Source organism: Miscanthus floridulus, chromosome 8, assembly GCF_019320115.1.
Source record: "Miscanthus floridulus cultivar M001 chromosome 8, ASM1932011v1, whole genome shotgun sequence".
NCBI lineage: Eukaryota > Viridiplantae > Streptophyta > Magnoliopsida > Poales > Poaceae > Miscanthus > Miscanthus floridulus.
In genome coordinates this window covers 32,574,104-32,645,904 of record NC_089587.1, presented here as the reverse complement: position 1 = coordinate 32,645,904, position 71,801 = coordinate 32,574,104, and the positions used below count along the sequence as shown (strand labels likewise).

The window sequence follows — 71,801 nt, the reverse complement described above, 5'->3', positions numbered from 1 at the left end:
TCATCACCATGCTATCACCATTGTCATGATCTTCGCCATTGCTTCAATACTTGGAGTGGTGCTACCTATCTCATAATCATCTTGATAAACTAGGTTAGCACTTAGGGTTTCATCAATTAACCAAAACCAAACTAGAGCTTTCACACTCGGCGCGCCACGCCCGCCACGGGTGCCCCAAACATGCCCTCCTCCGTCTGCTCTCCCATGGACGCCGTGGCTGCCCCAGCGCCACTCTCGCTCAACTCCTATGCGGCGCCAGCCATCTCTTGGTGCATCTGCCGGAAGAGGCTCTTCTTCAGCGTAAGCCTCAGTAGAGTCCCACGTCCTTCGATGCTGCAAAGGATATGGTGGTCAGTTTATGGCAAAAATTTGTTAGAACAAAAGGATAAAAAAACTCTTGACTCACCCTGATGCCATCAGGCAAGGACATTTTGGGGCTGGCCCGCCCGACCCCGGCTGCTCCTCATCGGCATGTTGCCGCTTCGAGCCATCCCTCTGCTCGGAGGGTCCGGATGGAATGGAGCGACTGGTTCCTACCGATTCCTAGGGCACCATGGGAGGTTTGGATGGACTGTGGCGGCTTGATTCCACCGACTCCAGGGCGCGTCCACCCTCTCATGCCCTATGGCATGCCACAGGAAAAAGGCCCCGCCTACGGCAGAGATGGATCCTCATCCCTGTCGCCCAGCTCGTCCCATTGGATGGGCGACCCAAAACCGTCCCCATCGCCTAGCTCATCCCATTAGATGGGTGACCCAGAACCATCACCTCCTCCTCCTCCTCCTCTTTGTCCTCTAAGCCCTGTTGCCGCTTTCCTCGGTTTAGCCTCGCCCGCCGCCTCGCCTCCTTGTCATCCTTATCCTTTTTCCACCGCTCATCCACGGCGTGGTTCACCGCCCTCACGGCTACATGCTCTGGCAGCAGTGCAATGGAGTCCCGAAAGCCCAACCCCACTGACAGCTCGATGAAGCCCGTGTCTGGCCGTATCGCGGGATGTCCCAGGATCGGGAACACGGCGTCGGACTCCCCAATCGCCTTCTTGATGCGCTGCGTGACCTCGCTATCATGGAGCGACCCTTGAGTGAGCATCGACTTGTCGAGCTACGCGTCGGGTGTCATCCTATACAGCGAGAGGGCACGCGCCATCAGCGTTGCCACCCTCCTCACGTGATATGCCCCGATGACACCGGCCCCGCGGAGGCCATGGTTCTTCAGGAACACGACGGCCTCGATGAGGTCGCGCATCCTCTTTTTTTCCTTGACGGGTGGCCCCCACGACCATGTCGGCGATGCCACTTCTATCAGGCACCTAGTGAAGACCAGCAAGGGGGCGGTAGGGTCGTTCTTCAAATAGAACCACTGTGCGTGCTATCCCTTGTTGGATCTGAACAACTGGCAGGGCATGTACTCGACCACCCCGCTACCCCCGGAGGTGGATGCCCGCGTATCCCATCGACACTGGGATCTCCCTGCCTCTCTCCTTCTTCTTAAGTAGGGAGACGAAGATAAAGTACCTCCATAGTTCGAAGTGGGGTTCAATCCCTAGGTATCCATTACACAGCGCGATGAAGGCCGTGATGTGCTGGACCCCATTGGGGTTCAGATGCTACAACTCGATCTGGTAGTGGTGCAGTAGTCCCTGGAAGAACGGATGGAGAGGAATCATAAGTCTGCGCTCGTGGAAGGGCGCAAAGAACATGATGTAGCCATCGAGCGGTGCCAGCACATCCTCACGATCGGGCACAAGCCACTCCGTCATGTCGGTCCTCCCCACGGAGAAGACCTCGCTTGATGAGGCTCTCCATGCGTAAATGGATGACATCAGAGCGGTACCATGACTCCATGGAAGGCGAAAGCGATGGTGGAGAAACAAAGGCTACGGATCTAGGGCACTGGCGGCGAATTAGCAAGTGTAGCAGATCTGAACAACGGCGGCGGAAAGGCAGAGAAGGCAAGATTGCGGTTTGGTGTGCTGAAACATGAAGGGGAGGCCACTATTTATAAGGTGGGGTGCGGCGAGAGGCGAACCGTCCGCCTAGATTTACTCGCCCGCCGCATCGCGTCACATCGCCTCTCCGAGAAACGTGCGCATACCACCTCTGGCCGCTCCCTCGAAGGACGCGCTGGATGACGGTTTGCCCCAATCAGTGGGCTGAGAACCGCCACAGATAAGGAGGGATACGGAGTTGAAAACGCTCCCACATCCCATTCAGGCCTAGGAGTTCGAAGGTTGGCCCACCGACGGGTTCACAAGCGCTCCGAGGCGTCCTTAGAGTGAGGGGTGCAAAGGGATGGGCCCACTAGTGGCCAGTACCCGGGCGCACGAGCGCCGCTGGCATCCCGCCCCATGTTCGAGTTTTGGTCGGTTCCCAGTCTATGGTTTTTCCTCGAAGAAAAACAACGAGCCCTTGGGACCGGTCGAACAGACCGAAGAACTATATGGATTGGTCGCTAAGAATATGGAGGAAAAACATGGCACGGCTCAGCCCCTCCATTTTATCGAAAAAATGTTTGAGGGATGATAATCACAAAGATGAGCTGGCCCTTCGATCGGACCCCTGCAACGCGCGGAGGCTTGAGGGAAGTTGGACTCGCAAGGAGACCGAATACGCGGTCGGAGGACGATGGCGGATCGATCGAATCCTAGGGAGGGATCGGAATCAAGAGAAATCTTTTCTGACCCACCGAATCCCGCAGCTACGTGTTCCCAAGGAGTCCGGTCACGACAGAAGGGAATCGCAACCCACCAAGGCATCTCGCGGGCAGCAGAAGATCCAAGTCCCTCCATCCGAAAAAGCCTACGAAGGAGTACCCTACTCCTCCGTAGGCTCGGGGGCTGCTGTCAGGTATCAGTATTAGGGATACCCAAAGAGGGGATCTGAGGACCGCGGACGACGAGTCGCCTAGATAATCAAGGATGTGTTTCATTGGGATCCACGGTTTTTTTGTGTTTTTTAATTTTCCTTCGGTTCCCCTCCTTCCCTTCTTTATTATTGCTATTTTTACCAATATTTTCTATTTATTTATATCATGATTTTTTTTCTGGCCTGCTTTTTACTTTCTTCTATATATAAATTACCTTTTATTCATTCTGTTTTTAAATTTTCAAACTGCTCTCACACCCTATGTATATTGTATATGATCCGGATTTATAACTTACTATACTCGTAGCAACAATGATAGGGAGTCTGATTGCAATACATCTTGGTTCTGTGTGCAACACATAGATATATTTATATTTAATATTAAAGAGCAAAGTATAGTGCAGTCTCATGCTATCTTTGCCCCGTCTACTACTATGGCATACGGAGTACATTAAAATATCAAGATGAAAAATTATCTAGAATCCGGACAAGATGAAAAATTATCTAGAATCCGGACAAGTGTATTGTGTCTTTTTATTTGTGGATGGGAATTGTTTGTATAGAACTCAGAGAGATTGTTTGCCATCACACGGGATTTGTGAGGATGGCATTTTTCTTTGCTACGCTCTTTCTTTGAGATGACATTTTTTTTTCCCTGCACCTGTTTTTTCTAGTATTAGAAAAGAAAATGTGACAACTGACAAGTGAAATCGAAAGAGACAGCTGAGCTTCGTTTCTCCGCGCAACAATATATGTTGATGATGCAGTTTGTGCTTTACCGAGATCACAATCAAGATATTAAATGGCATATAGCGTATTCGTAGCGGAATACGTTAAGGTAGCGGATCGCGCATGCTATCGCGGACACTAAGTGTCGGGTATCAGTATTAGAGATACCCGAAGAGGAGATCTGAGGACCACGGACAACGACTCGTCTAGATAATCATGGACGTGTTTTGGTCTCGACCGACCCCAAAGGGACGGTCTCCGTCTCGCCCGACCCCTTGGTCACGGGCCCCGTGTCGCCCGACCCCAAGGGTACGGTCTCCGTCTCGTCCGACCCCTTGGGCACGGGCCCTGTGTCGCCCGACCCTAAGGGGTCGGAAGCCGTCTCGCCCGACCCTGAAAGCACGGGCTCCGTCTCGTCTGACCCCTGGGGTGCAGGCCCCGTCTCGCCCGACAAGGACCCATACCGCCTCCAACCACTACGGGTCAGAAGGTACGACCCCAAGGTCAAACTTCTGACACCGGGCAAGAAGCAGGCACGTCTCGACATGACCCATAGCCACGTCAGGCCACGCCTGGGGGTTCACATCGCACGAGCGCCGCTAGCATCCCGCCCGAGGATGGGACGCCACGACCAGCTGATGACGCCAGGGCATCTACAGCGTCGGCGGGACCCGCATGAAGGAGAAAAACGACCCGGCGGCCATGGAGGCCTTCTTCTCCCTCACTTTTCTCCTTCTTTCTCTCTATAACCGGCGTCTTCCCCTTCACCTATAAAAGGGGAAGCAGGACCCCCCACGGGGGAGAGGAACGAACGACGAACGAACACACAGCTGAACGAAGTCAACAAGACCCAACTCCATTCGATCTTTTCACCAGAGACTTAGGAACTTCCCCCTCTCTCGCCCGTCTGTAACCCCTACTACAAACTAGTGCCGGTAACACGAGCAGCAGCACACTGGACGTAGGGACATTCTGCCCGAACCAGTATAAATCGTTGTGTCCTCCGAGTACACCATCCGAGCCAGACATGCAGATACAAATTTACTCGTCGGTGGTTCGAAACACTGACACTAAGTTTCAATAGTGATATCCAATAACCACATATAAATTTACCTATATATATCATAAATAATAAAATATAAATAGACATTTATATACTTATTAGAGAACTGATGTCTCATATACTTGAAATGAAAAAATGAAATATGATATTCCACATATTAGATATAGATCATCATATATAGGGTTTAGAAAGAAATAGATTACGAGAGCTATAAAATATTCATAAGACCATAATTGGTTAATATTGTCCGAAGCAGTAACCTCATCGCTACCATGCTATTGCAGTTGCTATGAGGAATTGTGGTCGCGATAGCGGCCGCTAAATTTCAACACATAAATCTAGTCCGCTACTCCATATGTCATAATAATAACAGTGCTATGGTACAATATTTTTCTCTCCCAACAAATCAGTCATACGACAAGAGATCATATACCGAGGCACTTGAACAGGGGCAAAGCGGTAAAAAAAACGCGTGTTCCTTTCGAAAACCAGGCGTACGAGCCTAGGGTCCGGTCGGCGTACGCATAGGCATTTAGAAGGCTTAGGGATGCGTGCGTTGGTTCGGGACTCGCGAACGCAAGGCAGAGGGGCAGGCAGGTACGAAGAAAGTCAACGGGTGCAGTCTGCCTGGCACGCAGAGAGAAAGAAGTGGGGCTATCCCATAGCCCACCACTCCACCAGGCAGGCACGTCTCCACTCCCCGCGTCGCCCACCTCACCACCTCTGCATCATCCGTCACCTCCCTCCGTCCGTGTCGTCACCTTCAGCCGCTCCTACTGCCAATCTGCAATTCTTGTTTCGGCTGGGGATCTTCGGTGCAGCGGCCACCAAGAACAAACGGTCCAAAAGGATTTGTCGGCGAGCGCACTGCTTTTCTGGACACGTCGAAATGCACTGCAGTACTACTCCTGCTAGGGACTGTGTTTTGACTCCTTTTTATTTTCAAACAAAGAAATAATTACACCATATTTTTTTAATGTTATTTATATAATAACGTATTGTGCTCCAGTTCGTTCGCTGAAATTTGGGTTATGCGGATACTTATGGTGATTTGTTTCGAGAGAAAAACACCCCTTTTCCAAGGACGGGGAGAGCTACTGCCTACTGGTACTACATCCGGATCCGGTTGGTGCAATCTGAGGAAATGATTTTGAATGGAGCAGACCAAAGCAGATAACACGCGGCACGGCAGAACGCACCGGATTCGTTCCATCCAAATCGCACTGTGCAGTTCCAGCCGATGGCCTCTCCCACAGGCCACAGCCATGGCCAAGGGTGGCCCGCCCGGCATTGCAAAAGGTAATAAAGGGCCCGAAGCACTCAACTCAACAAAATGAAGAGGGTGGTAGGGCTTGGTTTCCCATTGGCATTCCAGGCCTTGCATGTTGCGCTGCTGGGATCTGTGATTTGTCTGCTGGCTGTGCGTTATCTTTATCAATCGAGCTGTTGCAGAAGCAGAACCCTTTTGTCTTGTCCCTCATCACGCTCTCTCTCGGTCGGCCACATCACCCACCCTCCACGCTTCACATGCCATGACCGTGCTATTTCTTTTTCTTTTTCTTTTCTTTTCTTTTCCAAACATGAGGTGTTTTGTTATCGTTGAGTGCTCTGTGCAATCACTTCGCAAAAATATATTCTTCGTCCTCTCGGATAAAAAGAGTCGTTCTGGCTTCCCAAGAAGTGAGAACTACCTTTAACTTTGATCTATTATATGTATAACAAAATATTAATATTTATGATACATAATTAATATTATTCAATAGATCTTTGAATATATTTTCATAATATAAATTTATTTGGAGATACAAATGATCCTAATATTTTTTATAAATTTAGTCAAACTTATAAAAAATCACCAGTATAAGTCATGTAGTGATTCTTTTTATGGGACGGAACGCGAGTACACAATGCAACCCATGTGCATTTGCATAAGCAGGCTAATTTGTTTCCTCAAAAAAAAACTTTGAGGTTGATTTTTCTTTTTCTAAATTGATTGATGAGCAACGATGACTTCTTTTTTTTGGAAGCGGTAAGAGACGGGGTTGCTATGTTTGAACAGACATACCCCATATTTTTGTTATTTGGGATCCATCTACTAGCTACGTCACTGTCGAGCAGAGAAGTAGGTAACGGTTGTTAGTGTAGTTGATTGATTCATCTCGTCGTGTCTATAAGCATTCATCTGTCCACAAATAAGCGACTTTTTCCACATTTTTTACCAAACAAATATATATGATCTAAACTACTACTTTTGTGTAATGTATTTGTAACCAGAGTTCTCGATGCAAACGTACTCGTACTATATTACTTTGAAATGTTCAGACTAAAAATACAAGAAGAGCAATTTAATCAAAGTTTGCACTTTATATTAGACATAACTGCAGAATGTCATTTACTATTTGTGACCATATATATATATATATATATATATATATATATATATATATATATATATATATATATATATATATATATATATATATATATATATATATATAGCTGGCTATAAAATAACTTATTCTGTAGCCATTTTGAGTTACGATAATTACTATGTTAATTTACGATATTATAGTAACTCCTTGCTAAGTGGTTTACTTGGTAAATATCCCCATGTGTTATAGTAACCCAACTATCGTAAATATGTATTGACATTATCCTAAATTAGTATGTAAAATTATCCCCATGTGTTATAGTAACCCAACTATCGTAAATATATATTGACATTATCGTAAATTAGTATATAAAATTATCGTAAATGGAGGTGGCTACAAAATAACTTATTTTGTAGCTGACCACTGAATATACTCTCCTTATATATATATATATATATATATATATATATATATATATATATATATATATATATATATGTGTGTGTGTGTGTGTGTGTGTGTGTGTGTGTGTGTGTGTGTGTGTGTGTGTGTGTGTGTGGAGAGAGAGACACACACACTTGTTTATAGCTTATGTGGTACTACTACACGATTTGACTCCCTTCTTCCAAATTTTGCAGGGAATTAATATCTTCTATTCAATTCACGTGTTTTTTTTCTTAATCAACCAGCGTTGTTGGTTGGAAGGGTTTTTTATATCTCCATCTCCGTCGCTTTCGTTGCATCCTTTTCGTCGAGCGGGTAGTACCATACGTTATATTCAGGTGCACTGGTCAGTTACGTGGCTTAATCAATTGCCGATTCCTTGACCTTTTCCAATAAGCTTTTTTTTTTAAAAAAAACTCACTTTCCTTATAAGCTGCGGCTAGTGCAGGGACTATTGTTGTTTGTTCCATGTGAAACCGATCGTATATATAGTACACGTACTGTACATGGAGATATGGAGAGTCGTCAAATTTGAAATTTCAAACGTCAAGTAGCAATTGCTTCAACGAATTGATCTTTACGGGGCGGTTGATGCCGTCTAACGTTTGATTTCTTGGATTGGACAAAGCAACCACCGATCGGTCATCAGCAAGGAAGCGTGCTGCGATATATATGATATATGATGCTCCTACTCTGGGTCTGGGACCGGGAGATAAATTAAAGCATGTACCGTATGTACGTGCTGGCGTGTGTGTTTAATTGTTCAACGTATTTTGCTAATACAAGGTGGCGTGTGTGTTTAATCTAGTGACTAAAGTTTAGGGATGTCACATCAGATGTCACGTTAGAATATTTGGATAATAATAATAAAATAAATTATAGAAGTCATCGATATTCTACGAGACGAATTTATTAAACCTAATTAATCCGACATTAGTACATGTTACTGTTTTTACTGTAGTGTCACATTGTCAAATCATGGACTAATTAGACTTAAAATTTTTACCTAACAAATTAGTCGTAATATATGTAATTAGTTATTTTTAATCTATATTTAATATTCTATGCATGTGTCTAAATATTTAATATGATAGAAATTAAACTTTAGGGAAAGAACTCAACAAAGGCCGGTACAACACACACAAATTAAATGCAAGGATCGATGGGGTGACGTGATATATGTTGAACAGTTCCATAACTTCCGTTCCGTGGTCAATTATGCAGGCGGCGCACCACAAAAATCTGGGCCTTGTTTGGTTGTCTGGCGAGCGCTTCTCAGATAAAGCTACATAAATAAAGTAAAAACGACAGTTAAAATAAGTTGGTTTGATCTAGCTTCATCTTTTTAGTATAAATAGGAACGGTAGGAATAAGCGTGGCCAGAATAAGCTGCTAAAAAATGTAGCGTTTGGCTATTGTTTTCAACTTATTTTGACTATAAATAGCTTATAAATTATACTAAACAGGCCCCTCGTCTCTTATTAGACTGCACGTGCATGACGATGGCGGCGAAAATTATTAGCGGGTACTCTAGAACCTAATACTCTTTGTAAATGCTTCTAGCGTGCAGACAATTGGGAGCCAGAATTTACGAGACCACCAAAATGACTTGGACTTTGACCAGTTTCCGTCTTATTTCGAAATCTCTTTTCCATTCCATTGAAATAATTTGAACTTATTGTACCCTCAACTCTATATGGGACGGGCAGAAGACCATTTTGGTTTCCCCTATGGGACTTGGCTAGTGAGGAGAGCAAAAATGGTCTTTCTATGATATGGAGTATGTTAAGATCCATCCAACTAAGAGCAACTCCAAGAGCTTCTCTATATTCTTTTGTATTGATATGAATATAGATATTTTGGTTAAAAAAGCTCACCAACAACTTGTTCAATTTGATCTCCAAATATTAATTACCATCTTATATTTCTGGTTTCTCGCTAGTCAAAGGCGAAGAGCGGGTATATCCTCCAAAATGCGCACAAGATACCAAGAAGCTGTTGGAAGGTGAAAAAAATATTCCAAGTGACTCTCAAAACGATGATTTAGAAAGTGCGTTTAACAAAGACTTTTGTAGATGCTCTAATAGTTAGGTGTGTTTAACATCTGGCTAATAGATAACTAGCTAATATCAGTTGTGACCTTTTAGCTTACTATTACTCCTCCATTCCAAAAATAATGCAATCCTATATATGAACCAAGTTAAATTTTCTCAAGTTTGACTAAGCTTATAGAAAATAATATCAACATTTATGTCTCTAAACATGTTTACTATGAAAACATATATTCTATAATTAATCTAATGATACTTATTAAATGTCAATAGTTCTTAAAGATTTATCAAATTTAAAATTAATTGACTATCCAAAAAGCGAGGATCTTTTTTTTTGTCACTGAGAAGTCCAAACAGGGACTAAGAGCATCTCCACCAGATATCATATTCAATATCCTATACTTAAAAAGTAGTAGTATAGAAGATGATATGTTGCAGCAGATCTCCTATCTCATCTTCTATACCTATATATTTTTTAAATTAATCTCCTAAAAGAAGCATCATCTTTCTAAACAAAGGAGACAACACTCTCTCCCCTAACCCAAGTTTTAGTCAATCTGCTGCAGCGGCAGTCTCATGTATCCTAAATTTATTAAAGGGTACTCTCTTAAAACAACTTATGAGAGATGTAGCCCCCCTTTGGCAGGGGTCATCGAGCGGCTTCTTGAGCGGCTCATGGTGAAGCCCTGCCAAACACTATAACTCAAAATGGCTCATGAGGAAAAGCCAGGAGAAGCCCCACCTTTTCCGCTCTCTAGGTTCTTCCGCCGATGAGAAGCCAAAAATAGTGGCTCATACCGGCTCATTCCTCCACCCAAAATACTAAAGTATGCATGTGCCCTTGCTATTTCACAGAAATTAAAAGATTTGCCATCAGGCAAGCCTGCGAGCTCGGCAGCAGCGTGGAGGCGGCGGTGGGGGTGGTGGCCGGCGGACGCCATGGCGGCCGGCGGCTCGTGCGGAGCCCACGGCCGGGCCGAAGCTCAGCAGCCGAAGCGGAGCACGGTGGTGTGCCGAGGCCGCGGCCATGTTGGATCTCGGTGGCGTGCCGAGGCCACGGCCATTGCGGAGCTTGACTGCGCAAGCGGAGGCGGCATCCATGGCGGAGCTCGGCGGCGCGGGTGGAGCACCGGCGGCGGCGCAGGCCCCTGATGCGCCAGCGGAGAGCACGGAGGTGGGGGCACGGGTGGTGGCCTGGACGCCGCCCAAGAGAGAAAGAAGGAAAGAAAGGCCGATCGGATAAGGAGAGAGGAGGGGAAAAGAAGAGAAGGCCGATCGGATAAGGAGAGAGAAGGGGAAAAGGAAAGAAAATGAAAAGGAAAATGAAAAGGAAAATGAAGAGAAAAAAAGAAAAAGAAAAGAGAAAAAAAGAAATATAAGGGTATTTTGGACATTTGACATCTTCTTTCCAATATGAAAAGCCAGAAGAAGCCGTTTTGCCAAACGTTTTTGTACAAAATAAGCCAGAGCCAGAAAAAATTGCTTTTCCATACGAGCCAGAGCTGTTTTTTCACAAGCCAAAGCCATGCCAAACGGGGCCGTAATATAAGAGATCAGATGTTCTAAGAGAGTAAGACGGAACATACCAGCAAGCTTTTCTGTCAGCTCAAAAGCTTGTTTCCTTCGCTCGGCCGCTGCGCCGATGATCCTCAGCCGAAACAAGAAACGCTAACAAACTATGCATGCTTTTTGTTTCCTGTGGACACTGGATACATACGTAGAGTGCAGGAGAAAACGCCGTGTGCACATAAGCAGCGGCGATGAATGATATCAAGCGAGACATGGAGGCTTGACGACACGGGGTTTGTGCTGCTCAGGCTGCTAGTGTCATCAGGTGCATGCTTGGCAGCCGTGGTCCGTTGCCTTGCCGATGGAGCCACCGGATTTTGCTCAATGTGGTGTCAATCATAGGAGACGAAGGGTGATGCAGTATCATTCTAATCAAAGAGCGAAAGGATGCTAGTCCAGTTGATTAGCAGTTCCGGAGGCACTCTTCAGGTCCTGAATTTGAAATCTCATGGAAGCAAATTTCAGGTTGAGGGTTAAAAACTCGCTCGCCCGAGGCCAAAGCACAGGTTAAGAGATGACCCTTCTCACGAGTGGTGGCTCCCTGTGTATGGATGGGACGGGAGTTCGAGGATTTTCTTGATTTATGTGAGAAGACCTTCTTCTTAATCACAATACTCTGGGGGCGGTCATGACCCCGCAGGCCGAGTTATTTTTTATTCTAATCAAAGAGTCTTTAGGGACCAACAGCTTAGATACTATGCCACCTTACTTAGCATGCATTGCCTGTTGAGATGGATCTTGCATGGCCACGCCTCCCGTCCTGTCGTCCATTTGGGTTTCAAATCATCTGGCGAGCATCTACCTGTTGTTAGTGTTTGTTTTGTCATACCAATGGTGCATAGTTTTTAAGGCGGTAAGGCGAGGTGCGGCGCTCCACCCCCTTCCAGACGCCTAGACAAATTAGGCGCGCAGCGAGATGACGCCATACACATACACTAACCTTCCATAGGACAGCACAAACATACACTTATACATAGGAGAAACGAGCATAGCAGAGAAAGCAAAGTAGAGTAGAGCAGAGAAAGCAAACGAAGAAGGGGGAGGAATAGGAGAGCCGCAGAGCAGCAGAGGAAAGAGGAGGGGAGAACATACCTGCCAATCGCGCGGTCGCAGAGCAGAGTCGTGGTTGGGGACGGGGCCAGAGTCGGTCGCGGGGCTGCTCGCGGGTCACGGCGGATGGAGTGTGAAAGGTCCTAATATGGCTAGAGGGGGGGTGAATAGTCTATTTAAAAATCTACAGATCAACTAGAGCAATTTGATTAGTATGTCAAATAGCGTAATGCAAACTTGCTCTAGCTCTACAAGGGTTGCAAGCCACCTATCCAACAATTCTAGTTGCAATGATTACTTAGGCACACAACTTCCAAAGTAATTACTCACTAAGAGCTCTCAATCTTGCTACTCTAAAGAGCTCAACTAGATGAATGTAAATAATGAAGCAAGCTCTCAATTCTAATTACACTAAAGAGCTTGTATCAACTAGTTTGCAAGAATGTAAATAAGTGAGTATGGTGATTATACCGACGTGTAGGGGATGAACCAATCACAAGATGAATATATAGCCAATCACCAGGAGAATGCCAAGAACAAGAGACAAACGATTTTCTCCCGAGGTTCACGTGCTTGCCAACATGCTACGTCCCCGTTGTGTCGACCAACACTTGGTGGTTCGGCGGCTAAGAGGTGTTTCACAAACCTCGTCCACACGATTGGACACCGCAAGAACCGACCCACAAGTGAGGTAACTCAATGACATGAGCAATTTACTAGAGTTAGCTTTCGGCGCTCTGCTGGGGAAGGTACAACTCCCCTCACAATCACCGGAGACGGCCACGAACAATCACCAACTCGTGCTGATCCTCCACCGCTACACCAAGCCGTCTAGGTGGTGGCAACCACCAAGAGTAACAAGCGAATTCCGTAGCGCAACACGAATACCAAGTGCCTCTAGATGCAATCACTCAAGCAATGCACTTGGATTCTCTTCCAATCTCACAAAGATGATGAATCAATGATGGAGATGAGTGAGAGGACTTTGGCTAAGCTCACAAGGTTGCTATGTCAATAAAAATATGCAAGAGAGCTCCCTTGAGCCGGCCATGGGGCTATAAATAGAGCCCCCATCAAATAGAGCCGTTATACCCCTTCACTGGGCAAATCGCGCTCTGACCGGACGCTCCGGTCATACTGATCAGACTCTGGACACAGCGTCTGGTCCACAGATGTAAGCCACGTGTCATTCTGAGTTAAACTTGAGCCGCCAGATCACAACGGCTATTAACTGACCGGACGCTCCGGCAAAACTGATCGGATGCTAAACCACCAGCGTCCGGTCGTTTACAGTAAGGGTCCAAATCTGGTTTTCTTCGATCGGACGCGTCCGGTCCACCTTGACCGGACGCTCCGGCTAAACTAACCGGACGCAGAATCCTCAGCATCCGGTCGTTTCCAGTAAGCTCCCCGAGGCGTATTTCTTCGACCGGACGCGTCCGGTCCACCTTGACCGGACACAGACCAGCGTTCGGTGCAATACCCTCGGTACTGTGCAGACCCGTCAGTTTGACCGGACGCACGCTGCCAGGGTCTGGTGCTTTCAGACCCAGCGTCCGGTCAGTTGACCGACGCCAGCGTCTTTGCGATCAACTCGTTGTCACTTCTAACTTCTTCACCCTTGCTCCAATGTGCCAACCACAAGAATTTGCATCCGGCGCAATAGAAAATAGGCATTCCATTTTCCCGAAAGCGCCGAATCCTTGCAAACACCACCTCCTTTGTAGATGTGCCAACACCACCAAGTGTATCACCTTGTGCACAAGTGTTAGCATATTTTCACAAACATTTTCAAGTGTGTTAGCACTCCACTAGATCCTAAATGCATATGCAATGAGTTAGAGCATCTAGTGGCACTTTGATAACCGCATTCCGATACAAGTTTCACTCCTCTTAATAGTACGGCTATCTATCCTAAATGTGATCACATTTACTAAGTGTCTTGATCACTAAAACAAAATGGCTCCTACATTTTATATCTTTGCCTTGAGCCTTTTGTTTTTTTCTCTTTCTTCTTTTCTAAGTTTAAGCATTTGACCATCACCATGCCATCACCATTGTTATGATCTTCGCCATTGCTTCATCACTTAGAGTAGTGCTACCTATCTCATAATCATCTTGATAAACTAGGTTAGCACTTAGGGTTTTATCAATTAACCAAAACCAAACTAGAGCTTTCAGAGTGGGAGTCGGTCACGGACAGGGCTGGAGTCGCGGACGGGACGGAGTCGCGCTCGCACAGGCGGGTCGCGGACGGGCCGGAATCGCACGGGGCTGTCGCCTGCACCGCCGCCCTCCTCTCTCTTCCTCTCTCCTTCCTTTCCCTCTCCCTCTCCCTCTCCCAACTGACGCGATGGGGATTGGGTTGGCGGGAGGTGTAGGCGCGCAGCTACTTCTCTTCCCGCGCGAGCTCGCGGCACCACTTTTCCTGCGCACTTTTCCGTCCCGCGGCGTCCGCCTCAGCGAAATCGACGCCTAGGCGACGCCTTCAGCTGCCAGGCGACGCCATACACGATGAGGGCGCGGCGATCGCAACTCCCCGTTTGGAATCCCGCTCGGACGACTAGGCAACGCCGTAAAAACTATGCAATGGTGTACGAGTACTCTGCTTGTCTAGTCTTCACAATTCCTCAGCTCTGCCTACCAGTCTTCGTGGGCATCAAACTGTTAAGGATAGTATAGTTGTTTCAAATCCTCATAGCTACTCCCTCTGTTCCAAAGTACGATTTGTTTTATGGCCCATTTGGCACGGCTCCTTTTCAAGTGCTTCTCTGGAGAAGTCGGAGCACTCGAGGAGGAGTCACCTTTTGTGGCTCCGGCTTCTTGCCTTAAAATGGCTCTCACTCCTCTATTGTTTATCAAAAAACAAATCCTCCTCGAAAAAAAAGTTTAGCCAGTCTCCTCCGCAAAAGTTGCTGCTTGAGAGCCGGAACTATGACAAACAGACCCTTAGTTGGAAGCCTTTCAAAGTTTGACCTGCAAAATGCACCAGTATCTACATAAATTTAGCTTCTTCAAATCCACCAAGAAATTAAATATGTCTTGTACCTATTCCCCGGCATAACATGAATTCTGACTTGACTTCGCGAGCAGTGACGAGCTAGAGTATGGGTTATCCGCTGCGTTATACACTTTGCTTCCCTCGTGTATGGGTTTTTTAGTCGTCCATAACGTGACTCGAAATGATTTCGGAATTGTGTAATTTGTGAATGACGACTGTCCGTATGTACTACAAATACTGTAACAATAGTTGATGGACGGTGAATTTGATTATCGCCCACTGAGTAGTAGTTGTCATTCTACGCTCTATTCAGTATTCACGCCAAAGGTTTCGGGGTGCGGTTAACACTCACCAACGACACATACTGCACGAAACAAGAGGCGGGAGAATAAAACACACGTATTAGAATTGTAGATTGGCTAGATATTACACGATGATGATGACTGATGGCTTACGTTTGAATGACCATTCATTAGCGAATCAGGGACGGCTCGATTAGTACGATGATGTGAACACGGTTTCTCCAGGATGGACGAACCGCAACAACCGGTCGTCATTGCCAGGGGCAGATTACCGGAGCGAGCAGAACCTAGGACCAACCGACAAAAATTCGTCGAGAGGACGTACGAGGCCATGAGATCAGCTGTGAACAAGGATGAAGCCAAAGCAGTACGCAGTCCCGTGTCACAATGGCTAGCTAATTTACACGGGAGACGGGCGAGACTCAAGCTCGTCGTGTTCTGACTGACGGACAGCGCGCGCAGCAGCCATGTGCGGTGTGAAATGCGCCGCCGTCACGCGTCACGGCAGCAAATTTCCACATCCCCCTAGGTTGGATGCATGCACCATCTATCATTGCTTAGGGCCCATTTAGATGCAAAAATTTTTAGGTTTTGGCTACTGTAGCACTTTTGTTTATATTTAGCAATTAGTGTCTAATTATGGACTATTTAGGTTTGAAAGTTTCGTCTCACGATTTCTCACCTAACTGTGCAATTAGTTTTTTTTTATCTACATTTAGTACTCCATGCATGTACCGCAAGATTCGAATTGACAGAGGCACATGCCGAGGTGCAGCCAATTCGCGTCGCGCCGCCCTGCCATGCCACCAACCCGCTTGACTTGACTTGAGCACTGGAGCTTAGCCCAAGCGACAATGCATCCATCAACCTACTCCTGCGTTTCAGGTTTCATGCCCGGCTGACAGCAGCCAGCGCACTTTGGAACCCAGGTTTTCCTCCTATACTTGCCGCGCAGTGGTGGCCGGCCAATTTTTTTCACCACAACAACGAAGGGGAAACTGTTTTTTTGAATGCCCGCTACACCTTTCCAACTCGCTAGCGACAGCTCCTTCGGCTCTTCTAAAAAACAGGGCTAGACGTCATGCATACCAACATTTGGATGAGACCTATCTATTCATCTCGTGTTCATGCATGGCTGTCCGAAGAGAAGAGAGGATCCGAGGAGCTGGAGAGGACCACCACCGCCGATTTGGGTTTTGGGTGGGAAGGTTCCAATCACACGACTCCCAACCAAGAGAGTGGGCGTCCAGCTACATGATTGATGCCAAACAAAAGTCGCGATAGACAGACGGGTCTACGTAACGGCCTACACATCGCGTCCAGGTCCAGCTCACCGGTCCGGCCTACCTTTGGACCCGGAGCCCCCGTCCCCCTTTGACTGCCCACCACTCGCGACCTCGGAATTCTCTAAAATGGAGCCTACCGGTGTTCTTCTCCCGTCCACTTGCCATGCCGATCGATGCCACCAAAGCTGAGCACGGGCAGGCACGCCATGGAACGTGCTACAGCGGAGACTACACACGGTCAAGCAAGGCCTGAGCCTCGCTTCTTTCGGCGCCAGGTCGACCTTGGATGGTTACAGCTTTGGCAGAACTGGACCAGACCGAAACGGAAACGAGGCCTCGCTTTCAGGGACAGCAAGGGTACAACGCAGCAACTAGACTAGAAGTTGCTCAAGCAACCCACAGGCAGGCATGGATGGATACATCTAACTGCAGATCGAAATCAAAACTGCCGCTCTGCGAAAATTACACTTAGCATCCTGAAACCGGCCAGGTGCCAATCCACACCAGGTTCCTGTCCACCTAACTAGGACGACTACTTGCCACATCTCATGGGCACCTACCATACCATGAGCAGCGCCGGCAGCAGCTTTGTTGCGCCTCGCTTTGCACTTGTGGGGGCTGGCTCACACAACAACATTGCCAGGTAGATAGATGCCGGGCGAAAGATTTCCTTTCGCTGTTCCGCCGGCAGGGAGAGGACAGCTAGCGTCAATACCTGTAGCCACTCTCGGCAGCATATTTGCTCCTCATGTAGGGATCGTACTTCGGATCACTGTAATCAGCAGGCTTCGCTTCCGCGGGCTTCAGCTCAGGATGGGCGGCGGCCCCGTAGGCGACCTCCCCGCTCTTCTCACGGTGGTGAAGACGGTGGCGGAGCCTGTCCTTTGGGACCTTGGCACCTACGGGAGCGGGCTCAGAGGTGCCATAGAAGTCTTCGTATTCCTGCCTCTTAGAGGACCTGTGCTTGCTTGACAGGGTCGAATCCCTGAACTTGGATGACTTGATGCTCTTCTGGGCCTTTGCTGCTGTCTCAGTTACAGCATTAGGAGCGTGAACTGTCTCAGGCCTCATTGGCGTGCTGCTGAGCTTCTGCGCTGCTGGAGTCTCCTCTCTGTCCTCGGGCATCACCAACCTGTCCCTGAGCGGAGTGAGATCTGTTTTCCTCTTCCCTTGTTGCATGCGTTGAGGGATGACACTGAGAAGAAGTTTCCCCACTCCCTCAATAGCAAGTTTCAGGAGATCAGCAATAAGCGTCCCCAGGGATGGCCATCCAGCTCCTGGTTCCTCTTTCAGGCTCTCCACAACCAGAGGTGGCTTCCCAATTGTGCTGCTCTCATGCTGCTCGTTTTCAGGTGCATCTACCTGCAATGGCATCAACAGAAACAAACTACTACATTAGCAGATTTTTTTTCTTCCATTTTCAGCGAATTATAAAATTGAGAAAGAACAAGGTGCTATTTAAGCATGATTAGGAATACTGTGATGCCAAGCTTCAATGAGATTACAAATATGCATATCAAGTGGAAAAATCTATGTAAAAATGGACAATACAGGGCCAGCATACACAAATAACTACCTTCTCGGAGCCTGAGAATCCAAACCCATGTTGGAAACCAGAAAAGATATATCCAGCCACAACAGCACCAATGACCAATATGAGATCTGTGTAATGATTAAAACAACACTGATGATAAAGTATGGAACTGAATTTCACAAATAGTAGATCAAGAGCGTGTTTGGATTGCGTCCTGCCAGGCAGATGCCTGCCAGGCAACCGAAATCAGACGCCTGGGAGCGAGCCCTGCCTGGGCCAGGCAACTCCGGTGGAGAGCAAACCAAACAGGCCCCAAGTACATGGACAAGTGAATTACTACCCATCAATACTAATACATTTGCCAGACATAATCAGCATGAAATTAATCACGAATCAAGTACATGGACAATTTGAAGGAGTAATGAAAAAGGTCGATATTCAGATAACTACATGTATGGTATCCAGCGATAACAAAATTTATGGTAGACAAACAGAACTAAGAACTCAGACAAAGAAGCCAGGATTTTTGCAGATAAATCTCAACATGTAAGATACAGGGAGATGGTAGATCCAATCATCCCAAGTTACAGTCCACTAATACTTTCAGTGTTAAAATCAAAATATAGCTTGTGCACCTATGACCTCTTTGATACTATTCAAAACAGACGTGAATGGAAAGAATGGTTTAACATGTTCTTCTAAAGGGATGAGAAAGTAATCATGTCATTGATGCCATCAATGCTATTCTAAAAGGGAGAGAGTGGTCTTCTCATCTACTCCCTCCGTCCATTTATCGGCATCATTTTAGCCTCCGACGCGATGGCCAAGGAGCACCAAAGCCACGCCGATTTGCAATTAATCGCTGCGCTGTTGTTTACTCTCCGGCGTCTGGTCCACTTCCCGATTAATCCCGCGCTCACGTCGCTGAAAACACCGTTATCGTGGCCATAATCGCGCGCTCAAGTAGGAAGGCACGCGCGGCCGCGGAAGCTAATTTCTGCATACAGGGACTGCGCGCTCATGCATCCTGTGTTCCCGCACCGTGATGGATGTTCCATCAGATGCCTTCCATGCCAAAAATTTCGCCACCAGAGAGAAAAAATAGGCAACAGATCAACTTGCAGAAATTAGGCAATAGCGGCCGTGATGGAAACTAATTTCTGCATGCACCAGAGATAAAAATAAAAGAAGGCAACAGAGCTAAGCAGCGGCGTGGTACGTAAAGCTGCGAGACTTGCAGTACGTGAGCCGTGAGGGCGAGAAAACAGAGCGGACGGAGTCATATACGAGGATAACGGGAGTGCCGCATCCTAGTAACTCCGCATGGCATACGAGGCGTCTCGCGCGCAACAACCCGAGAAAAACCAGGAGGGGCGAGCTTAGACGACGACGACTCCTGGAAAACGCTATTTTGCTCAAACGACGCCGATAAATGGACGGAGGGAGTATGTTCTTCTAAAAGGGTGTGAAAGGGATATTGCATCTACATCATGACTAATTAAAGAGGGTCAGAAGAATTTTAAAAGGTGAATATCTATATGTATAAAAGAACTTCAAATAAGACATTTCACAACCAAGAGACACATTAGCACAGATGTTATCCCAGTTTTCCTAAACTGATCTATCAGGACCATTAGTTTAGCCATCAAGTAGGGCATGGAAAGATAGCTTTACAGCATCAGAAACAAAAGGAAAAGGAGAAGGGGACCAACACGGCAGTACTACCAATTCTTGTACCTCATATACTAAACGACACATAAACACTACCAGAATTCTCCTTTTACTTTGTCTTTCAAGAATATTACACGGTGCAAAATGTTCTTCTCACATCTACTTGAACCCTAGACTCGCAGCAAAATTATGGTGACAGCATACAAGTGATAGTTAGCTTTATGGCAAAGCATATAGCATGGAGAATTATACTTCTGGCATATAAGGAATAAAGTGTATCATTTCTAACATGGATCATATAGTAGTACTATGTATAGACATGGTTTATAAGTCAGCATCTGACTTTTGCATTTCTTGATTTGTTCAACCTTCTAATTTAACTCCAATCATGCCACCTCAGTTTTAAAAGACATTCATAGTCTGAATGTCTGATACTTCCGTATGGGAGGTCTTAGTGTGTGACACTGTGGCCAGCCTACTAAAACCGAGAAAGTATAATCCAGTGGACTTGAAAAAAAATTGATCCCAAAAGAGAAAGACGCGAAGGATTTTACTATTCTGCCTGTTCAACCCCTATGTTTAGTATCATGGATAATAATCCAGTACAGGACCATGAAAAGGTTTAAGCACAACACTTGACAGATTTTTACTTCTGTTCTACAACTAACCATATCGGCATGAGCCTTTCCTCTAGGACCTCATCACCTCAAGAACGTGACAATTGATGAGTTGGATTGTTACCTTTCCTTATCAGAAACGTCTATATGTACTGTACAGGAAATAGAAACAAATTTAAGAGAATGGACCTGAAGATAGGAGCGCAGAATCCTGGTAAGTACAGTCTTCTTGTGGAAGAGAAATCTTCCTAAGGGCTGCATTTCCACGGTCAATAACCAGAAGAGAGCACATTTTCTTCACATACACCACGTCAAAATCTGTAGAGAACTTTGCATCTTCACTGGGGCCATCCCTGTAGCCTGGGATATTTGATTTCCCACCCGCAATGGTGGTCACTCCTGAACAGAATTTTCATTCACCAACTGTTAACACTTAACACAACTATTGCATGAAGTGTATATCTATTTAACTACCGATCACCTGATTCTCCGATCTTTCGAATCGCCAAGTTTGCTGTATCAGCAACATAAACATTGCCCATATCATCCACGGCAACGCCTGTGGGGCGCTTGAATCGGGCATCACTTGGTTTACCATCTATATGACCAGAATGACCCTGGAAAGAACCAGCGACCAGTCTTCCCCTGCTATCTGCAGAGGACCTATTATCAATCTACACTGCTGGACTTATGTTTACAGCATTTATATCATACTTCTTTAAGCATTGATGCGTGTTTCAGTTCTGTTTGTTTTCATTTTACCTGTCCATGGCACCTCCCTAAATATGCATACTATTACTTAACTGGAGACCAGAACTTCACCTATTACTATATGATTTGATCATAACCCATCGTTGTACCCATGAGGCCATGACCAAGTCATACAAGGAAGGCGCAGGGAGTCTTAGGAGCAGAGTGATATTACATTTGGAAAGACCAGTTATTCAATCATTGCTAGTAACAGTGTAGCCTTAGTATGCATGGATATTAACACTAGCATGCCAAAGAAAGCTGGCTCAAAATGCTATAGTTTGTTCTTTAAGCCTTCCTAACCCATAATCATGTTAGCTGTGAATTATGCCAAAAAAGGACCAAGCAGATGGGAGGAAGAGAACATACACTCAGAAAGTGGTGGGGTTATCCGCACAATGTTGCTATGTGCCGAGTCGACTGCAAGGAGCTCCCCGCCCTCAACAGGAGACACTCTTATGGTGTGCGGCGTGACACCAAGCTTGTCACCCTCAACAAGTGTCTCTACAAAGTAGCCGCTCTCAAACTGCAGCGCTACCCCCACGTGGCCATCTGCCAAAATAGTCGAACACCGTGAGCAAGAGACAGAACAAAAGCACAAATATCAGCAGCTGCGGTAACGTATGATCAACGGCTTAGGTCACAATAAGGGCGTACCCAGTGCAGAGAGCTCCCGCTCTGTGCGGGGTCTGGGGAAGGGTGTCAGTGACAAGCCTTACCCTCGCCTGTGCAATGCGAGGAGACCGCGACTCGAACCCGGGACCTTCCGGTCACAGGCGGTAAGACTCTACCGCTTGCATCAGGCCCGCCCTTATTGTCACCAGGCTTAGGTCACAATGAGAAAAAAAAATCCAAACCAGTTGAGCCTCTGCTGGATCTGGACTCGGCTAAGACCTAAGACATTCTAAGAGCAGGATGTGTAAACTTCCGAATCATTAGGTTGGCCCTGTTGGGGTTTATTTTGGTGGCTTAGCAAGTTACCTCACCAATACAGGGCCAGCTGAACAGAAGGCGAATAATACTGAAATAATTATGAAAAATTCGAAAAATGTCGGAGCTCGTCCCCATTGAGAAGATGGTTTACCCCAACCCTCCCTCTCCCTCTCCCTCCTTTCCTCCCTCCCATTATCCATTATCTCCCCTTTTGTTGTGCTCTCTATTATTCCCCACTCATCCTTTTCTTCTCGGGAAACACTAGTCGCTAGTGGAGTGGAACCGTGTTCATCAATCATCTGTACTATAATAGAAGCGGAAGCCGACCGCGTCCCACAGCAGCAATCGCTGCGAACAACGAAAATCGAAACCGCAGGCCGCCCCTTTTGCTGCGCGAGGGATTCCGCAGGTGAACTAGGGAGCGACGGCGACTCACCGGCGTACTGGGGGTGGCCGGGCAGCTTGGGCCCGTGCGACGAGGGGGCAGCCCGCGGCCACCTGACGACCGACGACAGCTGCTTCACGATGCTGCCTGCGCGCCGCACAAAAGGCAGGAGTACGTATTAGTAGAAACTCGGGATCGAATCGCCCCTATCGGGCCGCATTTTAACAGGGAACGATAGCGGCGGCGACGGGCGAGCGAACCTGTGGGAGGGGCGAAGGCGGCCGCGCCGGGTTGGAAGGCGGCGGCGAGGAGGAGCAGGAGCACGAGCGGGAGCGGGGATCTCAGTCCCATGGCGAGGGTCTGCTGCTGAGAGCGGTGACTGCTGTGGACTGTGGTTGGGGAGAAAGCGAGAGGCAAAGGGGCTTTTCGCTTTCAGACGGCGGCCTCGGTGACGTTCTCGGTTCTCCTGTGCTCCGCGGGCGCGTGCAGCGAGTGCGACTGCCAAGTCTTGTCTTGTGTCGTGTGCTCGTACGCCGCAGACCCGCAGCGCCGATTCCGCTGCCGACTTCTCTGCGACTGCATTAACCCCATGTTCCCTCTGGCATGTGGAACCCCGGCGGCCATACTTGGCACTAGTGTTTATTAAGGCCAGCTGGATTTATTATAATCAGGATTTTATATAGAAAATCTGTTGAAGAATAGAAAGATATAAAGAACAATTTTTATATAAATAATTCTTTAAATAATAATAATAATTTAAAAAGTGAGTTTAAAGAAGACTCTTGCATATGCTCTAAAACTAGAAATCATGTTTTCTTAGTTCTCTGTGATAAATATAAAAAAGGATAAAAAGAATCTGGTGGCACATAGTACTCCCTCTGTCCAGGAAAACATGCAACTATGAGTTGCGTGTCACAAAAAGTAGTTCACGTTTGATCAAGTTTCTACTAAATAGTATTCATATTTATGACTTTAAATCAATTTATTATGAAAACACATTTCATAATTAATCTAATAATATTTATTTGATAGCATAAATATTTATACTTTTTTATATATAATTAGTCAAACTTAAGGTATTAAAACGTGGCATTGTGCTAGAATTGCTTTCTAGATGAAGGGAGTATAAGACAAAATAGTAATTTCTATTGGACATTGTTTGTGTCTATCTATGGATTAGGTGAACACGGTTTTAGGCATCCAGAGGAATTCAATGGGCCAAAAAACGTCCATAAAGCCTAACTTTTCTGAACAACTAAAAGGGTTGGGCGTTTGGGGCAGAAGGAGCGAGTGACATAGGTCATAGGTGCAAAGCACTTCCCCTAAAAAAAAAGGTGCAAAACACTTTTTTTAAAAAAAATTCATACGATAATGATATGACGCGTGCGTCGTCCGTCTGGACGCCGTGCGTCCGCACTCCATCTTATCCAACGCCGCTCGTTAGTCAACTTCAAAAAAAAAGACAACGCCGCTCCCTTCTCCAGCAGCGCGTCGCCGCTCACCATGGCCGTCTCCAACGTGGTGGCACCGCATCCGCCCCCATCCCGCGCTACTCCGTGCTGCATGGCGTGGCCGTTCGCCCCAATTTACCCGCCACCGCTGCCATCCCCCGCAACACCTCCATCCGCACAGCGGCCCACTCCGGTGCGCCACTGCCATCCCCTGTAGCGCCATGCTGTGCTCCGTCCTCCGCCACGCCTAGGCCAGGTGGCCAGGAGAGGGGTCGTCGCAGGTCAGGCCCAGGCCAAGCACTTGCGGAGCTGGCCGCTGCCAGGCCGCATGTTGCAAGCTTATATTTCAAGTATTTTAGATGTTTCATAGGTATGTTTCAAGTGTTTCATGTGCATGTTGCAAAGTAGTAGATCCAGATGTTGCATACGTTGCAAGTGTTTCAGAGGCACGTTACAAACGTTTGTTCAAAATGTTTTTAGACGTGTTTGCAAGCGGTTTTTGATTTAGATGTTGCATATGTTTTACACATGTTGCAAGACTATGTTCCAATGATTTTAGTTGTTTCAGTCTTATGTTACAGTAAGTGTTTTCATGTTGCATGTTGTAAGTGTTTTATCTGAATATTACATATGTTTCAAGTGTATGTTGCAAATGTTTTATCTGTTTCAGACATATTTTGCATTCAAGTGTTTCATGTTTTAGAGATATGTTCAGTGAGTCATGGGGCACCTAGGGTCCTACGGATGGGGGCGTGCTTGTCCTCATCCTAGCTCCCGGGTCCCACCTATGCGTAGAGAGGGGAGCGATGTCGCTAGGAAGGAGTCGCGAGCACTTGAAAGGTCCTAATGGCTAGAGAGGGATGAATAGCCTATAAAAAATTTCTACAACCATACTTAACAAACCGGTTAGACAATTATAAGACGAAGCAAGTGTTGCGCTAGTCTACTAAAAAGCAAGTCATCTACCACAATTCTAGTTTCTATAGTTACTTTCCACACAATGGCTATGTCACTACACTAAGTTAGTATGTTCTCAAAGACTAACTAAAAAGTCACACTAATCAAACTAACAAGCTCTCACAACTAGCTACACTAAAGAGCTTGATAACTAGTTTGTGGTAATATAAAGAGAGTGAGTAACATGGTTATACCGCCGAGTCGAGGAGTGAACCAATCAATCACAAGAATAAATACCAATGAAGACCAATCATCTCGGAATCAAATGATGACACGATGATTTTTTACCGAGGTTCACTTGTTTGCCGGCAAGCTAGTCCTCGTTGTGGCGATTCACTCACTTAGAGATTCACGCGCTAATTGGCATCACACGCCAAACCTTCAATAGTGTGCCGCACAACCAACACAAGATGAGGATCACACAAGCCACGAGCAATTCACTAGAGTACCTTTTGGCTCTCCACCGGGGAAAGGTCAAGAATCCCTCACAATCACCACGATCGGAGCCGGAGACAATCACCAACCTCCGCTCAACGATCCTCGCTGCTCCAAGCCGTCTAGGTGGCGGCAACCACCAAGAGTAATAAGCGAATCCCACAACGAAACACGAACACCAAGTGCCTCTAGATGCAAACACTCAAGCAATGCATTCAGATTCTCTCCCAATCTCACAAAGATGTTGAATCTATGATGGAGATGAGTGGGAGGACTTTGGCTAAGCTCACAAGGTTGCTATGTCAATGCAAATGGCCAAGAGAGTGAGCTTGAGCCGGCTATAGGGCTTAAATAGAAGCCCCCACGAAATAGAGCCGTTGTACCCCTTCACTGGGCACAACACGGGGTGACCGGATGCTCCGGTCATATCGACCGGATGCAGGACCCTAGCGTCCGGTCGTGCAATGCATGCCACGTGTCATTGGCTTCACATGCTGTTCGCCCGATCTCAATGGTCAAGTGATGACCGGACGCGCTGCTGCGAAGTGACCGAACGCTGGACCTCAGCGTCCGGTCTTTTCCAGTAAGCATCCAGAAACGAGAAATCACGACCGAACGCGTCCGGTCATGCTCGACCGGACTCACCCAGCGTCCGGTCACTCTGCGTCTCCTCTGTGCACTACCACGTCAGCGGGACCGGACGCAGCCCTCCAGCGTCCAGTCACTAAGTGACCCATCGTCCGGTCAGAGACCGACACCAGTGTCTTCGCTACTTCTACTGACCGGACGCGCCGGTCCTTCCGAGACCAGCGTTCGTCACTTACAGTGACCTCCGTCTTTTCTGTATAGGGCGCTGGTGGCACCGTCGGACTGTCCGCACTCTACAGGCGGACACTCCGCCGGTGAAGTTCCTAACCCTTGCTCAAATGTGTCAACCACCAAGTGTATCACCTTGTGCATATGTGTTTGCATATTTTTCACAAAACATTTTCAAGGGTGTTAACACTCCACTAGATCCTAAATGCATATGCAATGAGTTAGAGCATCTAGTGGCACTTTGATAACCGCATTTCGATACGAGTTTCACCCCTCTTAATAGTACGACTATCGAACCTAAATGTGATTACACTCTCTAAGTGTCTTGATTACCAAAACAAAATAGCTCATACCATTTATATCTTTGCCTTGAGCCTTTTGTTTTTCTCTATCTTCTTTTCAAGTCCAAGCACTTGATCATCACCATGGCATCACCATCATCATGTCATGATCTTTATTTGTTTCACCACTTGAAATGTGCTACCTATCTCATGATCACTTGATAAACTAGGTTAGCACTTAGGGTTTCATCAATTCATCAAAACCAAACTGAGCTTTCAGCACTGCGATAAGGGCAGGGTGCGCATATGGGGTGTTACTAGGCGGACGGGGATGGGCTGCGTGGGTATCCGGACGCACATCCACCCCGAATGTGCAGGCGCTAGCCACGCCCAAAATCATACGCTCGTACTTACTTCGTCTTTCAATACAATACATTTCAAAAAAAATTAAGTAACTTAAGTAAATATTTAAATTGTGTGTGTGTGTCATGGATTAAAACCAGTTAAAGAGTTTTCTTCTTAAATTGTGGTTTTTTTAACAGATTTTGCTAATCCGAATTTTTTTTTAGATAATGGGAAAAAGCTCTGACTTCAGCATACTTTGAAAAAGAAGCATCAGTCCAAAAAACAAGAAAACACACCCAAAATTTCGAACATTAAATCTAAACATATGTGCCACATGGAATACCATTTATTTCAGTATAAATTTTAGAAATCATAATGCACTGTATTGTAGGACGGAGAAAGTAGACACAAAATTGTAATGTTTTCTAATTTCTATATCTATAGACGGGAAATACGTACAAATGCGAGAACTAAAAATACTAGCCCATCAATTACACACCTAATAGTTTAAAGAGAAACATATATTCTAAAAGATGCATTAAGTATTACTAACAATAACAAATATTTCTTTGTGTTGCATTTAGTTTGTTGTACAGTCATTTCGAGCTCATATCTTTGTTGAATTTATTTATTGGCCTTGAGCCCTTATTTCAAATAAATCATAAGGCTTATACTAAATGTTAAGTGTAATAATAAAAAGATCAATTGAAGAGAAATTGATTGTAGATTAGCTTGGCTTAAATAAGTGACTATTGTATGTATCTATTGTGAAGCTGAGAAGTGAAGGCGAGCCACACCTACACCCGTAACATGCCAAGTTCAGATTAGCACAAATGCAAAAATGAAAAATCTGAGAAAACAAAAATTGGTATATCAGAGTAGCAGATTGCACAAATGCACCTATCAGACGCTGAGAGAGCACCGATTCGCGCTCTGGATCATATGGATGGGATCTCCAGAATAGCAGGGACTGGCTTGTTGTATCTATCCACCAGAAATCTTATTATGTTTGCAATCTGTCACCCCACGGAACTCACACACAGCAGATTAGGCATCAGCACCTGGATCTTCTTAATGCTAGTTCTATGTACATCTGCAGGGGAACGACTTATAGGATGGAGGTTTCTACTACATTAGCTATCAAGTACTAATGGTTTCCACAATGCTTTAGATTTCCTTTCTCCTTTCCGATATTGATTAACGCTCCTCCATAACAGTTGCCTTGTTCGCTTGACTTATAAGCCATACTTTTTTAGCCAACGAATAGTATTTTTCTCTCATAACAAATCAGCCAACAATACTTTCAGCCATGACTTATCAGCCAAACGAACAGGGCAAGTGGGAGTATCCAATAGTAAATTGTCCAGCATTTCGCACTAATGAACATGCACTGTAATCAGTTATAGTTTGATTTAAATATTAAAAGCACTGGAACATAGGTTTAAGACTTTTAGTAAATTAAGCTGCAAGTATATATATTTAACAAAGGATCAATAGGGCAAACCCAACAGGAGCCACAACCAACAAAGAGAATGGTAATATAATAATAGTAAAAGGAGATCAAAATAGCAAAGGATAAGACTGACAACAAAACTGGGTTTAAGTCAAGTCTTCAAGCCGATTTTCTCATCTGAAACGACAGGTATATACTGATGCATGACAATGTGGCAGGGGTTTAAAAAGCCTAGCTACATGCTATATTATTCCTATGCAAGAAAAACCATAACTTGAAGAGGACCTTTCAATTTTAGGTTCCAAAAGGCTCAGCCACAATTACCTTCAAGCAGCAGCAGCAGCAGCAGCACCACCACCACCATAAATAAAAAACAAAAGAAAAAAAATCCCCTCCTTTCTGTTCCTGATCTAACAATGAACCAATACACAAATAATATGCATGCGCATGTGATGGTTCACTTGCATACTGGCTGATGAGCACAATAAATATCCTCCCAAGGCCCAAGCACTAAACTCTTTGAATGCATCTTAATTTTGTTTCACTGTCATCTGCCATGAAACAATTAACAGTACTGGTACTGAACCATCAGGACAGCAACAGTAACAAGAGTATGAAGTAACAGGCATACAAGTAATGATTGTAGAATGAAATAATGACAGGAGTTCCTTGCCATTGGTACGATTACAACCTAAAAGCAACACTCAAGGTTATCTGTATAATCTCTAAAATTACATGAAAGCTCACGACTAAGGACACCAGCGGTGGTGGAGCTAGCCAAAAAACAATGGTGGCACACTATAGTAAATAATTTTTGTCTAAAGGGAAAATATATTGTCAAAACAAGACAATCACCAATTCACCATATAAAGTTTGATTTACCCGGTGCCTGTGTACCACCTAGAAGCAACATTCAGGTACATTAGTCGTGATCCAGGCCAGAAGTAGGAAGGAAGCTTAGATGTATTTAACTCCTCACTGCAGGGGAAACCTTAAATGTTACTGTAATATCCACTATCGATAAAAAGCATAAGGAAAGAAACAGTTAAGAGGTATAAAAGTGACAGGGATTGTTCTGCAAAGAACATGACATGAAGCAGGAACATATGATACATGCTATTAAAAGATCCATTACTATCAAAATGCATAGGAAACAAACACTAAGAGGTGTGTTGAGTGAAAAGGATTGTTCTGCAAAGAAGACTTTTCAGACTGTATAACAAAACCGCTGTGAGACAACAATCAACACAAATTTGTTTGTACATATGCATGAAGTTGTGGCAACCATGTACTCGGGTCAAGCAGTTAAATCCTAGGGGTAGCTGGTGAGGAGCAATGCTGCTGACTGAGGACTATGAAAGAGGAATTTAAGGCTCTCTTATGCTGATCGCCATGACTCATGAAGGAATCAGCTAACAATTTTCAACTGCACACACACCTCTTATGTCATGAGTGGCCAACTGCCTTCCCACCAAATGTCAAGATAATATACAAGTACTTATTGGATCTAATTCACTGCAGAGAGGGAAGAATACGATTCAACAAAGAAATTCCAAGTGTACTATTCACATCCCACCTTTTTCTCGTAACTATAATTTAAATTTCACATTGATAGGATACAGTTGCCCCAATGACCACACCAACATTAGCATCAACATGTAGTCATGCTTCATGACTCAGATCTTGAATCTTTGTCACAAAAAAAATATTCATCCATCACTCAAAGAGTTGACTGTGTATACATGTTTCTAGGTCCATGTTTGATAATGCTGACATTGAGTAGAGTTACAGAACTGCAGGAAACAGAAGCACATTGTTGTAGACGCTTTCATTGGGAAGCAATACAGCACGAAGAAGAAGAAGGCGCCAGCCTCTAGTGGCTAATTTTAGGCCATAGTTATCTTTTCCTATAAGTTAGGATCTGGTGAGTCAGTTTGTTAGTGAGTTTGTTAGTGCCCAGCCGGCCATTGGGAGATATAACAATTGGCCGGCAAATAGAGTCATCACGTTCAGAGCCTCCCAGGGAGGGCGAACCTGCTCTATCGCTGCTGCTATCTCTAGGTTTAGCCATTGTAATCACTCCCAGTTCGTCAATAAAGATCAGCCAGATTACTAGCTCTATCATCTGCTATCAGAGACCTCTCGATCCTCTCGCCTGTCATGGGTGACAATCTCAAGACCACTCTGGACGCCATCCTTGCCGATCTCTCCTCCATCAAGAACAAGGTGACGACGATCAAGGGCGACCAGAGCCGTCTCACGTGGCCGTCAACCGGCTGCAATCGGACCACCACTCCTCCGGCGGCTCCCACAGTGGCAGGGACACGGACCACGGCGCCCCTCCCCCTCCGCCTCCTCGCGAGCATGCCAAGCACAAGCTCCGGTTCCCGCGCTACGACGGCAGCACCGATCCGGTGCTCTTGCTCTACAAGGCCGAACAACTCTTCCGCGCCGATCGCACGGCGGATGACGAGCGGGTGTGGCTCGCCTCCTTCTACATGGAAGGCGCTGCCCAGGACTGGTATTACCGCCTCGAGTAGAACCACGGCGCTCCGACGTGGGCGGACTTCGTCGACAAGGTGCAGCGGGCGTTCGGGTCGCCGGCACGCAGCAATCCGCTCGGTGCTCTCATGAAGTTACGCCGCACCGGGACGGTCGAAGAGTACAAGGCGCAGTTCTTGCCCATGCTCGCTCGCTGCAGGCCGCTCCAGGAGCAGGACCAAATCGACATCTTCACCAGCGGGCTCCGCAATCCGCTACAGACTGACGCCGAGCTCCAACATCCGACCACGCTCGACGACGCCATGTCCCTCGCGCGGGCTTTCGAACGGCGCCTGGAGTTGGACGAGGACGAGGACTCCTCTACGAGCCGCGTCCCCACCCGCACCAACCCGCCAATTCGGCCACGCCTCCTCCCACGGTCAAAACTGCGTCGCTGACGCCGCCGGCTCCAACCAAAGGCCCACCGCCAGCAGGCCCGCGCTTCAAGCGGCTGACGCAGCAAGAGATGGCCCAACGCAGAGAGGAGGGCCTCTGCTTCAACTGCCCCAAAAATTTCACGACGGACCACAACTGCATGAAGAAGGGCTTGTACCTGATGGAGCTCGATGATGACACCCCAGTCGAGGACGCTACGGTGGAGGAGTCTTGAACTACCGACGACGTCGAGATCTCCCTCCACGCCCTCACCGGCATCAAGACGGCGGACACCATGCACCTGACCACCTTTGTCGAAGGCGCATCCGTCCGGGCTCTGGTGGACTCGGGATCCACTCACTCCTTCATTGCCGTGGATACTGCACGTCGCCTCGGCCTCCAGCCCGCGCCGCGCCCCGGCCTCACCGTGGGCGTTGCCAACGGGGAACGCGTCCGGTCCGCCGGGGTCTGCGCCGTCGTCCCCGTCACCATTGGCACCGAGGAGTTCCACATCGACCTCTTCGTCTTGCCCCTCCTAGGGCCCCTGCTCTCCACGCCGCCGAGCGCCTGGACCTCCTTCAACTGCTCCTGGCTGAGTTCGGCGATATCTTCGACACGCCGTCGTCACTGCCTCCAGTTCGTGCCTGTGATCATCGGATTCATCTCCTACCAGGCACGGCCCCGATTGCGGTACGGCCCTACCGCTACCCCCAGCTGCTCAAAGATGAGCTAGAGAGGCAGTGCGCCGACATGCTCCAGCATATTTAATTGTGTCCGATAACACAGCTAGAACAATTGTCTGTAAAGATAGCTGCCATATAGTTCAACTGCATAGCCTGCATAAGTTGGAGGATTGCTCTTTTCACAGAAATTTTATGCCTTTCAATTCAAGTAAGGTGCATAAAAACAGATGGACCAAAGTCTGGTCTTTCTTATGTCATCAATAAAAATAAGTATGCCTTAAAAACTTGGCATAGTTTAGTTTGATCTATGAAGATTCACTATATTGTAGTGCAATGCAGATGTGAAGTGTATATATAACTATATAAAGAGGACCACACCATAAACGCGCGAGTACCATCCCAAGCTATTGCGATTTCCAAATTCCAAGTATTAGTTTTAAGAATTTTGCTTTTAGGATGCACATAACATTCATGGGAATGAGAGGATGGAGGAACCAGCCAGACAATACTTCAAGAGTTGTGACATTGTTTTTCTTTTCTGTGATATAATGGAATTGTGAGAAATCGGGCCATAACAAGCATGTGGGTGCAGGAAGTAGAAGTTCTCCTCTGGTGCTGCAATATCTATGCATAGTATCGATTGCTAGTTAATTTTATGAGCAGAGCATTCGATTAACACTTGGCATCAAATTCATAAGGAGGTTGGCAGGAAGAGAAGACAATGCATCAAGGCGAACCAAGCAATGACTCTACACAGGGAAAAGAAAAGGAGACCGTACCTAGGTGGGAAGTAGTGGATGACGCTGGCCTGGTTGAAGGTGCACCCTCCTTGCGGAGGATGTGGGTGAATGTGTCGTGATGCCATTGTATGAGTACGTGAGGGCCACCAGACACAATATCTCATCCTACTTCTGGTCTTCAGGAGCAGCAGCTTGACACATTCTGCTGGCACGGCCCCCATCTTGGCCACCATGGTCACCGCACCTCCCATGGAGAAGTCCATCACCAGATTTGACAGTGAGCTCACACGGCTCATCAGCCTCCCCTCCTTTCAGTTGTTCAGTGCTGCCAGCGCGGTGGCAATTACTCGGCTCTCCAGCGAGCGGCGATGATCAGAATTGGAGACAGATGGGGATTAAAGGCTCCTTTACTCCTCTTTTGAGTGACTGACAGATTAATGGATGCGAAATCCACTTGAATCCTGTCTCTTCGAAAAAGGTCGGATGCCCCTCCAAAAATGTCATGTGCATTTGCACATGACATGCTCATATGATGTTAGCGGAAATCCAAATCTGGAACTGAAGAACCTTCCTCAAGAGTCAAGAGATCCATCTCTTTTTCCTTAGAAAAACAGTTTGGTCATGACCTACTGAAGGATTTGGATTTACATTTCACATTGATAGGATACTATTGCCCCAAATGATCGAAGAAACACCAACATGTACATGTATTCATACTTGAAGGATTAGATCTACACATTAAATATAGTTTCAGCACTCTCTGTTTACAAGAGTTATCTTTTGTTGCAATGACTCCATCTCCTTCCTTGTGAGAAAAATCTCTAGGAAAATTTTTCCTTTTTCTTTCCCCAATAATTTTTGTGAACTTCATCAGGCTCAGGGATTCTTGCTTGTGCATCCCATTTGAATGATCTGGACTTCGACCAAGGATCTGAATACATTCATAACCATATGCACATCATTTCATTGCCCCTTTCATTTTGCGCTCAAAATTGTGACCATGCCGGCTCACCAACTGTTGGAGTTGATCGTACCCAGAAAGAACTCCAGCTCCTGCCATCCCTGAGAGAATATTTGCACCAACACCTCTGAATAATGTGAAGAACCCTTCGGTTGAAACTATCAGTTTTACTGCATGGAAACCGTTCTTGTATTTAAATGGTTGTCCTGAGGTCAACATCATTCTACGATGGACCGTGTCGAATGGATAGGCACAGGCCCCAGAGAATGTAGTTATTGCCCAGCCCAAGGCAAAACTGGCAAAGAAATTCCCCTGAATAGCAACAAAAACAAAAGTTAAGGGTGCCATATAGAACTTAGCAGGAAACTCCTGTGATAGTCATGCTACTTCACGAGACTGTCAGTACCTCCAATGGGCCTACTAGAACTAGAGGCTTCATGCTATCATAGATACCAAAATATAGACCCCGGTACAAGGTGATTCCCATAATAGACACACTGAAACCTCGATATAGTCCAGACATGCCATCGGTTGTAAGTGTCTTCTTGTAAACATCCAGCAACCCCCTGAACTGGCGTTTGGTTCCCCGTGATTCAATTGCATCAGTAGCTAGCCTTGTTCTTGCATAATCTAGATGGTATAGCAGCAATGATGTTGTAGCTCCTGCAGCACTGCCAGAGGCTACATTTCCTGCTAACCACTTCCACTTTCTGTCTTTCTCCCTGTCATAGCCAAAGAAGCTTTTGAAGTAGCCCCTAAATGCAAAGTTAAAAGCCTGCACAATGGAAGTTTCATTTAGGTTGATTTTTCGTCATGAAGGGAAAAAACTGATTCATTTTCCGGCCTCAGCATCTTCAAAGAAGAAGCCTCAGTTCACACAATACAGAGTTTAGCTTGCGCTACCTCACACTCAACTCTACGTGCAAAACACATATAAGTGACAAGTTCAAAATTATTGACAAAGCATAAATATGAATGGCCACCCATAGGACACAAAGAACCTTATCACCACCGCCTCCAGGGTGCGGTGCGACACACATAGATAATGTAACATTAAGCACAGTTAGACAAACTACAGGAAACAGCAGCACATGCTCATTTAACTGTTCGATAACATAGCTCGAATAATTGGCTGTAAAGATAGCTGCCATATAGTTCAACCGCGTGACCTGCATAAGGTTGGAGGATTGCTCTTTTCACAGAAATTATAAGCCTTTGTAGTAAAATGCATAAAAACATACAGATGCAAATGCTGACTCTGGTTGTTTTTTTATGTCATCACTAAAACTAAGTATGACTTAAAATTTGACCTACTTTTTTTCTGAACACGCACAAGAGCTGTGTATCATTATATTAAGAATTGAGAAAGAAAATAAAGGGAAAGAGCCCTTACAAACACGCACCCCACACTCTCCTTAAACAGGCCTAGTGTATTTTCATTTATGAAGATTCACTACCTCAAAGTGCAGTGCAGATGTGAATCACTGAATTGTATATATAGAGGAAGCACTCCTTGTTCACATAAGTGGTCATATTACCAAGCCATTTCTCTTTCCAAAACTGTTTTAGCAAAATGCACACAGCTTTCTTTGCGACGAAAGGATGGAGGATACTGGCGAGACAACACATTTAGAATTGTTTGTTTTCCTCTTTTCTGTGATGGAAAGGAATTGTGAACACTGGAGGCCGTAACAAACATGTGGGTTCAGGAACTGTGAGTCCCCGAAGAATTAAAAAAAAGAATTCTGGATTTCTGGCTCTGTAATTTCTGCACTCAGGATCGGATAATCCATGCATAGCATTGATTGCTAATTAATTTTGTGAGTAGGGCATTCGATAGAGTCGGTGTCAAATTCATAAGCAGCTTGACAGTAAGAGAAGGCAATGCACATATGCAATGGAGGCGCATCAAGCAATCGTATACTAAGGAAAAGGAGAAAAAAAAAACGGAGACGGACCTGGGTGGGGAAGTAGCGGATGACGTTGGCCTGGTTGCCGCGCCACAGAGCGGCGGGGCCCTCCTCGCGGAGGACGCGGGTGAAGGCGTCGGCGATGCCCTTGTAGGGGCGCGTGAGGGTGCCCCGGCGCAGCATCTCGGCCTGGTTCTGGAGCAGCAGCTTGACGCGCTCGACCGGCGCGGCCCCCGTCTTGGCCACCATGGCGGCCGCGCCGCCCATGGCGAAGTCCGCCGCTACGCTCGCCGGCGACGTCACAGGCCTCGGCGGCCTCACCTGATTTCGCTCGTCGGGCGCGGCGGCCATCACTGGATGGCGGCGGTTGGTGGCTTGGTGCCTTGGTGGGAAGAGACGGATTTGTTTTCCGCCTCGATCGACATCAATCTGACGTGTGACGTGGAAAGAGACGGATTTCTATTTTTTTTTCCAACACTCCGATTGTCACTGCTAAATATAAAATTATCCTAGAAAACAGTAACTTACCTACGTTTTTTTTGTTTTCGCTGACATGGCGACACTTCAGTGCGGCAGCGTGGAACTTAGAGCATCTTTCTAAATCTTCTCATAATCCTTGTTTTTTTAGAAAGATGAGAAAAAAACCCTCTCCGATAACTTCTAATCCTTCCTTCTAAAATTTACTCACTTGCTAAATCCCACCCGTTGCGCGTAACTTTGCGCGGCTCCTCCATCGCGCGTATCCAGTTCTCCCACGCGGTGTCCATCTTCGCGTGGCGGGCGGGGACGCCCCCGCGCCACGGCACTCGACCTCGCCGGACCCGCAGTCGCCCGTGGCGCAGGAGCCCTTGTCGGAGCTGTCGAAGGCGCAGCCGGACCAGCCCCAGAAGCGGCCTGACCACCCCTGCGGCGCGTACAGCAAGCGCGACTGCCCTGGAGACAGCGCGAACCCCGTCGTCTCAAGCGGCGGCGTCCCTGAGCCCGACAGCAGGCCCGCCCACACCGTGTCGTCGCAGCGGTTGGTGAAGGTGAACGTGATGCCGCACACCGACCCTGCGCGACGGACGGACGGACGTGGGCACCACACCGGAAACAACCGACGCGGGTTCAGTCAGTCATACTTGCGGCTTGCCCATCCATCCCCCCACGAATGCAAGCAATCAATCCAAAGGCGAGGAAATGAATCGGAGCCGCCACGTACGTACCTTGGAAGATGGAGAGGATGAGGACGGCAATCGAGCCCGGCAGGCGCGCCCGAGAAGCCATTGAAGGAGGTGGCACGGTGCTGGGAGGGAAGCTCGAGCGCGAGGCGTGCTGGTGGTCGGGAGCTCGATTGTGAGGCTGGATGGGCGATTGGTACTAGCTAGAGCTCTCGACTGAGAGCTCTATTGCTACTCTCCGTTTACTGCTAGCTAGCTGGTGCATTTCGTTGCGTTTGTGCTGGGGATTGCTAGCGGCCGGCGTTCGTGGAGTTCTCCCCGCGACCTAGATGATCGCAATCTCCTGTGAAAAAAACAAATTTTTATTTTTTAGGAGTGGTTTTAGAAACGGTTGGAGAAACACATCTTTAATGCTTCTAATATTTTTTTGGGACTTGAGAAACTAAGTAGTTTTAAAAAGAATTTTTAAGGTACTGTTGGAGATGCTCTTACGTCTCCAGCTGCCTCCGTCTGCCTAGACCAATGGTGCTAGCAACTGCCCGTCAGCTCCCTTCTCTGCTGATCACTGCTAGTGGGGTCTGGCTGTCACTACCTTCTTCCTCCCTTCCTTCCCAACGAGAGCAGAGCAGGGGCACCGGTGCTGCTCGTGGCTGGCGAGCTCTGCGCGCATCGGCATGGCCGCGGCTTGATTCCCCGCAGGGAAGACCACACTGGCGGCAAGGGCGGGCCGGGAGGACTCGATGAGCCTACTCGGCCCCTGGGCTGGCCGTGGCTCGGCGAAAAGTGGCTCGAGGCTCGCCTATCACGCGCTGGAGCAGACGAGTAGAGGCGCGCGGCAACGACGTAGCAGCGGCGCCCGAGGCGGCGGGGCGTCTGGAAGAGAGGAGCGCCGCAGGAGTTGGAGCACGGTGGAGGTAACTGAGGGCTGGGTTGGGAAAGGGGAATGCGGAGCAGGGAGCTCACCGGCTTTTACCTCGCGGCGGCCGTCGTTCGCGAGCTCGGCGACGATGGCGGCGGATTCTGGTGCTTCAGCTTTGGCAGGCTCAGCCAGCGTGCGCAAGGGAAGGAGGGAGGCGCGGCGGTCCCTGTGGAGTGCTCGGCTCGGCTCGGGATGGGTCGTGGCTGCGGGGACGGCTGTGGCGTCGACGAGCTCGTCGACCGGCAATGGCGGGCGGCAGCGCTTTTGGCAGAGAGAGCGAGAAGCGAAGGAGAGAGTCGAGTGGAGCAGGGCGCGAGGGAGGGAGAGCTCGGCGTCCTCATAAGGCAGGCAGCGGGGCAGGACGGTGGCATGTGCGCACCTGGTGCGGCATGAGCGTGGCCTGGCGAGCTCCGCCGCACCGGCAGCCGCGCGGGCAGCAGTGGCCGCAACGACGGCAAGTACTACTATACGAGCGCCACCCGAGCAGTTCATCAGCTCCGAGGTCGTCTCCGCCAGGGGTCACCTGTGGAGGCTCGTCTGCTACTTGAGTGGCGACTCACACGAGCTCAATGGCGAGTACGCCTCCATCTTCCTCAGTCTCGTCAGCGAGTCCGCGCGCGAATGTCCGGGTCAGAGCCATCTTCGAGGCCTTCCCGTCGGCATCACCGCCCTGCTCTGCGCGTTTCTAGACCTCCAGCCGATGCGCGCTCCAGCGTGGGTGCTGAGCTCGCGGCTCCGCCCCGTCCCGTGCCGCTCCATAGATAGAAGGTGGAGTCGAGGAGGGAAGAAGGTACTGACAGCTGGCCCCACTAGCAGCGCCTGGGGTAACGGGAAGCTGCCTGTGTTGTTCGGGCTGGACGGACAAAGTAAGATGGAGGCGTCAAGTTTCGCTGATCATGTCAGCGAAAATAACAAAATTATAGTTAAGTTACTATTTTTCGGAACAATTCTGTATTTGGCACGATAAAATTGGCAATTGAAGAGTTGACCAGCAATATCGATGGCAAATAATTAGAAATCCCAAATCAAGCCGACGCACCTGAAAAAATATACAAACTTCCGTAATGCATCTCAAGAAGCACGAGATGACGTGTCACGGGGATAAATTACGAATCACAGGGATAAATAAATTACCACAAGCGCGAGATTGAGGTGTTGCATTGAGAATTTTTGTTTCACAAAATGTTACGCTAAGAAATTACAATAATATAAACCTGAACGAATGAACCAGGTACACGGGAGGAGTGTTGGATATAATATGGGCTTGGCCCATATAGGCTCCGTTCGCTGGTCTGAAATTTAGCTGAAACTGGCTGGTTGTGTGAGAGAGAAATACTGTTCGGCTGGTTTGATGAACAGTAAAATATGAGGGGGACCAGCCGACTGGTCTGGAACTTCCAGACCAGCGAACGGTCCCATAATATTTAATGAATCAAATAAAACTCTATGGTACGTAACATTAAGTGTTGCATGGTTTAATACCATATAGGATTTTGACTGAACGCTGACTTAGCTTATATGGTTGAAAATTATTCATCTAAATTGAGAAGCTGGAAAAAGGATAAAGGCGTGCCACACGCGCGTGCGCCGCCGCCGCCCGGGCCGGGCCGAGGGCGAGGCAGGCGGCGAGCGGGCGAGCGTGGGCAGTCTTTTGCCCACTTAAATCCATATTATCACAGGAGTTTCGCTCTTTGATGGTGGAGGCAACTGATTGCATCAGTTACCGTCCCTTCCGCTTCCCGTCTTATGGGATTCTACGCTGCCTTCGTCTTCTCTTTTCGTCAGCAGCCATATATCCTGTCTTCCGTCAGTTCAGACAAGAGATATTCTTCCGTAACCACTCCTGAGAGAAACACAGTTCAGTAGCTTTCTGATTTCCACAGAGGAGCGGGAGAGCAGGTGCTTCCGAAACAAGCACAGTTCAACAGCTTTCTGATTTCTCCGTCCCGTACCTCTATGCGCACGGAGGAGCGGGAGAGCAGGTGCTTTCGAAACCCTCGTTCGCCTGAGAATCCTGCACGGGGTGAGCGGCGATTAGGTTTTTGGGGAGCGATCAGCGACTGCTCGTACATCTTCTTCCTATAGATCGGTCTTGGATAAGTCCTCTCTCTGGAACGTTGAGGTGTCTTCTTCTTCTTCTTCCTGGTGATCCGTTCGTGGGACTGCACTACGAACATCTTCTTGCATCGATTGTGGTCCGTGATTTCGAGCAACGCACTATGTCGACTAGTGCGAATGGAGCCTCCGATGCCATCGGCATGGGACCCTCCACTGGATATAGTCTAATCTCTATGATTACTGTATTTTGTATTCTTGCTGTAGTAATAAGTATGTCATCTATGCATGTTGTAGCGTTCATAAGAAATATACACATGCGCATATATGCTGTCACAAACTTGCTGATGTTATATTTCTAGATTAAACTGATAATGAAAATTCTAGATTAAACTGATAATGAAAATGCCTAAATTCCTAACAATCCAAAAACCTAATGTTAGGCAATTTTCTGTCAGTGGTTTTGCTGCCGCATTGAAGCCGAATAATTTTGATGGCAAGAATTTTATGATATGGCGTGCAAAGATGGTATTGTGGTTGACTGTGATGAACTGCTATCACGCCGCACAGGGAAAGCCTGAACAGTTTACTCCTGAGGAGGAGCGAAAGTTTTTGGCTGTCGATAACCTGTTTCGAGGCGCCGTGATTAGTGCACTCCATTCCATGTATGAGAAAAACTACATATTTTGTATATCAGGTAAAGAATTATGGGATGCTCTTGAGACAAAGTTTAGGGTTTCTGATGCTGGCAGTGAGCTGTACCTTATGGAGCAGCTGTACGACTATAAAATGGTTGAAAACCGTTCTGTGGTCGAACATGCTTATGAGATACAGGCGCTAGCGAAGGAACTAGAACATTTCTCATATCTGTTGCTTGACAAGTTTGTGGCTAGCGATATCATCGCTAAGCTGCCAGCTTCTTGGAGGGATTTTGCTACTTCTCTAAAACACAAGAGACAAGAGTTTAGCGTGGCTGAGCTTATTTGATCTCTTGATGTTGAGGAGAGGGCGAGAGCAAAAGACAACCGTGGAAAAGGAGTTGAGTCTTCCGCTGCCAATATGGTACAGAAGAAAAACTCATTTGTATCTCGTAATAAAAAGAAAAAGAACATGTAAGAGAACAACAATGCAAAGCCTAAGCAGACTGCATAGTTTAAGAAGAAAAACAACAAGAAAGGTGGAGGATGCTTTGTTTGCGGGAGTGATGAGCATTGGGCAAGTGCATGCCCAGACCGTAAATACAAGCAAGAAAAGAAATCAGCAAATGTGGTTATTAGCGAGACTAGAGGAGGAACATCTAGGTATGGTAATTTTTTACCCTTTGTTCTTTCAATTTGTCTTTCACCTGAGTGGTGGATGGACAGTGGTGCTAATATTCATTTGTGTGCTGATGTTTCTTTGTTTATTTCCTATCAGGCCGGCAGAAGTGGAGCCTTGCTGATGGAAAACGGTTCGCATGCGCGTGTTCTTGGTGCTGGTACAGTCGTTCTAAAGTTTACTTCGGGAAAGACGATGCTATTAAAGAACGTGCAGCATGTCCCCTCTATCAAGAAGAATCTTGTTAGCGCTTCTCAGATGTGTCGCGATGGCTTTAAAATTATGCTTGAGTCCAATAAATATGTGGTGTCGAGACATGTAACATTTGTTGGAAAATGTTATGATTGCGGAGGCTTGTTCCGCCTATCTTTACTTGATGATGTGTGTAATAAAGTAGTGAACAATGTTATTGTTTTGGATGAGTCGAATATATGGCATTCACGACTTTGTCACATTAATTTTGGCTGTCTCACGCGGCTTGCAAATCTAAATTTAATCTCGAAATTTAACTTAGTCAAAGATTCTAAGTGCCAGGTGTGTGTGCAATCAAAGCAACTGCTCAAACCTCACAAGGCTGCTGAGGCGAGGAACTTGGCACCATTAGAACTTGTTCATTCTGATTTATGTGAAATGAATGGCGAATTGACTAAAGGCGGTAGACGATACTTCATGACTTTTATAGATGATTGTACTAGATTTTGCTACGTGTATTTGCTGAATACAAAAGATGAAGCGTTGCATTATTTTAAGGTCTATAAAGCTGAGGTAGAAAATCAAGATGAGAAGAAAATCAAGCGTTTGCGGTTCGATCGCGTGGGAGAATATTTCTCAAATGAATTTTCTGAGTTTTGCGTGGTGCCTGGAATTATTCATGAGAGGACGCCACCATACTCACCACAGTCCAATGGGATTGCAGAGAGAAAGAACAGTACTCTAACTGATTTGGTTAATGCCATATTGGAGACTACGGGACTATCTAAGGAATGGTGGGGTGAGGCTATATTGACAGCGTGTCATGTCCTGAATAGAGTGCCCACAAAGAACAAAGAAATCACACCATTTGAGGAATAGGAGAAGATGAGATTAAATCTCTCTTACCTGCGAACTTGGGGTTGTTTGGCAAAGGTGAATGTGCCAATAAACAAAAAGCAAAAGCTTGGACCAAAGACTGTTGATGGTGTCTTTCTTGGTTATGCTATTCACAGCGTGGGTTATAGATTTTTAATTATAAACTCTAGTATTTCTAAGATGGCTGTTGATACAATCATAGAATCTGGAGATGCTACATTTTTTGAGAATGAGTTTCCCATGAAAAATGCACCTAGCACAACTAGTCATGAATTTATAATTCCCCATGTGCATGAAAATTTTACTTCGATAGAACAAATTGAGGAACCCTATGTGCAAAATATAGAGGAGGATGACACTATAGTCACCAGGAAAAGCAAGAGACAGATGACTGCAAAGTCTTTTGGTGATGACTATATTGTGTATCTTGTGGATGACACACCAACAACCATTGAAGTGGCATATTGCTCTCCTGATGTTGACTTATGGAAGAAAACAGTACGAAGTGAGATGGATTCTGTTATGTCCAATGGAACTTGGAAAATTGTTGATCGTCCCTATGGGTGCAAGCCTATAGGATGCAAATGGGTGTTCAAGAAGAAGCTTAGGCCTGATGGTACTATTGAGAGATAGAAGGCAAGGCTTGTGGCTAAGGGTTATACTCAAAAGGAGGGTGAGGATTTCTTTAATACTTATTCACCGGTTGCCCGATTGACTACAATTCGAGTTTTGCTTTCCCTGGCAGCCTCTTATGGTCTTATAGTTCATCAAATAGACGTTAAGATAGCTTTCCTAAACGGAGAGTTGAAGGAGGAGATCTATATGGATCAGCCTGATGGGTTTGTTGCAAATGGTCAAGAAGGCAAGGTGTGTAAATTATTAAAGTCATTATATGGCCTAAAATAAGCTCCTAAGCAATGGCATGAGAAGTTCGACAGAACTTTAACATCTGCTGGCTTTGTTGTGAATGAAGCTGACAAATATGTGTACTATCGGTATGGTGGGGGTGATGGAGTCATTTTGTGCTTATATGTTGATGACATATTGATCTTTGGATCTAGCCTCAAAGTGATCGAGGAGGTGAAAGAATTTCTATCTAAAAATTTTGAGATGAAAGATTTGGGAGATGCTGATGGTATTCTTAATATCAAGCTTCTAAGAGAAGGTAATGGTGGGGTAACTTTGTTACAAACCCATTATGTGGAAAAGGTGCTGAGTCACTTTGGGTTCAGTGATTGTGCACCTGCTCCTACACCTTATGACCCTAGTGTGCTATTGAGGAAAAATCGAAGAATAGCAAGAGATCAGTTGAGATATTCCCAGATCATTGGTTCGCTCATATATCTTGCTAGTGCAACAAGGCCTGACATCTCGTTTGCTGTGTGCAAGCTGAGCCAGTTTGTGTCAAATCCGGAAGATGATCATTGGCGTGCTCTTGAGAGAGTGATGCGCTATCTAAAAGGGACCATGAGCTATGGTATTTGTTATACTAGATATCCGAAAGTGCTGGAAGGCTATTGTGATGCCAACTGGATTTCTGATGCTGATGAGCTTTATGCCAAAAGTGGATATGTGTTTTCGCTTAGAGGTGGTGTTGTTTCCTAGAAGTCTTGCAAGTAGACTATCTTAACGAAGTCTACAATGAAAGCAGAACTCACAGCATTAGACACTGCTGGATCTAAGGCTGAGTGGCTTCGTGATCTCCTTATGGATTTATCGGTTGTTGAAAAATCTATACTAGCTATTTCTATGAACTGTGATAACCAGACTATGATTACGAAGGTTAATAGTTCTAAGGATAACATGAAGTCCATAAGGCATGTTAAAAGGCGACTAAAATCTATCAGAAAATTGAAAAACTCCGGAGTAATAGCGTTGGACTATGTTCCCACGTCTAACAATCTGGCAGATCAGTTCACTAAGGGTTTGTCACGCAATGTGATAGAAAGTGCATCGAGAGAGATGTGTTTGAGACCCACTTGAAATTTACTATAGTGGTAACCTGTTCTATGTGATCGGAGATCCCGTGAAGTAGGACGGTGAAACAAGCTAGTAGTAAATTGTGAGGAAAGATCCTTAGTAAGACTCATTTCTGATGCATATCTTTCCTTTCTGTAAGGCAGGCTGGCTTTTGCCTTAATGTGTTCCAAGTGGCTTGTCAAAGCAAAGATGTTGTCCTACAGAACATCTTTTGAGGAACACACCTATATGAGTCAGACTGCTGGTCACAGTTTATGAGATTTGGGTGATCTCTAAATACTTATGAAAGGCACTGAAGTATGACTTATATGCTTCAAATAGAGGGGATGTCTTTTGCTGCCCAGTATCAGCTAAGGACTTTAGTGACATTCACTTCACACAAAACTATCAATTCAATGCTTAGTCCATTGTTTAGTTGTGATTGAGTGAAACTATTATTCTAGATGGATGTTCAACTTAACAGTCTTCATTGAAACACTGGTATATAAAAGAAATGTGGTTTTAAGACTACTTTGTTATAAACCCTACAGTTTGGTGGGGATTGTTGGATATAATATGGGCTTGGCCCATATAATATTTAATGAATCAAATAAAACTCTATGGTACGTAACATTAAGTGTTGCATGGTTTAATACCATATGGGATTTTGACTGAACGCTGACTCAGCTTATATGGTTGGAAATTATTCATCTAAATTGAGAAGCTAAAAAAGGATAAAGGCGTGCCACACGCGCACGCACGCGCCGCCGCCGCCGGCCGAGCCAGGCCAGGCCGTGGGCGTGGGCGTGGGTGCGGGGATTCTACGCTGCCTTCGTCTTCTCTTCCTGTCAGTAGCCATATATCCTGTCTTCCGTCAGTCCAGACAAGAGATATTCTTCTGTAACCACTCCCAAGAGAAACACAGTTCAACAGCTTTCTAATTTCCCCGTCCCATACCTCTACGCGCATGGAGGAGCAGGAGAGCAGGTGCCTCCGAAACCCTCGTCCACCTGAGAATCCTGCACGGGGTGAGCGACAATTAGGTTTTTGGGGAGCGATCAACGACTGCTCGTACATCTTCTTCCTGGAGATCGGTCTTGGATAAGTCCTCTCTCTAGAACGTTGAGGTGTCTTCTTCTTCTTCTTCCTGGTGATCCGTTCGTGGGACTGCACTATGAACATCTTCCTGCATTGACTGTGGTCCGCGACTTTAAGCAACGCACTATGTCGACTAGTGCGAATGGAGCCTCCGACGCCCTCGGCATGGGACCCTCCACTAGGTATAGTCTAATCTCTATGATTACTGTATTTTATATTCTTGCTGTAGCAATAAGTATGTCATCTATGCATGCTGTAGCGTTCATAAGAAATATACACATGCGCATATATGCTGTCACAAATCTGCTGATGTTATATTTCTAGATTAAACTGATAATGAAAATTCTAGATTAAACTGATAATGAAAATGCCTAAATTTCTAACAAGGAGCTTGTCCACAGACCGCATAAAGAGAGCGGCAGTGGGCGGCGGGGCGGCAGGCAGCGTGTGGCGATGGCCTGGCGGGGGCTCTAGTGGAGAGGTGAGCCGGGCGGCGGCCAGTGCAGGACCCACTGCCGCTGCCATAGCCAATGTTGTATATTGATATTGCAAAAGTAGATAAGGATATTGCATATGTTGTAATGGCTATACGTATATGTTTCAAGTGTATGTTCTAAATGTTTCATCCGTTCTAGATGTAAGAGCATCTCCAAGAGCCTCTTTAAATCTCACTCTCTAAATCATCATTTGGAGAGTCATTTGCATAAAATCGCTTTCTATATTATTTCACTCTTCAACAGTTTTTCTATATCTCGTGCGCAGTCTAGAGAGTCATTCTCGTCTTTTATTTTTGGCTAGCGAAAAATCGAGAATAGAAGATGGCTATATTTGGATAACCATTTACATTACACCACAACCTTTAAACAATGATTGACTTGAAGTTGCTGAAAGAGGTGTACAACGATGGACAGTCCGTTGCTAAAGGTTATAGCGACGGACCCCTGCAGTTGCTAATGAAGCCATCGTTGTATGTATACAGCGACGGACATCATCTTTAGTAATGGACCGTTCGACGGTCCAACTTTTAGCGACCGACAACATATTAGACCTTTTAGCAACCGACAGTTCATCGCAATAAGAACTTTTAGCAACTGACAGTCCATCAACCTCAATTAAATAGGTAAAAAAAAAATTAAACCAACTGTATTTGGAACTGTGTAAATTGGACCAAACATTCAGAACCAATACAATATTGAAATTATATTATATAGATTTTGAATGACATACACAAATGGCCACAATAGTCATACTTATTCATTTATATCAAATGAGTACATATATAATCATGTCACTAGATAGCTTGTTAACATCAATCAAGCCAACATACAAGTATATGTAGCTGAATACAAAAACTAGCAATTGTCATGAGGTTGTACAACAACCAAATATTGTTTGCCTGTTGACCAAAAGCCATCATCCAAAAATGATCTAACATAATGATCAAAAGATAGCACCCTCAGCAGGTTGTAGTCCAAAAGCAATCAAAATTGTAACAAGATCTTTAGTACTCTAAAATTTTCTCTCTAGAAAGTGGAGTCGGTGCCTGTATAAGCTCGGTTGAACCAAATTTCTGATAATCAAACCTAAATGGGTGCTCTTCATGCAAGAACCTACGATGACCCATATAGAAAGTCTTGGTGCCATTACCAAGTCTAAATGAACATATATAAGAGTGGCAATCAGGACATGCTGCTTCACCAGATGTAATACAACCAGACACATATCCTAGACCTGGGAAATCTGTAATAGTCCACAGTACTGCAGCACGCAACTGGAAATGCTCTCCCTTTGAAGGATCATAAGTTCTAACTCCATTAACAAACATATCTAACAAATCCTCAATAAGTGGTTGAAAATAAACATCCATATTATGACCAGGAGCATGCTTCCTAGGAATAAAAAAGAAAGGATGAAGTTTGATTGCTTCATGCACATTGAAGGTGGAAAATTGTATGGTATATATATACCGGGCCAAATGCTATAACTAACATTCTGGCTCCTATATGGATTAAATCCATCCATGGCAAATGCCATACGGATATTGCGACCGTCCTTAGCAAACTCTAGATGTTTATCATCAAAGTCTTTCCAAAGAGGAGAATCTGCAGGATGCCTAAGAAAATCATCTCTTGTTTGCTCCTCATCATGCCATCTTGTAAGAGCCATTGTTTTCGATGATAGAAATAGCCTTTGGAGACTCTTCTTTATTGGAAAGTAGCGAAGAACCTTCTTAGAAACCCTATAAACATGCTTCCCATCTAGATTGTTCCTAATTGATTTCCACCATGAAACCTCACACTTTGGACATGAATTAGAATCCTTATGGTCCTTCCAGTAGAGAATGCAACCGTTTTCACAAGCATGGATACTAATGTACCCAAGACCTATGAATTTAATCAATTTTTTAGATTCATGGAAGTTTCTCGGTAGTGCTAAACCCTCTGGTAATGCATCATTAAGAAGGTCTAGTAGTAGGTCAAAACTTCTATCAGTCCATCCTCCAAGAAGCTTGATGTGAAGCAATCTAATCAAGAAACGTAGTTTCTTATATTTCTTGCAAGTAGGGTACAACTCTTGGCTATTGGCTTCTACCTACTTTTGGAGGGCTCGTAGGTCATCACTAGGCTGCAGATCAGAACTGTTATCTTCAAAATTCCCTCCATCATCTAAACCACCAGCTAGGTCCCTAAGCAATTCAGATATTTCATCATCTTCAGCCTCTTCAATAAGGACAACATGATCACTATTCCTAGGATTCATATTGGATGAACTAGCTTCTTCATGGAAGCTCCATGTTGTGTATCCCCTTACAAACCCATCACATATCAAGTGTTCACGTACATCACACGCCTCTCTCCAAAATGAGTTAGCACACTTTCTGCAAAGGGCATAATATCTTGTTTCCTATTGCCAAATTTTTAAATGCATAAGCTATGAAACCATTCACACCTTGTATATATGCCTTGGTGTGCCTACATGGATTCATTATGTTAAATTCCATGTTAGCTACATTAAGTCTGAGCAGTTAAGAAATAGTTGATGTGTGTACCTAGGCTCATTCTCAATCCATGTTTTATCCATAGACCTTTGTGGGGAGATCAAGAGGCTTTCTTTATATATTTTTTTACACTACAACATCACACTATGGAATAACCACAAGGCACATCAGAATCTTGGAACAAGGTAATCAAGCATTCATGAATACGAACTGGTTAAATAAATCTTACCTTTCACAAGTTCCTTCGACCAATAACTTCTTAGTTATGAACGACAACTGCTATGATTGTTTTAGATGTCTAGAAAACTTTAAATACTTGTAGGCACCTCCTTTACCCTAAGAACAGGTGGCTAGTGAAAATGAAACAATTTACACCATGAATCAAAGTGGAGGGCAGAAATAAACGATTAGCTTGATGCTTACCTGTTGGATGTTTCGCTTAATGACGTTTGCTCGTACAGGATGATTCGAATAAGGTCTGCAGGTGGGTAATCTGCAATAGCATATATTTTTACATGAGATCCACATGTATTTTCCTACTGTCCATGTCAAATAGAAGCTAATACTTGAGCTAATATATCCTATGCCATTAAAAATCATTACAAGACAAGCCAAACTTAAAGCCATGCTAACTTAAATCCCCTGCTTGCCCATGACACTGCTAGCTATAGATTCCACAACCTATCAGCTAACTTAGCTAAAGCCTATCACACTTGAAGCAGCAGACACTGCCTATTTGACCCATACATGATCTATTGAGGCTGAATTTTTTTCCCCAAAGACCTATTGACCAATAACTTGTAATGTAAAACAAAAATAGATCCTGCTAGGTGCTCCTAACCTAGAAATTATGATGGTTTCTAGCATCAGCATGACTCACACGTACATCAAACCCAACAACTATGAAGGTAGGAATACAAGGTTGTTAAGATACACCATCTCCTTGTTCAAATTAGACCCATGGATCGGATGACGAATATATATAAATAATAAAGCAATAACATTCAATTCAAGATATCGATCGAGTAACCATCACAGGAAGCTGACACGTTACAAACATACAAGGCAAACCAAACAAGAACATATATACAACATTATTCAGTGTTTCACATATGCAGATATATCCTTTTTCATTATTAGCCTATCACAGGCGACACATATATATGCCTCTGACTTCATGAGTGGACTATTACACCCCTAGCGGAGTTGCGAGCGATAGATGAAATGTATATATAACAAATAGAAATTCCCTAGCTCATGCATTTGTTGATATGATAAAAGCAGTCAGAATCAACAACCATCAAAGAGTTGTTGGCGGCTGAGAACACTGCCAAAATTACATCTGCATGCCTTGATTCATAATTACTAACATAATGGAGTACATCAACTTGAACTTGAACCAAATGGTAAGAATAATAATATAAAAAATTAATTAAGCTCTCAGGTTGTACCAGGGATCCTTAGCTTTCTACTCTCTTGACCTTATAATATGATTTTGACAAGAGAAAAACTAATCTAGAGTCTGATTGAAGCGGCGGTGCCTGTACAAAATTAATGTGGCAAGTAAATTCAGGTGAAACAACCAATACAACGAGCAAGTTTGAGGCTGAAAACAACCCCCCCCCCAAATGGACGAACTCAAGAACCCAAAAATAGATCCCGCAAACCGAATGCTAGGTGCCATCCGTTGCCTATATTTGCATCTGTTTCAGATAAAGTATTTACCTTCAGAAGATTTGGGGTGATGAGCTACGGAGGGACCTTGCCAGCGTGGGGCGCCCAGTGGGAGCAAGTAGGCAATCTAGAGGAGGGTGCTCACGGGACCTTTGCCCAGCAGCCGGGCGGACGTTCGAGCACGGGCTGTTGGCCGGCAGGGGCGAGGGCGGCCGGCCAGCTGGCGGGGTTGGCTGGCCGGCGTGTGCATTGCGGGAGCAGAGAGGTGGTGTGGGGAGGGGCGCAGCGCGGGAGCAGAGAGGCGGTGTGGGGAGGGGCGCAGTGGGAGCCGGGAGGCGCATTTTGGGCCAAAAATTTTCGCGGGACCAGCCCGAAAACATCGCGCAAAGGATACTTGTATTTAGCGAGCGACGATCCATCTCAGCTATTGGAAAATAGTGACGGATCATCCAACGCAAAAGCAAAATACTTATAGCAACGGATCATTCATCGAAGTATTCGATATTAGTGACTGACGGTCCAAGGAAAACATTTAGCAACTGACCGTTCAACGATAATTATTATCTTTAGCAGGCTGTTTAAGTGTTGTGGTGTAGTGTTAGAGAGGCTGTTGGAGGATAGTTTTTCACCAAAATCTCTATTTCTAACATTTAGAAAGAAAATGGAGAGTCTCTTAGAGATGCTCTAAGTTATAAGTTTTTATCTAGATGTTGTAAAAGTAGATCTGGATGTTGCATGTATATGCATGTTGCAAGCATATGTTTCAAGTGTTTCAGGTGTTTTTATGCGCATGTTTACAAGTGTTTTATCTGAATGTCACATATGTTTGCAATGGTTTTCAAGTGTTTTTAGGCGTTTTCCACAAGTGTTTTAGATGTTTATTTGAAGTGTTTCATCTATCTTCAGACGTATTGTTGGTGTAGAAAGTGACCAGCTAGTAAATATTTGTAGTTTTGCTGTACGTTGTGATCGGAGGTGGCCTAGCGCTCAATGACACATGATTTATACTGGTTCAGGCAACATGCCCTACGTCCCGTTGGGGTCGATCGATGACTTTATTCCTGAGTCCAAACGCTCGAAGTCTGTAGTGGGGGTACAAACAAGAAGGAGGAAGAAGGGGGGATACAAGAGGTTCGGTTGGCTTCGACCGGAAGGGTCACGGTCGAAACTTGGTGGTCCTACGGTTGTAAGGTGTTGATGTCGATCTAGTGAGTTTGAGCTTGAAGAAGTCGATCTCTCCCTCGTTGGAGGGAGCGCATCCCCTTTTATAGATGAAAGGGATGGCTTTACAGGTGAGAGGGGGAGAGTACAGATATTTCTAAGCCTTACTGCCTATGGTGATGTAAACTGGATAATGGTTGACGCCCCCCAATACTATCGATGTCGCTATAGGATATCAGATGTGCACGGGGGGTCGAGCTATCTTCTTTAGGAAGGATGGACGCCGGTACTTGCAAATACTTCTGGATGCCTAGTGGCATGTGAGGAGCCATGCTATGTTCATCCAGAATGGCAAATCATGGAGCCCATACTACGATCGATGTCCAGAGACACGCGGGGGGCTTACCATATAGGAGTTTCTAGCTGCCCCTACAATACTTTGTGTTAGGGTGGCTGCAGAGCACTGTTTCACGCAGGGTATGGTCCCTAGTATAGTGGTTTTGACTTGTGAGCCATGCCTTGCCTTTCTCTGCATGTCTTTTGGTTCTTTCCGAACGGGGAGTCCCCGGTCGGATGGCTCCAGTCGGCTCTTAGTATGCCGGTCGGAGAAGAGCGGTGAGTAGACTTCCCATGAGCCCAATCATGGGGTCGGAGTCATAGGTGGTCCTTGGGTCAGGCTTTCCGAGCGGAGGTCGTGCGAAGGCAGCCGGGACCTAACGCTAGCGCTTCAATCGGAGAGGCCGTTTTGGAGTTGGCCTGAGCCTGAGCTAGTGCTCCGGTCAGAATGGTGGGCCAAAGGCGGCTAGGGCCTGAAGCGAGTGCTCCGGTCTGTAAGATGGGCCGAAGGCGGCCAAGGTCCGAAGCGAGTGCTTTGGTCTATCGAATTTAGACTCTTGGGCCGGTCTAGAAGAAAAGAAGTCGTCCTCCTAGGCCGAGCCCTGGTGTGGAAGCCGGTCTATGAGGGACCCCGGGTTTATGAACTCGACAGGAGCCCCCGAGCCCTCGAGCGATTCGAGCCGAATCGTCCAGGGGATTTTTTTGTTTGCTGGCGGGTGCGCGCGAGCGCAGCTACGGGTGTAGCCCTCGAGCCCCCGGGTAGTTCAGGCGGAACCGGCTGGGGGGTTCTTTGTGTGGTGTCTGTGGGTGCACGTGTTTTGATTTTTAAGACGTGATTTTGTTTAACCATGGTGTCATTGTGTAGCCGAGGTGTTTTTAAGCGTGGGGGTTGGTTTGAGACAGAACTTATTGATCTCGGTGTTGGTGCGCGCTGGGGATTGGTCGAGGAAGTTTAGTTTTGGACATAACAGAGTTTGATCTTTGGCGTCGGTGCGTGCCGTGGGATCAGGTAAGGTGGAGTCGTGAGCAGACCCAGGCGTCGGTGCTCGCCGTGGATCGAGAGAGTTAGTTTTAGTTAGTGAAGCCGTCTGAAGCCGTTACGCGAGTTTAGGAGTCACGGTCCCAGGAGCCGTAGCTGGATGTCATTGATCCTATTGATGTGAGTTTAGGAGTCGCGGTCCCAAGAGCCATAGCCGAATGTCACCTATCCCGTCGACGCGAGTTTAGGAGTTGCGGTCCCAAGAGCCGTAGCCGGATATCGCCGATCCTGTCGACATGAGTTTAGGAGTTGTGGTCCCAAGAGCCATAGCCAAATGTCGCCTATCCCGTCGACGTGAGTTTAGGAGTCGCGGTCCCAAGAGCCGTAGCCAAATATCGCCTATCCCATCGACGTGAGTTTGGAGTCGCGATCCCAGGGCATTTAAGCCCCTAAGCCTTATCGGGCCTTCGTGGGGGTTGTGAGTTGTTTTGCACTACCCCATTTGGTTCCTCACAACCAGAGGGGTTGAGTTTCATCGCCTGTCCTGATCGCTCGGGCTCAAAGACTAGCTCAGTGAGCTCGCTAACGGGTGTGATCAAGCGGAATCTGGGTCCGTCATTCGTGATAGGGTCAGCATAGCCCTCTTGTGGCATTCCACTGCTCCTTTACCTACAGCCCGATAGATTCCTAGGTCATTCCGGAGACCGACCCTAGTGGCCTAATGGCCTCCCCTCGATGGAGATTCTGTGAGCTTGGTGAGAGGTTCAGGATCAAACGAGAAGGTTGAGATGACCCGGTTTGCTAGATTGGGCAAAGGCCGCATGGTGCTCATCTATGGTTTTCTCCCCTAGCTCTGTTCGATTGCTCATATCGAATGAGGCAAGCCACCGCTTCGTGGTGCAACACGAAGCGTTCTGATGCATTTCGCTGCATGTGCGATTCTTAGTTCCCGAGCCCCTGGGCGGTTCATGCCCTAACCGTCCAGGGGGTTCAGGCGTATGGTATGAAATGCGTGTATGGATGTATGAAATGATTATAAAGAAATAGAAGGGCTTTGATAATGTTTTACCTTGAAGACTGGAGAGACAGGGTTCATTAGGCTCCAGTCAGGAATGTCCGTCCGGGACCTGCGCTTGTCAATCGTGGGTTAGCCCTCATGTGAATAATTTTGTATTTAATGAACACATGCTTACCTTGATGACCTAAGAGATGGGGTTCGGAGAGCTTTAGTCAGAAATGTCTGACCAGGACCCATGCTCGTCATTCGAGACAGAGTCAGCATGGCCCACATGGGGCGCCCCTTTGCTTCCTACCTGTATCTCAGGTGCTTATCCTAAGTGAATCGATCTACTTAGGAGGCCGGTTGATCTATCCTAGGTGACTCGATCAACTTAGGGAGGTTTGGTTATCTCTTCTGGTGTTCAAGTGAAGTTGTCGAGTGGCCGTAGTAGTTTGAAATTTGTGGGGGAAGCCCTCGTATAAAACGTTCATGTGCTTAACAGCTATAATGTTTTCTGTGATGGAGTTATTCCGTTCGGGGAAGCTTGTTCCCTTCCGTTCCTTAGTTTTTCCTTAGCATAATTTTGTTTTAAATTTCTTTCTTTCTGATACCTGCCCGTTTGTTCCGTAGGTCGCAATTTCGCGAGCCCGGGGCGTGGCCCGCGAGGCTCGGTCGGTTGTAGCCTTAGGAAAAGGCGGGGTGCAATCAGTCAGAATTTTAAAAGCAAAGCTACGTAAGATAAATTTAAAGGAATGAACTACCCCTTTGTTAGGGTAGGAAAGAATTTCTTCATATAATAGTAAGCAAAACAGAGAGGTAGTACTCAATATTTGTATATTTATGGAGCCCCTGAGCGACCCGGGTTGAAAGTGTTCGGGCGGGGGCGCTCTGACAGGAGCATGTGCTTTAACCGAAGGTGTTTAGACCGATTCTAAGGGAAAAATGACGTAGTTGTTCAATGTTCCAAGTGTTGTTGAGAACATTGCCGTTGTTGTCCTCTAATCGGTAGGTGCCTGGTCGGATTACCTCGGTTACCGTATAGGGTCCTTCCTAGGGTGGAGAGAGCTTGTGTTTTTCCTTCATCAATTGGGTCCTTCGTAGCATGAGATCGCCGACTTCGAGAATCCTTCCTCTGATCTTCCTTTCATGGTACCTACGGAGGGTTTGTTGATAGTAGGTGGAGCAGACGATGGTTGTCTTGTGGGCCTCTTCGAGCAGGTCGACTGCGTCTTGTTGAGCCACCGTGGCTCGGTCGCGGTCGAAAGCTTTTACTCTCGGTGCACCGTAGTCGAGGTCGGAGGGCAACACAGCTTTCGCTCCGTAGGCTAGGAAGAAAGGTGTGAATCCCATGGATCGGTTTGGGGTCATTCTTAGGCTCTAGAGGATTGCTGGGACCTCTGCAACACATCGCCCGGCATGTTTGTTGAGTCGGTCGAAGATGCGCGTCTTGAGTCCTTGGAGGACCATGCCGTTGGCGCGTTCGACCTGACCATTAGTTTGTGGATCTCCAACTGAAGCCCAATTGATTCTAATGCTGTATCCTCCTCTGCATCTCGTAGCGTGGTGGGCTAGTAAAAACCTTGGCGAAAGGTTTTTCTGATCAGGGACCTTGGGGCCGCATGATGCCCATAGATCCCGGAATGGACCTCGAGGAGGATCTATTTTCCCCGGCTGGCGGGAACGCACTTCATGAGTACTCCTGATGGACTTTGTTTGTAGAGTTCATTACCGAGCATGACGTAGGTCTTGGCGCATCGAGCGATTCATCAAGCTTCAGTTCTTTTAGGTGGGAGAACCTCCTCGAGGAGGTAGGCGAGCAGTGGTACTCGCCAATCGGTTTGATCGAGTACCAATACGGCGACGTCCATGGGTGACGTCATTATAGAGGTGCTGGGATTAGAACCCCCGAGCACCGGCTGGCTGTCGAGGTGTGTCTAGGTCAGATCTTCCAGAATGTAGGTGGACGGCTCATGGACGTCATTGACGAAGACTCCACTCGGGGATGGATCTCGCCCGGCGGCTAGTTTTGCAAGGAAATCGGCAGCGTCGTTGTCCCTTTGAGGGACGTGATGCAGTTCAATTCCCTGGAATTTGTCCTCGAGCTTGCTCACCTCTTGGTAGTATGCTACCATGAGGGGACTTTTGCAGGAGGACTCCTTTATGACTTGATCAACGACTAGTTCCGAGTCGCCACGGACGTAGAGTCGCGTAGCGCCGAGCTCAATGGCAATGCGTAGTCCGTTGATAAGGGCCTCGTATTCCACGGTGTTGTTTGAAGCCAAAAAGTGGAGGCGGATGGCGTAGCGGAGCCTACTCCTATCTAGGGAGATCAGAACCACTCCAACCCCTGAGCCAGGTGCCATTGCGGATCCGTCAAAGTACATTGTCCAGTACTTGTGGGAGACATCCTAGTCTAGTAGCTAGACCTCCGTCCATTCGGCAACAAAATCCGTGAGAGCCTGAGACTTAATTGCGGTGCGGGGGGTATACCTGATGTCATGGCCCATGAGTTCAAAGTCCCACTTAGAGATTCGTCCCGCGGCATCACGGTTGCGGATGATGTCTCCGAGTTGGTATGAAGTGATGACTGTGACTTCGTGGTTGGTGAAGTAGTGTAGGAGCTTACTAGTCGCCATTAGTACGACATATTGGAGTTTCTGCACCTAGGGGTACCAGACCTTGGGGTCGGTAAGCACTTCTCCGACGAAGTATATGGGTCACTGTACTTTGAGCTGGTGTCCCAGTTCCTCCCTCTCTATGACCAGGGCGGCGCTCACCACATGGTTACTTGCCGCGATGTAGAGGAGGGGTTCTCCCTGCTTGGGAGCGACAAGGATTGGGGCCGACATTAGGGATGTTTTGAGGCTTTCGAGAGCCTGCTGGGCTTCCTCAATCCAGACGAAGGCGTCCATCCTTTTGAGGAGCTTGTAGAGCGGCCTCTCCCATTCGCCAAGCCAAGAGATAAAGCGGCTAAGGCAGCCAGGCAACTGGTGAGTCTCTGCACGCCCTTGACGTTGTGTATGGGGCCCATGTTGGAGATGGCCGTGATCTTTCCGGGGTTGGCTTCGATGCCGCGCTCGGATACGATGTATCCAAGCAGTTTCCCCTATGGAACCCCAAAAACACACTTTTCGGGATTCAGCTTGATGTTGAACCTTCAGAGGTTTGCGAACGTCGCGGCCAAGTTTGCGATCAGGTCGCAAGCTTGAGCCATTTTGACCACTATGTCATCAACATAGATGGTGATCGTTGGTTTTGGCCGCTCGGCCTAATCGGGCTGGTCGAGCGGGTCGATTTGGTCAGCGAAGCATTACTACATGCACCTTTGGTAGGTGGCGCCAATGTTCTTCAAGCCAAAAGGCATGGTTACATAGCAGTACGAACCATACGGGGTGATGAATGAGGTTGCGAGCTGATCAGACTCTTTCATCGTGATCTGGTGATAGCTTGAGTAGGCATCCAGAAAGGAGAGGATTTCACAACCCGAGGTGGAGTCAATTATCTGGTCTATGCGTGGTAATGGGAAATGATCTTTTGGGCACGCTTTGTTAAGTCCAGTATAATCGACGCACATTCTCTACTTCCCGGTCTTTTTTCTAACTAGGACGGGATTGGTAAGCCAGCCAGAATGGAAGACCTTCATGATGAACCCAGCTGCTAGGAGTTTGGTGATTTCCTCGCCTATGGCCCTATGCCTTTCGTCGTCGAAGCGACGCAGGCGTTGTTTGGTGGGTTTAGAGCCTAGGGTAAGGCGTAGCGACCTCCTGGGGTATCCCTGGCATGTCAGATGGCTGCCATGCGAAGACATCATGGTTGTCGTGTAGGAAGTCGACGAGCTCGCTTTTCTATTTGGCCAGAAGCTAGGTCCCAACCCGAACTGTCTTGGTTGGGTTGGTGGGATCGATTTCCACCACCTTGGTTTCTTCGAGCGGGTAGAAGGCCGATGAGGATGTTGGTTGGTTACAGTCCGGGGCTGCTAGGACCGATGACTCCCTGAGCCGTGGGAGTTCGGACGAGTTGATGACCGCAGTGGCGAGCTCGTAGTGTTCGTGGTCGCACATGAAGGCGTGTGAAAACGTGCTGCTCACAGTGATGATGCCATTTGGTCCCGGCATCTTCAGCTTGAGGTTGGTGTAGTTGGGGATTGCCATGAATCTTGTGTAGCATGGCCGCTCCAAGATGGCATGGTAGGACCCTAGAAAGTCCACTACCTCGAAGGTGAGAACCTCTGAGCAGAAGTTGGTTCAGCTACCGAATGTGATGGGCAGATCAATCTGCCCGAGCGGGTATGCCTGCGCTCCTAGGATTACCCCATGGAAGGGGAGCCCGCCGGGCGGAGTTCTGATCGGGGGATGTGCATGGCATCGAGGGTGTTGATGTATAGGATGTTGAGGCCGCTGCCGCCGTCCATCAGCACTCTCATAAGCCGCTTCTTACGAACAATGGGGTCAACGATGAGTGGATAGCATCCTAGTCTTGCGACGTGGGAGGGATGGTCCCTCTGATAGTAGGTGATCGGAGATTCTGACCAGCTGAGGAAGGAGGGGACGGCCATTTTGGCGGCGCATGCCTCCCTGTAGCATACCTTATGCTGGCATTTGGACCAGATGGCGTCGGACCCGCCAAAGATCATGATGCACTCCTCAGGTTTAGGGAAACCGTCCCCGTCCTTGCCTACCGCGCCACCCCTCCTGACTACTGGCTCCTTGCCGTCCCCCTCCTTTGGAGCGCCGACCTGTCGGAGGAAACATTTGAGGAGCTCGCACTCCTTGTAGAGGTGTTTGATGGGATAGGTGTGATTGGGGCATGGACCATCCATGAGTTTGTTGAAGTGGTCTGGCAGTCCCTATTGGGGCTACCTGGGCGTGCGTTCAGCTACGGCGATCAACGCAGTGTCGTCCGACCGGCGCCGATCCTTCCTGTTCTTCTTGCCCCTCTGAGTGGAGGGGCCTTCGTCTTGATCCGCGCGCTTGGGCTTGCCTTTGTCCCAGCCTTCGCTGAAGACTACTCCGACCGCCTCCTCGCTAGAGGCATGGTTGGTGGCGACGTCGAGCAGATCGTGGGTGGTGCGGGGTTTTAGGCAGCCAAGCTTGTGGATCAAGGACTTGTAGTTTGTCCTGGAGAGGAAAGCACTGATGATGTCTGTGTCAACAACATCAGGGAGGGAGTTACAATGTTGGGAAAACCTACGGATGTAATCTCGTAGGGATTTGCTGGGCTCCTGCTGGCAGCTCTTGAGGTCCTAGGAGTTTCCCGGGTGGACGTACGTCCCCTAGAAATTCCCGACGAAGACCCTCTTGAGGTCTGCCCAGTAGCGGATGCTGTCATGTGGAAGAAATTCGAGCCATGCCCGAACATGTTCCCCCACGCAAATGGGAAGATATTGGATAATGAAAAAGTCATCATCCACCCCTCCGGCTCGACAGGTGAGCCGGAAGTCTTCGAGCTAGATGCCTGGGTTCATCTCCCCGGTGTATTTGGTGACGTTGGTGGGAGGCCGAAAATGCTGTGGAAACGGTGCTCTCTGAATGCGCCGGCTGAAGGCCTGTGGCCCCAGGCCCTCAGGGCTGGGGCTCCGGTTATTCGGCCGGAGATCATGCCTGGGGCGTGTTTCACCGCTTCCCTCGATGGTTCGGCCAGGGTCCATGTCACCTGCTGTCGTATGGTGGACGTTGTTGCCGTGTTGGGCCCGATGACGATTGCTAGCGACGCTACGAGCGTCCTGGTGTGGTTGGTGTGGAGCAGGCGCTTGGATGGACTGTGGCACGGCTGCCGCTCCCTGAGCCGAGCCTGCCGACTGCGGCGGCGAGCGAACGGATCGATCCGGCTGGTGCGTCCCCGTCCCCCGGTGGGGAGAGGGGGCGCGGGTCGGAGTCGTGGTGTGGAGCTTTCCACCTGTTGGACGGTGGTGGCCTCTACTAGAACCCGGAGGTTCCGGTAGACTGCCCGCTCCTGAGGGTCGACAGGCTCAGAAACACCGTGGAGAAGCATTGCTGCAGCAGCGATATTCTGGCCGGCCTAGGCGAATTGTGGGACATCGTTCCCCTCACTCATGATGTCATGCTGAACCTGACGAGCGCGACCCCGAGCGCCACCCGCCAGGCCAGACACGTGGGGCACAATGTGCTGTACCAACGACACTGGTGCAGGCGGTGGCTGATTCTGCCGTCGTTGTCGTAATTCCTCAGCGTGTGCCTACGCAGACGCGAGGGCTCCCGCACGCAGGTCCAGAGGGGTGTGAGTTTGCACAGACTCCGCAACCACCGGTGGTTGTCGTGGAGCGTCCGCCATAGCGCACTCCCAGAATGGACAGTGGCGGGGTGCCATGTCACCGATGCTTGAACCGTTGCTCTCGCCATCACCATCTAGGAGTTTGTGGGAAATGGCAGGAACGAAGCCCGCCACTCCCACGAACTCGGACGTGAGGGGGATGGTGCCAGCATCCTTCGGAGCCCCGAGCGTAGGCGTCCGTGGAGGATGTAAGGCCGTAGGGGAACCGATCGTATGGCGTTTGTGTCGTGGGCAGTACATTTCCTCTGGGTGACTAGTGAGAGATAGCAAATAAAGAGCGAGTAGTACGCATATTACTTACAGCGGGGTTTGAGCAGAGAGTTTGCTCAGAAAGAAGCGCAGATGCCGCGCGTCCCGGAGTCGATGGAGGACATCCCTCCGGCGGGTGCCAGGTCACGAGCCTCCTCGTGGAGGTGGAGTACGCCGAGCCGGTCGGCGACAAAGTCCAGGCTCTCGAAGCGGAAGGCCTGGGTTAGCTCGAAGACGGGTGGAACCCGCATCCCGACGGGCGAGAGTGCGGGGAACTCCAGCGAGCTGAAACGAATCGTATCGCCCGAGCCCGCCACGACGGGGGTGGCGGAGAAATGGGCCATCCGATTACCAAAAAAGTGTTGAACGTACAGCGTCTTCCCCACGGACGGCGCCAATTGTCGATGCAGAAAGTGACCAACTAGTAAATATTTATAGTTATGCTGTACGTTGTGATCGGAGGTGGCCTAGCGCTCAATGACACACGATTTATACTGGTTCGGGCAACGTGCCCTACGTCCAGTTGGGGTCGGTCGGTGACTTTATTCCTGAGTCTAGATGTTCGAAGTCTGTAGTGGGGGTACAAACGAGAAGGAGGAAGAAGGGGGGATACAAGAGGTTCGGTTGGCTCCGACCGGAAGGGTCGTGGTCGAAACTTGGTGGCCCTACGGTTGTAAGGTGTTGATGTCGATCTAGTGAGTCTGAGCTTGAAGAAGTCGATCTCCCCCTCGTTGGAGGCAGCGCATCCCCTTTTATAGATAAAGGGGATGGCTTTACAGTTGAGAGGGGGAGAGTACAGATATTTCTAAGCCTTGCTGCCTACGGTGAAGTAAACTGGATAATGGTTGACGCCCCCCAATACTGTCGATGTCGCTGTAGGATGTCAGATGTGCACGGGGGTCGAGCTATCTTCTTCAGGAAGGATGGACGCCGGTACCTGCAAATACTTCTGGATGTGTGGCATGTTTGGAGCCGTGCTATGTTCACCCGGTATGGCAAATCATGGAGCCCATACTACGATCGATGTCCAGAGACACGCGGGGGGGGGGGGGGTGTTACCATATGGGAGTTTCTAGCGGCCCCTGCAATACTTTGTGTCAGGGTGGCTGCAGAGCCCTGTTTCGCGCAGGGTATGGTCCCTGGTACAGTGGTTTTGACTTGTGAGTCATGCCTTGCCTTTCTCCGCACGTCTTCTGGTTCCTTCCGAACGGAGAGCCCCCGATCGGATGGCTCTAGTCGGCTCTTAGTGCGTTGGTCGGAGAAGAGCGGTGAGCAGGCTTCCCACGAGCCCGGTCGCGGGGTCGGAGTCGCAGGCGGTCATTGGGTGAAGCTTTCCGAGCGGAGGCCGTGCGAAGGCAGCCGGGACCTGACGCTAGCGCTCCGATTGGAGAGGCCGTTTCGGAGTTGGCCTGAGCCTGAGCTAGTGCTCCAGTCGGAATGGTGGGCCGAAGGCGGCCAGGGCCTGAAGCGAGTGCTCTGGTCTGTAGATGGGCCGAAGGCGGCCAGGGTCCGAAGCGAGTGCTTTGGTCTGTCGAATTTAGACTCTTGGGCCGGTCTAGAAGAAAAGAAGTCGTCCTCCTGGGCTGAGCCCTGGCATGGAAGCCGGTCTACGAGGGACCCCGGGTTTATGAACCCGACACGTATGTTGTAAGTGCTGCATCTGGATGTTTCAAAAATAGATTGGATGTTACATCTCCCTTCTTGCTTTCTGCTGGATCGTCTCGGTGTTTTCTCCTCCTTCCGGCGCCGGCCGGACATCCACCGCCCTCTTTTTCGATGTTGGTGACGTTTGGGCAGCGTGAGCCCCGCGTGGACACGTGAAACGGAAAATGACTACAGTTGCGAGCGTCCGAGCGCTAGTAAGTCTACAGGAAATCACCCATATAAACCGTTTGTAACCGTCGTGAAAATTATTTCGCAACTGTGAACGCTGCAGTGCGCGTTGCAGCAAAACGGAAGAGGAGGTTGCTTGGATCCGCAGGGGAAAAGGCACCTCAGACGACAAGGACTGCTTGCGCTGTTAAGTGTGAAATGTGGTGTGAGCCTTGCTCGCAGCGCCGCTTCGGTGGGAAAAGGCCAAAAGGGTGAGCGGATCGTACGCAAACTGCAACCATTGCTGTGCAGAGGAGATGATGCATGGGCCTTCAACGTACGTGCATGAGGACAGCAAAAGCAAGCTGATGCGGCTGCTAGGTATGGAGCACAGATGGAGGCAGCAAGCAGCTAGCTGCCTCTGGTTAAAGCTGCAAAACTAAGTGTCAACGTGGTTGCAAATCGCTAGCCACCAGCTATGCAATGAATGTTGTTATTAATTTGATGAAGAACCATTTCATCACTTCAGGAATATAAACTCTGTCGTCTTTATCTTAAAAATGGAATAAACTCTGTGGATTATATATATGTTCGTGGTTTCAAACGACTTACCTATGGTAAACGCAATTTGACACTACATAAAAAACAGTTTGTAGTAACGGGATAATTTTTTTAGGGGCGGCTGACGATGGAGCCGCCTCTACAGTGACGTGCTTGGGAGCCCAGAGACCAGCCGCCCTATAAATAGAACAGCAGGGGCGACTGGTCATACAAGCCGCCCCTACAAATAGGTCGGATTTGTAGGGGCGGCTCACTCACCAGTTGCCTCTGGTATTGATATTTGTAGGAGCGGCTGGTAATTGAGCCACCCCTACAAATACCCGAGTATAAAATCCTATGATTTGTAGGGACGGCTCAATCACCAGCCACCCCTATAAATGACCCTTACTTGTAGGAGCGGCTGGTGATTGAGCCGCCCCTACAAATGCCCGAGTATAAATACATTCGATTTGTAGGGGCGACTCAATCACCAGGCGTCCCTACAAATGACCCACATATAAAGCAAACTGCAACACCTTCTTCCTCCTCGGGTCACTCACTCCAACCTGTGAAAGAAAAGTGAGGAGACCTTGGGCACCTCCAAAAAATTGGTCTACTAAGGGGGAGGGTTTTGGTCTCAAATCCTTTGGTGGAGAGGTTATAGACAGTAAGAAAATGCTATTCCACAATTTTTTTTGAAGTTTTAATGGTTGGTTAGTGAGTAATTAGAGTTTTGCTTTTCTCTCCCTTCTATGGTGCTTAAGCTACTTATGAAGCAAATTAGACCCAAGTTTTAAATGTACTAGGGTAAATTAGGGAGGGAAACTAGATCATACCCTTATTTGGTCCATATTTCTTGATTTTAGTGAACAATTAGTTAGTTTTATGGATGTTTCATGTGCATGTAGATCTAGATCTAGGGTTTGGTTTTGTTATTAATTTTGTTTTATAAATTTATGTTTGATGAAATTGGACTAGGGTTTGCATGAAAGATGTTGGGTAAAATATTAATTGTTACTAATTATTATCTTTGAAATTGTTTATAATTATAATTGATTTATATTCATATATATCTGAAGTATATACAATTATTCTCAAGTAATTATTAATTTGATTCATTTATATATATATATATATATATATGAATAAGTAGTCCTTTAATGTTTGTTTTGTTGTTGTTGTAAAAGATGGAGTACAGGAACTCTTGGATGTATGGTTCATTAAGGTTCAAGGCAGGTTTCCATGAAGAGGTGGATAAATTCATTGAAGCTACAAAGAAGCATGCAATGACATTGATAGAGAATAAGGATACAATTATTTGTCCCTATAAAGATTGCAAGAACCGTATGGCATGGACAGATGTGACTATCATCAGATCACATTTGATTATGCGAGGATTTGTTGAGGACAATACAGTTTGGATTCATCATGGTGAAACGGTTATTGTTAACGACGAGGATGAGGAGGAATACGACGACAAAACCCTAGAATCCCTGTCCCAATATTCAGCAGAGTTTGATGCACGAATGGATTTCGAGTTTGGCAATGAACAAGGTGGTGATGCTGGTGGTTGGGATGGTAATAACGAAGGTGGTGCCAATAATGATGGTGGAGCACGTGTCGGGGATGAAGATGATTTGGAGGACATGATTCGAGCCCTTGGACCAGAGATTTTACTAAATAGCCTAAAAGGTCTAGAAAATATGGAAAGGGTGACAAAAGCATCGAATGAGACTATGTATGGTGTTGAAAAGGGCTGTCCAACATATTGGACATTGCTAAGTTTTGTGCTTGAGCTACTCATCCTAAAGGCTAAGTACGACTGGTCAGACTGTAGTTTCAATGATCTATTGCATCTTCTGTCATCGGTGCTGCCACAACCAAACTCAGTTCCCGCCAACACATACCAAGCGAAGAAGGTCATAAGTCCATTGACAATGGGGGTTGAAAAAATCTATGCATGCCCCAACCACTGTATACTTTTTTGTGGTGAAATATTCAAGTCACTGGATAAATGTCCTCGGTGTGGAGCCAGCCAGTATAAGAACAATGACCTTTACGGTGGGGACGAAGCCTCCACGGGAAAAAAGAGGAATAAGAAGGGTACAAAAAAGATGGTACAAGAATCTCAGCCCCTAGATGACACTACATTAGGCAACGATGCAAAGCATAGAAGAATTCCTGCCTTGGTAATGTGGTACCTGCCAGTGACTGACCGCTTGAGACGTATCTTCCTAAACCCTAAAAAAGCTGCACTCATGACATGGTGGGATGATGAGCGCAAGGTGGATGATGATAAGATTACACACTCGGCTGATTGTAGTCAGTGGCAAAGGTTCGATGAGAAGCACAAAGAATTCAGCGATGACCCAAGGAATGTACGGTTTGGCTTGAGCACCGATGGAATAAATCCCTTCAATGAGAGGATGAGCGACCGCAACACTTGGCCAGTGATCTTGACCATGTACAACATCCCAATGTGGTTGTGTCAGAAGAGAAAGTACCTTCTCCTCACTATTCTTATTTCTAGCCCTAAACAACCAGGCATTGATATAGACGTGTTCCTCGAGCCTTTGATGCAAGAAATAGAGAGGCTATGGAGGCATGGGGAGCCGATGTACGATGCGTTTTGAAAGGAGGACTTCATATGTAGAGCAATAATATTTGTTACTACCAATGATTACCCCACACTGTTTGCTTTGTCTGGATAGATCAAAGGGAAGACAGGATGCTTGGTTTGCTTGGATGGTACTACATGGGTGTACCTAGATGCATCCAAGAAGATAGTTTACCTAAGGAACCAACGCTTCTTAAAGACAAGTCACAAGTACCACAACAAATTGTTCTTTAGATTTTATGACAACACCCCCAAGATTGAACCCCCTCTGGAGAGACGTCATAATGGAGAACACGTGTACAGAATGGTGAAAAACATACGCGTCATCTATGGAAAAAAAAATCCGGATGGGATGAACAGAGATAGAAGCACACCTCCTGTCGAAGGCGTACCTTTCAAGAAACAATTGATCTTCTTTCAGTATCTGCATTATTGGCTAGACTTAGAGGTCCCCCATGCCATTGATGCTATTCACGTGCAGAAGAATGTCTTTGAGAGTCTCATTGCTACCTTGATGGACACAGGCAAGTCAAAGGATGGTCTGAAAGCACAAAAGATATGGTGTAGCTAAACGTGATGCCACAACTTCACCCGGTACCTGAGGCTATTGGAAAATACACTCTGCCCGCGGCGTGCTTCAACCTAACACCAGACGAGAAGAGAGCTATATGCACTTTCCTGAGGGGGGTCAAAGTCCCAAATGGGTTTTCAAAAAATGTGAAGAAGCTAGTGCTAATGAAGGACTTGTCAATAACACACTGCAAGACTCATGATTGTCATGTGATGCTGACAATATTTCTACCTATTGCAATCAGGGCTATAAAGCTAGAGTTCTTGAAAATGGCCATCACCCGCATGTGCTACTTCTTTTCGAAGATCTCACAGAGGACGATTGGCAAGCAAGAGCTGAGTGACCTACATGAATTTATGGTGGAGACACAAAACCAACTAGAGATGTGTTTACCTCCTGCTTTTTTGATATAATGCCACATCTCATGATTCACATGGTTCATCAGATACAGGCGCTGGGCCCTTGCTACTTGCATGAAATGTAGTCGTACGAGCAGTTCATGTCAGTTCTAAGTCGATACGTGCATAATCGAGCATACCCAGAGGGCTCCATGATAGAGGGTTATAGTACTGAAGAAGTCGTTGATTGCTGTCAAGAGTACCTAAATGTACAGAAAGGGATTGGTAAACCCGATTCTCATCGCAAGGGTAGGCTGGCTGGGAAGGGCACCGGTGGTAGAAAAGTGTTCATCGACCGTGATTACAAAGAGGTGAGTCGAGCGCATTACGGTGTCTTATAGAGTACACAACTGATGCAACCGTACATTGATGAACACTTGGCTATCATTATGGCAGAGGGAAATGGTCGTTCGGATGATTGGATCATGAAACAACATAAGCAACGAGTAACTACATGGTTGAAGGACCAAAACATACCGTCTAGAGAAACCATAGACTCTATTACCATCAGTAGGTTGGCGGAGGGGCCATCGAGATAGGTGACATCTTGGAATGCTTATAACATCAATGGGTATAAGTACTATACTAAGGCAAAGGATAGTAAATATATGAACCAAACAACGACGTTCGAATAGAGGCTCTCGATGGATTGGGGTGAAAGATATTAAGCATATGATGTTCATGTGTGATCGAGCAAAGTCAGTATGGCAGCTGTTGCTTTTTTTTGGGAAGCAGCACCTGCTTTTTTTTTTGCTAAATTTCCCCTCTCCTCTATTTTTGCCACCTTTCCTATCCTCTATGTTTGGGAAGCAGCTGCTGCTTTTCTTTACACCTTTTCCTCTCTATGTTTGTTAAGCAGCTGTTGCTTTTTTTGCCAAATCTCCCCTCTCCTCTCATCTCCTTTGTTTTGTCGATGATGAAATTGTCCAAGTCCATACATTATATGGAATTTGTGCTAATGATCAAGAACTTGTGAGGAACTTGGCATCATTAGTAGCCGCCCCTACATTACCTTCTCCTCTCTTCTTTGTTATGATGCCTTGATGCTCTAAGTTCATGATCAACTAATGATTGACATGTTTCTGAGGCCTCTACTACTGCTACTACTTGTTTTTTTTTGATATATTGTTATTTTATAGGACTACTTTGGTTTATAGACTTTTTTTATTTCTTATACCTTCTCGCATACCTAAAGCACACTTTCTTACGTCTATTAGAACAAAGCGTGAAATAATATCACGGACACCAGATAGTGCAGCCCGATGCCCCGAGCATGATGAGTAGCCAACCTATGAGGAGCAAGCACTAGAGGACCAGCTTACTCAGGAGCAGTTCGATAACGAGTTAGAAAAGGATCTAGAAGTGATGCTTACTCAGGAGCAGTGTGACGAGGAGGAAGGGGGAGCAAAAGGAAGAGCAGGAGAGGCTGCTGAAGGCGAAGAAGAAGAGGATGATGTTGATGATGACTCAGAAGAGGGATATGTAAGTCCCAAGGATCCTTTCCCATGTGAAGCCAGAAGGAGGCCAACGGAGGAAAATTTGGACAAGGATTTTGACCCAAACGAGGAGGTAGGGAAAAAGCATAGCTTGCAAATTTTGCTAAAGCTTTGGCTATGTTACCTCTGCTAACACTTTGACCTATCGTATATACAGGTCCCTCCTAAAACTTAGAAAAGATGACGTCGACATCCGTGACATCTCGCTGGACAAGACGGAGTAGAGGAAAGGAGAGCAGAGGCAACAACCACAGAGACAGATCACGATGCCTCTGCTCCACAACCTCAAGAGACAACCATGACTACCAAGCCTAAGAGGAAATGAGGGGATAGAAAAGAAAATCTATATCCACATAAGGCATCCTATATGATAATAGAGGTTGGGCTAGCAGGGGAGATCCTTGAGCCCAAGGAATTAAGAGGACGATTCCGTAATGCGATCGGGGCCCTAGTAAGAGATAAATTGAACCCAACAATCCCTAACTAGAAATAGGTACCAGAGAACAAAAAGAATGAACTATGTGATAGGTAGCTGAAGCTCAATTTTAGATTTCCGGAGGGTAAGCACGAACTGGTAAAAAAATGCTTTCAGAATGATGGGAGAGTCATTCCGATGTTGGAGATCGAAGCTCAACACGAAGTATATCCAAAAGGGGTTAACTCCCTTCAAGGAGTTTGGCAAAATAACTCCTAGTCAATGGGAGGAGCTCGTGGCTCAGAAGACTTCACCGGAGGCATTAGAGCTCAGTGCCTGTAACACCAAGCCGGCGAAGAGGAACAAACACCACCATCATCTAGGCCCCGGTGGCTACTATGCCAAGGAAGAGCAGTTTAGGAAGATGGACGAAGAGACCACAACTGCTGGGAATATCGATGTGATGAATTTAAAGGTACGCTCAAGGAATTGGATATATGCGAGGAGTACAAAATCATTCGGCGGTAATCTTAAGTTTGATAAGCCGGAGACCCAAGAGGCAGTATCAAGGATACTGAAATATGCTGAAGACAAGGAGAATGGCTCATTCAATACTTCTAGAGACAGGGACAAGCTTAGCCTTGGCTTGGAAAACAAGGAGCACACAGGCCGCACCAAGGGGCTAGGGAAAAGGAAGACCTAGAAGCAAGGATTCAAAGAGGATAGGCACATGTACAAGAAACATGGCAGAGACTGGGAGACTAATCTTGAGCTCCAAGTAAAGGCTCTAGTTGCGAAGGCGCTGGAGGAGCAAGGACTGTCTACGGAGCCATGGATATTAGTGACACCGCCAAGAGAACTGGCATTAGTTGGCAGCCCTTCGAATGTTCCTAGCAGCCAAGGTTCCACTACAGCCACAACCTCCGTCGATTGCATACGGGAACCAACTAGTTGCACCTTGGTGTTTCTCAATGGCCAGTAGAACACTGTGATGGAGGTGGCACATCCTCCTGGTGGCTTACACCACAATAATAAGATACCACCGGACTACACTAGGGTTGAGGTGCATACCATGAAGCCCAAGTTCATGCAGTGGAGGATAAACTACGCAACTCTTGAGGGGCTGGTGTTACTTAGAGACATTATTGGGCAGTTCATCCTTTGGCATAAACATGACATTATATTGACTACTTCGCTACATCCCCCTCTCCAAAATTTAGAGCGAGTTGTTGAGGTCGGGGAGATATTTTTACCGTCTCATGACCACCACATTCCCGAGATGCCATATTCTTTCCCGCCTCCTAGCGAGCATGTGCCTGATGAGATGCCACAACCTTCTCTAGCTCATACCGAGCAAGTGCATGATGAGATGCCACAGTCTTCTCAACAAGCATAACCGATATATGAACAACGAGTGCCTCCTGAAGAAGGTGATGCACAAGAAGATGAGGACATGCCTGAATGGGAACTTCAAAAGAAGCATCCAATCACCATAAGGCCAGTTTATGTTTTGATGAAAGACGTCTCGTCGGTGTCCAAGTGGTATTCCCATGACCAGTTCAAGCCTGAGAACCAAGTTTAAAAAGTCTAATCATGGGGTTCTGAGGAGGCCGTCACTAGCAAACTCCACCAAATTGCAAAGCAGTATCCACATATTGATGCCATCAAATGGTCAAAGGATTGCCCAAAAACTTATGAAAGAGGCAAGTCCTTCCTACCAAACTGGGACATCCAGCGCCTACCACTTGGAATGAGAAGGTTCCATGATTGGTACTTGCGTGTTCTCCTAACGAGCATAGACCTCATATAAGCATGCTTCCCCACTAGCACATTTGGAAGCCCAGCCGGGAAAATTGTCTTTAACTTCAATGACATGCAGACATGCTTTCACCTAGGAGCAATGGAGATGAATCTAATTCGCACATGGTGCCTGTAAGTCCTTGTCCTCCTGATATGATATGAATGTAATCTTTGAATTTTGTTGTAACTAACCCACGCCGTAATTTATAGAATGCAAGTGCACATTGTCAAACAAATGCTAAGTGTGAAAGCCGGGTATATAGACCCTTAAGCTATAGCCCAAACAAATTTTAATTACCCTAAACAGTGGAAACTAGATGCCAAAGAGCTAGCTGCTGCAAAGACTCTTCGGGAGAAAGAGCACATTTGTATGGCAAAACTAAGGGAAGAGTCCCTTAAGGTTACGACATACATTGCCCTGGCTTTCAAAATTCTCCAACAGCACTCTACTATATGGCTACCATACAACTTCGAGTAAGTTCAACTCTATACTTAAAGCTTTGTTCGATATATTTTATTCGATGCAAAAGAGCTTATCTAGTTCTATGATTAAATCTATGCAGCAACCACTGGATTTGTATAGCCGTCGATGTCGGGAGGAGCATGGCATGGGTCTTTGATTCAATAGATATGGACCCGGTGACATACAAAGATTTCATATCGATTCTCAAGACGTATACATATCGACAATCCTCATTAGCTTATATGTTTGTATACATACTTGTAACGTTCACTTTTGGATACTAACAATTTATATTTGCTAAAATAATTTGAATAGAGCATTTATGTTCTATGTCACTACACATCACGGAAGGCATGATCCAGTAAGGAAGGAAAAGCTGGCTATAAAAACACTATGTGTGGTAAGTGTAACTTACTTCTTCAGTACTCCATTACATGGCTGTTAAAAGCATTACTTAATATTTTCATATGCAAAACACACAGTGCCCCAAGCAGAAGCCTAGAAGTGTACATTGTGGATACTATATATGTTTTATGATGAGTAACACCGGTGCCTACAGGAGACACCCCTTAAGGATAAGTTTGAACCTCTTCACCCATAGTATAAAAACTTCGTACATGGTATAAAATACTAAACCAAAACTTATTCTCTTGTAGTGGAAAGAAGAGAAAGGAATGAAAAGAGACCCATACAAGGATAACCAACTCTTAGAGCTCGTTGGCTACCTTTGCAACTTCATATTGGACCAGATTGTACATGTCAAAGGCGCCTACCATGACCGAGAGTTTGACTTAGGTAGAAATCCTCAGTACCAACACCTTCGTAAGACTGAAAGGCTAGCTCTAGGACATTGATATATTCTTGTGAATTGGACTTGTAATTGTAGTTTATATAATACTCTTATGCTTGTAGTCTAAGGGGTTCAGAATATTGGTCGCGGGGCGTTTGGCAACGCGAACGTAGTTCGGAACGCTGGTCGCGGGGCATTCGGCAACGCGAACGCAGTTCGGAATGTTGGTCGTGGGGCGTTCGGCAATGCAAACACTGGATGGAATACGCGAAAACAAACATTGTTCGGGTCGAATTTGAATTGTAAATTTGAATTTTTTTTGCAGAAAAACATACTGTATAGGCGGTTCTAGATTAAACCGCTCCTACAAATATGTATTATAGAGGCTGCTGGTACTACAGCCGCCCCTACAAATCGATTTGTAGAGGCGGCCTGAGAACTGTCCCTATAAATACATGATTTACAGAGACTGTTTGGTAGGGGCGGCTGACCAAACCGCCCCTACAAAAGGATACGAGCCGCCCCTAAAAATCGTTTCTGTAGCAGTGTGGACCACTAGTAATAAAGTAGTACGTAGTAATAAGTGAAGCATGGTTCAAAACATTCAATGATTTTGGATTACTATTTTCACTTTTTGTGGTTGTGACTAGTATTTTCCAAGCGCTTAGCTTGAAATTCTCCCAATTAATACAGTTTCCAGCAAACAGCTAATTTAATCACCGTACATTTGATAACTTAAAAACAGATTAAATCTAGTCACCTCAATCGAACAAAAATAACTAGTTAAGGGTATGCCTGAATACCGAGGGCTAACTGTTAGCCGGCTAAAATTAGTTCTAGTCTATCCAAAAAGAGTGCTAATATATAGGCTAACTTTTTTAGCTAAATCTTCAACGAGTTGTTAGTCAAATAGCTAGTTGTGGGCTAAGCTATCCTAGCTGATCATACGAACATGTCCTTTCATCAAACAATTCATGGGTACGTAGATAAAAAACTTCCTCGACCATTGACCCCAAAGCTCAGCGAACAAAACTGGTAATGGTAACACCCCTTTCGTAGCAGTTTT

The 71,801-nt window shown here is 46.7% G+C and overlaps 3 protein-coding genes across 3 annotated transcripts; all 3 read right to left on the bottom strand.

Moving 5' to 3' along the window:
* Window positions 1-17,060: 17,060 nt before the first annotated feature.
* On the bottom strand, window positions 17,061-23,223 carry LOC136476131 (uncharacterized). Its single transcript, XM_066473852.1, has 7 exons — window positions 22,882-23,223; window positions 22,673-22,768; window positions 21,673-21,855; window positions 21,035-21,205; window positions 20,743-20,952; window positions 18,308-18,393; window positions 17,061-18,093 (listed from the first exon to the last, which is right to left on the bottom strand). The coding sequence occupies exons 1-7, from the start codon at window positions 22,970-22,972 to the stop codon at window positions 17,440-17,442; spliced, it is 1,491 nt and encodes a 496-aa protein (XP_066329949.1). The 5' UTR covers window positions 22,973-23,223; the 3' UTR covers window positions 17,061-17,439.
* Window positions 23,224-33,273: 10,050 nt separating this feature from the next.
* Window positions 33,274-36,011, bottom strand: LOC136476132 (ADP,ATP carrier protein ER-ANT1-like). Its single transcript, XM_066473853.1, has 3 exons — window positions 35,618-36,011; window positions 34,066-34,434; window positions 33,274-33,971 (listed from the first exon to the last, which is right to left on the bottom strand). Exons 1-3 carry the CDS (start codon window positions 35,918-35,920, stop codon window positions 33,657-33,659), a joined length of 987 nt encoding a protein of 328 aa, XP_066329950.1. The 5' UTR covers window positions 35,921-36,011; the 3' UTR covers window positions 33,274-33,656.
* Window positions 36,012-36,260: 249 nt separating this feature from the next.
* On the bottom strand, window positions 36,261-36,835 carry LOC136468823 (thaumatin-like protein 1). The gene is made up of 2 exons (XM_066467246.1): window positions 36,775-36,835; window positions 36,261-36,622 (listed from the first exon to the last, which is right to left on the bottom strand). The coding sequence occupies exons 1-2, from the start codon at window positions 36,833-36,835 to the stop codon at window positions 36,261-36,263; spliced, it is 423 nt and encodes a 140-aa protein (XP_066323343.1).
* Between the last annotated feature and the right edge of the window lie 34,966 nt (window positions 36,836-71,801).

Excerpts from the sequence above, each read along its gene's own strand:
- LOC136476131 (XM_066473852.1), bottom strand. The coding sequence starts at position 22,972 with ATGGGACTGAGATCCCCGCTCCCGCTCGTGCTCCTGCTCCTCCTCGCC. Across the intron at positions 20,953-21,034 it reads TCGAAAGATCGGAGAATCAG|GAGTGACCACCATTGCGGGT; the intron begins GTGATCGGTAGT and ends AATTCTGTTCAG. Across the intron at positions 18,094-18,307 it reads GATTCTCAGGCTCCGAGAAG|GTAGATGCACCTGAAAACGA; the intron begins GTAGTTATTTGT and ends ATGCCATTGCAG.
- LOC136476132 (XM_066473853.1), bottom strand. The coding sequence starts at position 35,920 with ATGGCCGCCGCGCCCGACGAGCGAAATCAGGTGAGGCCGCCGAGGCCT. Across the intron at positions 34,435-35,617 it reads TCCGCTACTTCCCCACCCAG|GCTTTTAACTTTGCATTTAG; the intron begins GTCCGTCTCCGT and ends TCCATTGTGCAG. Across the intron at positions 33,972-34,065 it reads TTCTAGTAGGCCCATTGGAG|GGGAATTTCTTTGCCAGTTT; the intron begins GTACTGACAGTC and ends GTTGCTATTCAG.
- LOC136468823 (XM_066467246.1), bottom strand. The coding sequence starts at position 36,835 with ATGGCTTCTCGGGCGCGCCTGCCGGGCTCGATTGCCGTCCTCATCCTC. Across the intron at positions 36,623-36,774 it reads CATCCTCTCCATCTTCCAAG|GGTCGGTGTGCGGCATCACG; the intron begins GTACGTACGTGG and ends TCCGTCGCGCAG.